At 64.2% G+C, this 57,288-nt stretch overlaps 5 protein-coding genes across 9 annotated transcripts; 3 read left to right on the top strand and 2 right to left on the bottom strand.

Moving 5' to 3' along the window:
• The first annotated feature begins 36 nt into the window (after window positions 1-36).
• ACAP3 (ArfGAP with coiled-coil, ankyrin repeat and PH domains 3) lies at window positions 37-14,198 on the top strand. 3 transcript variants are annotated; one of them, XM_024554117.4, is made up of 24 exons: window positions 39-300; window positions 3,797-3,854; window positions 4,463-4,582; window positions 4,780-4,833; window positions 5,896-5,954; window positions 6,574-6,757; window positions 7,227-7,271; window positions 7,350-7,445; window positions 7,524-7,598; window positions 8,106-8,117; window positions 8,675-8,787; window positions 8,877-8,928; window positions 9,082-9,182; window positions 9,255-9,366; window positions 9,612-9,820; window positions 9,906-9,975; window positions 10,085-10,179; window positions 10,261-10,463; window positions 10,623-10,727; window positions 11,725-11,823; window positions 11,911-12,131; window positions 12,325-12,434; window positions 12,513-12,623; window positions 12,768-14,198. In XM_024554117.4, the coding sequence occupies exons 1-24, from the start codon at window positions 254-256 to the stop codon at window positions 12,913-12,915; spliced, it is 2,499 nt and encodes an 832-aa protein (XP_024409885.1). In that variant the 5' UTR covers window positions 39-253; the 3' UTR covers window positions 12,916-14,198. The 3 variants fall into 3 exon arrangements, with proteins under 3 accessions (XP_071076573.1, XP_024409885.1, XP_071076572.1); XM_071220472.1 differs by lacking the exon at window positions 11,725-11,823 and having other exon boundaries at window positions 37-300; XM_071220471.1 differs by lacking the exon at window positions 8,106-8,117.
• A 469-nt stretch (window positions 14,199-14,667) lies between these two features.
• On the bottom strand, window positions 14,668-21,318 carry SCNN1D (sodium channel epithelial 1 subunit delta). Of its 2 annotated transcripts, XM_053917810.1 has the most exons (12): window positions 20,800-21,318; window positions 18,601-18,980; window positions 17,711-17,918; window positions 17,435-17,625; window positions 17,182-17,270; window positions 16,946-17,109; window positions 16,725-16,823; window positions 16,462-16,579; window positions 16,275-16,353; window positions 16,138-16,195; window positions 15,700-15,969; window positions 14,668-15,567 (listed from the first exon to the last, which is right to left on the bottom strand). In XM_053917810.1, the coding sequence occupies exons 1-12, from the start codon at window positions 20,815-20,817 to the stop codon at window positions 15,346-15,348; spliced, it is 1,896 nt and encodes a 631-aa protein (XP_053773785.1). In that variant the 5' UTR covers window positions 20,818-21,318; the 3' UTR covers window positions 14,668-15,345. The 2 variants fall into 2 exon arrangements, with proteins under 2 accessions (XP_053773785.1, XP_053773784.1); XM_053917809.1 differs by having other exon boundaries at window positions 15,700-16,195.
• Window positions 21,319-25,599: 4,281 nt separating this feature from the next.
• Window positions 25,600-37,526, top strand: UBE2J2 (ubiquitin conjugating enzyme E2 J2). Of its 2 annotated transcripts, none has more exons than XM_053917811.2 (7): window positions 25,600-25,775; window positions 29,302-29,432; window positions 32,036-32,076; window positions 35,471-35,573; window positions 35,657-35,795; window positions 36,187-36,267; window positions 36,867-37,526. In XM_053917811.2, exons 2-7 carry the CDS (start codon window positions 29,302-29,304, stop codon window positions 37,149-37,151), a joined length of 780 nt encoding a protein of 259 aa, XP_053773786.1. In that variant the 5' UTR covers window positions 25,600-25,775; the 3' UTR covers window positions 37,152-37,526. The 2 variants fall into 2 exon arrangements, with proteins under 2 accessions (XP_053773786.1, XP_045046666.1); XM_045190731.2 differs by lacking the exon at window positions 25,600-25,775 and adding an exon at window positions 26,772-26,917.
• A 3,703-nt stretch (window positions 37,527-41,229) lies between these two features.
• Window positions 41,230-45,701, top strand: C1QTNF12 (C1q and TNF related 12). The gene is made up of 8 exons (XM_024554879.4): window positions 41,230-41,859; window positions 43,711-43,827; window positions 43,905-44,016; window positions 44,113-44,264; window positions 44,696-44,804; window positions 45,015-45,099; window positions 45,282-45,360; window positions 45,481-45,701. Exons 1-8 carry the CDS (start codon window positions 41,692-41,694, stop codon window positions 45,577-45,579), a joined length of 921 nt encoding a protein of 306 aa, XP_024410647.1. The 5' UTR covers window positions 41,230-41,691; the 3' UTR covers window positions 45,580-45,701.
• Window positions 45,702-55,358: 9,657 nt separating this feature from the next.
• B3GALT6 (beta-1,3-galactosyltransferase 6) lies at window positions 55,359-57,256 on the bottom strand. Its single transcript, XM_024554877.2, has one exon. It carries the CDS (start codon window positions 57,167-57,169, stop codon window positions 56,174-56,176), a length of 996 nt encoding a protein of 331 aa, XP_024410645.2. The 5' UTR covers window positions 57,170-57,256; the 3' UTR covers window positions 55,359-56,173.
• Window positions 57,257-57,288: the final 32 nt, after the last annotated feature.

Raw genomic sequence — 57,288 nt, 5'->3', positions numbered from 1 at the left:
GCGGTGCCCGCGGGTGGTGGATTTTGGCGACGCTCCCCGGCGGTGACAGCGGGCGGCGCGCGCTGGCTGAGGACTTTGGTGACGCTCCCCGGCGGTGACAGGCGGGGCGGGGTGGCTGCACCGCGGCCTCATTCCAGGGCGGGCGGGCGCCGAGCGCGGTGCGGGCGGGCGGACGAGCGGGCCGGGCCGGCCGAGGATGCCGCTCGGGGCGCCGCGGTCCTCGTGCCAGTGAGCGCCGCGCGCCGCCGCAGCCATGACGGTGGAGTTCGAGGAGTGCATCAAGGACTCGCCTCGCTTCAGGTGCGCCCGCGGGGCGCGCCCTTTGTGGGCGCCGGGGTCGCCGCCCCCTCGGGGCACCCGGGGCGGCCGAAGATGGGCGCGGGGCGGTGGCGTCGGTGCCCCCTTTGTGCCCGACAGGGAAGCCGGTGACGGAAGCTGGAGGACCCCGCCTCCGACAAAGCCCGCAGCGCCCCGGGACGAGGGACGGAACAAAAGATGTCCCTTGTGCTGGTCACCTCACGCAGAGGGCGCGCGCGTGGGGGCGGGGCTGCCGCCAGCTGGCCACCTCTCCGTGGGAGTGTCCACCCCCGCTTTGTGTCTGCACCTTCGTGCTGGCCACCTGCACAGGGCTGAGACCCTTCCCGGCCCTGCAGTCCTGCTGTGGCCAGGGTTGTCCCGGCTCATGGGGCGTCCGTCCCTGGCTTCTGTCTTGGTCCGTGAGCCCAGACTGTGCAGAGGGGACAGTCAGATGGAGCCACATGTAGGGTCCGGGGTGGCTGCTCAGCAGGGTGACCTCGGCACCTGGAGAGGGGGTGCTGGGCTGAGCAGACCGGGTTGGAGGTTCTGGGGTGGGGGGAGGTTCCGGCCTGTGGCCTGCCTGGGGTTTGTGTTTCCAGGGCTTCGTGGGAGTGCAGGCGTGCTCACTTGTGTGCACCACACATTCACCATGTGCTCACATCTGCCGTGACCGAGCACCTCCTGTGTGCCAGGTGCACACGTGGGAGCTGTGTCCGTCTGCACCCTGGTGCCAGGTGCCAGACCCTAGACATGAACGTGTGGGCAAGCTGCACCCCTGTGCCAGCGAGCTAAATACATGTGTGTAGACTAGTGATGGAAGTGTGCATGCCATGTGTCACTTCTTGGTGTGTGCACGCACACACACACTGTTTATCGTGCTGGTGTGCATGTTGGCACTAAACACACATTAATTTGCTCATGTGTGTACCAGCCTGGGGCACACGTCTCACACGTGTGTCAGTGTGTGCACCATGCCATCACACACGTGCACGTGGGATGGTGCAGGCACACATCTACACTACATCTACATCTACACTACACTACACTACATCTGTGCTTGCTCGCATGTATGGCGTGCACTGGGTCTCAGGGGCACCAGTGGGGCACCGTGAGGTTCAGCACCAGCCCTCTTGCCCTGGGGCCCCTGGACAGCCTCTCACAATGGAGGCTGGGGGTGAGGGGTCTGGTTGGCCCAGAGGGTGGCCCCAGGCCCCGGGGTGAGCCGTGGGGTGGACCTTCTCTGTTTGCCTGTCCTCTGTTGCTGATTGACTGAGGGAGGGGGTGTGAGGCACTCATGGTCCTGGGCCCCCATCTCTGCCCACTATCCTCTGGGACCCAAGCTGGGGGGAGGTGTAGCTAGGGCCTCAGCTGGGGCTTGGTTCTGGCCTAGGCACGCTGGTCTTGCCCTGGCCCCTCCCTGGGAGCCTCCCGCTCCTCCCCACCTTGCCTGGTCAGATCCAGACGCGGCACCCCACTCACCTCCCTGCCTTCCTCCCAGGGCAGCCTGTTCTGCCTGTGGCACCGCAGTAGGTGCGGTGGCTTTGAGCGACTCCCTCTGGCAGGGAGGAGCTGCCCTTGGGAAAGTGCCCAGTGGGGCCTGGGGGAGGGGCTCAGTGGACCCATCAGGAGCCTGGGCCACAGAAGCCTCCCTCTGGATTTTACGGTTTTAGGGTTGGGCTGAGATTTAGTGGGGGTTTGAGGCAAACCTTGAGGTGTCCCTGTCTGCTCAGCTTCAGGTGCAGCTGAGGCTGTAACCTGGGCTTCCTGGAGGTTGGCCTGGGCTGGGCGGGTCAGGGTGTGGCAAGCCAGGAGGATGTGGTCAGTGCTGTGGGGCCCTTGGCCCCAGCCCTGGGGACGGGGACCCTGCCTGTGCACTCTTGGCCTGGGGAGACCCCAGATGCCTGTGGCTAAGGGGTCCAGACTCTTCCAGACAGGCCTAGAGCCTCCACCCACCCCTTGTTCTTGGTGCCCCCTCCCATGGGTGGGGCTTCAGGCACTGAGTCATGGCTTTGGTGGGGGGGGGAACTGGCCTATCCTCCTCCCCATCCTCCAAGCTGCTGAGGAAATCCTGGAGGGAGGGCAGGGGAGGAGGCCTCAGGGGCCAGGGAGGGAGAGCCGGCTCCTGGGCAGCTGCACCCCTGCTACACTCCAGGGGCCAGGAGCCCAGGCCCCAGGGCGGCCGTGCTCTGTGCAGCTGCCTAGGGCACTTGCGGGGCTGGGGCTGCAGTGCCCCCTCTTCCGGGTGGGTGGTCCTTCCCTGCTCTGGGACCCTCTGAGGGGGAAGGGGGAGGCCACAGCGGGGTCAGGGTCCTTGGGGTCCCAGCCTCTGCTGTCTGAAACACACTCCTCAGGCCGCACCGCCAGGCAGCTCAGAAGGGCAGTCCCAGGTGGGCTATGGGGCATTCGAGGGGGTCCCCTCCGGCCCAGGCAGACAGCCTCTCTGACCCGTTGCTGCTCCGGAATGCAGTGCCCTGAGCCCCTTGGGGAGGGTTGGGTGCCGCTCAGAGAGGAGCCCTTGTCCTGCCAGGTGGCTGGTGGGGACTCCGAGGTCCCTGGGCGATCCCCCCCCTCCTTCCAGCTTCTAATGGAGATCGTTCTGAGCTGCACTGAGGGACTAGGTCTTACCCCCCAGGCCTGGGAAACCCTGGGACATGCCCCTCCCCCTGCCCACCTCCCTTTATCTGACCCTGCCCAAGACCTGTCCCTGGGGCCTGAGCCCCATTCCAGTTGCCCCTTGTCCGTAGGAGGCCAGATGGGCCCAGCTCACCAGCTGAGTGGTGGCGGGGCACCAGGATCCTGACCCGGTTTTTCTGTTTCCTGTTCCTGGAGCATGAAGGGGAGGGGGGGTGTCACGTGCCCTATCCATCTGCCTCTGCCTTCCGGGGATTCTCCTGTCCGAGGCTTCTCTGGTGATGTCATGCTTTAACTCTCCCCTCCCCGAGGTGGCCCATTGTCAGGCAGCCCCGGGGGAGTGGGTTCCTCCAAGCCTGACCCAGCCCTGTCTCCTGGAAGACATGCGGGTCTGTGTTTTGAGGTTGGGGGAGTTGAGAGTCTTGGAAAAGACTCCCAACTGAGGAAATCAGAGAGAGCCGCCGTCCGGTGCCCTGGGTTCTGACTGAGAAAAGTTTTCTGCAGGGGCTACCAGGCTCGGGTGGGACTGTCCATCTGGGCCCTGGGGCTGGGCAGGAGGGTGGCTGGCCTGCCTTGTCCCCACCCCGAGTATGCACCTGCACTGGGGCTCCAGCCCCTTCCTCTGTCCCCAGACTTGTCTGACCTCTCTGCCAGGGGAGCTGGAGGGAAGGGGGGGCTGCAGCAGCTTCTCCCAGCTTCCATTTCTTGGCCTGCCTGTGGGCCTTGGAGCACAGGTCAGCAGGCAGCGGCAAGCAGCCATCAGCCCAGCAGCCCCTCGGGGGGTGCACGGGGAGGCGAAGACCCAGCCTGACGTGAGGTCAGGCTGGCTGGCTGCAGGCTGACCCCAGACGCCCTGTTCCCATTGCAGGGCAACTATCGATGAGGTGGAGACAGATGTGGTCGAGATCGAGGCCAAACTGGACAAGGTGAGGGGCCGGGGTGCATGGGGCCCAGCACCTGTTTGTGTGCGTGTGCATGTGTGGGCACACCTGGGTTGTACCTGCACAAGGCGTAGCCGTATCCCCACCACCCCAGCTGTGCCCACCATGCCTGTCCCAGCTGTTGCATGCACTGCACACGTGTCCCCCCCCCCCGCGTCCCCCATCAGGTGTGGTGGACCTTGGTGGGTCCCCTCCAGGGGGTCTTCATGGCAGGAGACAGCGGCTGGGGGGCAGTGCCGCTGAGGGACCAGGCTGGGGCTGAGGTGGGAGCCAGCAGGGAGGTGGGGCAGTGCACCTGAGCCCCTTCAGTGGCTGGTTTTGCTGGCTTTGGGCCAGGACCACAGGACCACCCCAGCCCTGTCCTGCTCTGACCTCCTGTTCTGGAACCAAGGCCCAGTGCGGCGGCACCGTCCAGCCAGTGCCCAGTGGGCTCAGGGTGGAGGGTGGGCAGTCCAGTCCCTCCCAGCCTGGGGCTGCTCGGGGGAGCTGTGTTCTGGGCCCTGCTGGGCCCTGAGCTGCACCCCCCCGCCCTGGCCTCTTGGCGGAGGGGCAGGCTGGCCACAGCCTGGATGTCGCCCCCACCCCGTCCACAGCTGGTGAAGCTGTGCAGTGGCCTGATCGAGGCTGGCAAGGCCTACGTCACAGCCAACAGGCTCTTTGTGAGCGGCGTCCGGGACCTGTCTCAGCAGTGCCAGGGCGACACTGTCATCTCGGTGAGGGGACGGCTACCCCTGGTCAGGGGTGGGCGCGGCCAGGCGGTCCCTTGAGGCCGCCCAGGCCCTGGGGGCAGGTGGGCTTCTGGGCTGGGCGGCAGGGGTGTTTCTGTGGCCTGTGGCTGGGGAGGTGCTGGCCACTTGGGGGGGCACGGCTGTCCCATCTGAGTGAGGGGTCTCCCCACGCTGCCCCCCAGGAATGTCTGCAGAGGTTTGGAGACAGCCTCCAGGAGATGGTCAACTACCACATGGTAAGCCCTGCCAGCGCGGGGGTGACGTGCTTGGGGGCCTGTCCAAGGCAGCTCCGCTGGCTGGCGGGCTGGCTTGGAGGGAGGCCACTTTTCGGCTCCTTCTGTGTGGGGGGCGGGGACATCACAAGGCTCTCTGCTGTGTCCAGGTGAGGGCCCGACGGTGGAGAAGATGGGGGAGGTAGCAACGTAGCCCAGGACTGAGGGCAGGGGTTCTCAGGGTGGGAGAGGCCTTGGAGGCTCATCCAGGGCCCCCCAGCCAGGCGGGGTCTCCAGCTGAAGTGTCTCCCAGGCTGACCCCAGGCCCCTGGACGACTCCAACCTCACTGCCTCCCGGGCTGGGTCTGGGTGACCTGCAGGCCTTGGTGCGCTCCGCACAGGCACACGGAGCAGTGCCTGAGGCCCCCATGGGTGGTTGGACATTGGCCTGGGAGCCAGAGCCCCAGACTAAACAAGGGGCCCCACCCCCCACAAGGGAAGTTCAGAAATAAACTAGCTCAAAACAGCTTGCCCTGCCCTGCCTGCCTGTCTTCTTCCAGATAGGGCCCCCCACATAGGCAGATCTGATTCTGGGTCCCACAGTTGCTGTAGGGAGCCCCCCAGCTCCCAGCAATCACCCCCACACCCCCCAGGTGCAGGTCCTCAGGAGCCCCGGCTCTGACTCAGCCCCCCTGCTGCAGGGCATCACCCTCGAGGTGGCCTCCCAGGGCCAGGGGCAGCGGGTGTCACCAGGCAGGCACTCTGTGTGTGCCTGCCCTGTTGGGTCAGTGTGCCATGGGGCCGTACCATGGGGCCCATCTGGCATAGTTTTGGCCTTTAGTCTGGCCTGGAGCCAGAGGGGACATGGGCAGGTGGACACAGCTGTCACTTCTGGGCACCAGCCCAGGCCTGGGGTCCACACCCGCTCCCGGGCCCTGTGAGGCCAGCTCTGTGGGGATGCCCGGCTGGAGCCCGGGCTGCACTTGGTGGAGTGTTCCCTGGGTCTCACCTGTGAGGGACAGGGGTGAGGCCCCTGGGGTCCCGTGGGGGCAGGCCACTGACGCCCTGCTGTCCTCCGGCCCCCAGATCCTGTTTGACCAGGCCCAGCGGTCCGTGCGGCAGCAGCTCCACAACTTCATCAAAGAGTGAGCGGCTGAGGGAGGGTCCGCCGTGTGTCTGGGCTAGAGTGCGGAGCAGACACAGCTGTGCTGGGTCTGGGGGGTCCTGGGCTTGCTCAGAAAGGGCCTCAGGGCTTGGATGGGGGACCCTGCAAGGGCAAAAGCTTGGAAGTGGGACAGGGCTGGAGAGCAGGAAGAGGGCTTGGGCAGGAGGTGAGGGCGAGGCCACAGAAGGAGTCAGGGTGGTGAAGGGGAGGGCTGGCAGGGGTCTGAGCCCCATGCCTGTGTGCGTAGCTGCGTGCCTACTGCGCCCCTGAGCGAAGTCACGTTGAGGTGAGGTATGTGAGTCTGGAGTCTAGGTTGAAGCTGGGGATCACCCCAGGCTGAACCAATTCTGAAAGTGAAGTGATGGAGGGCAGTGGGGGGCCCTAGATGAGGAAAGGAGGGCTAAGGGAGGAGGAGGGGACACCTAGTTCCAAGGCTGTGGGGCTTAGGGCTGCTGTGAGGTGCAAGCAGGGAGGGAGGGCGGGGGGCCCTGCCCAGGAGTGCGGAGGGTGGCCAGGAGCCCTGGGAGGGCATTTCATGAAGGTGGAGACCCTGCGCTCGGCCCTCCCGGGAGCCCTGATGTGACGCCTGTCACCCCCAGCGATGTGCGGAAGTTCAAGGAGACCAAGAAGCAGTTCGACAAAGTGCGGGAGGACTTGGAGCTGTCTCTGGTGCGGAATGCCCAGGCTCCGAGGCACCGGCCGCACGAGGTGGAGGAGGCCACAGGTGCCCTGACCCTCACCCGCAAGTGCTTCCGCCACCTGGCATTGGACTACGTCCTGCAGGTCCGTGGTGGGGCCCGGGCAAGGGGGGCGGGGCAAGGGGGCGGGCCTGGTGTGGAGGAGGGGCCTGGGTTCCTGCGGGCTGATGGAGCTGGCCTCCTGTCCCTGGGGTCTCTGGCCTGAGAAAAACTTCGATGTCATATCTTGGGAGGGACATGGGGTGGGGGCAGGCAACAGCCCGGGTGTGGGGATGGGCTGGGACAAGCCAGGAGCTGCAGGATGCCGGGTGGAAGCCAGGGAGACCTGAGGGTGGGCCTGCAGGGCCTTGGAGCAGGGGTGAGAATCCCTGGCTTTCCCCCTGGGAGGGACCCCACTCTGGGCCCTGGGAGGGTGGGCATGGCCCAGTACAGGGGCAGGAAGACGGGCTGGGGCCTCAGGGAACCACGAAGGGCCCACATGGACTCTACGGCAGATGTAGGCTGTGGGCCGCCTCCACCTCAACATGCTCCGCCTGCTCCCCCTCCCCTGGCAGATCAACGTCCTCCAGGCGAAGAAGAAGTTCGAGATCTTGGATTCCGTGAGTGCCTGGTGAGGGCGGGTGGGCACTGCCCTGGAATCCGGGCACGGGCGGCCTCACCTGTGCCCCCACCTGCAGATGCTGTCCTTCATGCACGCCCAGCACAGCTTCTTCCGTCAGGGCTACAGCCTGCTGCACCAGCTGGACCCCTACATGCAGAAGCTGGCGGCCGAGGTGGGCTAGTGGGCAGGGCGGGGGGGCAGGGTCCCGGTGGGTGGGCTCCCTTTCCCTCCCTGACGTCCCTCCCCGCAGCTGGACCAGCTGGTGATCGACTCGGCAGTGGAGAAGCGGGAGATGGAGCACAGGCATGCTGCCATCCAGCAGCGGGTGAGGCCCTGCCCTGACCTCCTTGCTGGGGGTGGGGGTGGGCTGGGCTGGGGGTGGGCGAGAACCCCAAGAGGCCACTACCTCCAACCCTCTCCATCCCACTGAGCTGCGAGGCCCATGGGCACACACATGCTCCGTCCCTTCCCCCAGGCTTGCCCCCTCTTCCGGGGTCCCCATCTAAGGGGCCTCGACATGAGGGGGTGAGGTGGGGTGGCCCTGCTGTTGCTCAGAGGTCGGGGCAAAGGGGGCAGAGGGTCAGCCCTCAGTATACACACGCTGGGCCTTCCTTCAAGGCCAGTGGCAACCTTGGGGGGCCTCAGGTACTGGCTCCCACTGCCAGACTGTTGCCCCCACACTGCCCAGGGAGGGGTGGGCCGCAGGCAGTGCTGCCAATTTGAGAATCCTAGAGCACCTGGACAGGGCGGGGGCGGGGGTTGCTGGAGGCCAAGCTGTCCCTCACTGGCATTCTCTCCCTCCCCCCACCCCCTGCCTGCGCTGCCACTGCAGACGCTGCTGCAGGTGAGTGGGTGTCCCCCAGGGGGAGGGAGTCAGGGGAGGGCCAGTGGGCAGGGCCTCTGCCCTCCTTCACCCAGAGGCCCTTCAGCACCAAGGACACCTCCCACCGGCCTCAGAGCTCCCAGACACCTGTGGGCATTTCGCTGTAAACCGTGTCTGGCACCAGCAAGGACACAGGCTGAGCCGGGACGCATGCCCTGTGGGAGCGGCAGCAGCTGTGCCTTCCTGGCCCCACTCAGCCAGGGAAGCAGGTGGCTGGGCCTCCTCTCCCGCTGCGAACACACAGGGCAGCCCTCAGTCTCCCCAGCCTGCTGAACAGGGCTCTGTCCGGCTGCAAGCGGGCCCAGCTGGCGACGTGAATGGGGGAACGGGCTGGGGGGGCGGGCAGCTTCCTTCCTGATCCCAGTGCCTGCTGTCTTTAAAAAGCTGGGGGGGTGGGGCGGAGCCAGGCTCTGGGGCCCCAGCGGTGATGTAAGGTGGCCGCCCCCAGGCGGATCTGGGCAGGGGCCTTGCCCAGGCCCTGGCTGAGCATTCACTGGGGCCCGGCTCCAACCCCCCAGGACTTCTCTTACGATGAGCCCAAAGCAGAGTTTGATGTGGACGCGCCCAGTGGTGTGGTGATGGAGGGCTACCTCTTCAAGAGGGCCAGCAATGCCTTCAAGACGTGGAACCGGTGAGGGTGGGCCTTCCCGGGGGGCAGGGCGGCGGGGTGGACCTGCAGCTGGCCCTGCCTGACCCCTCCTGGCCTGTCCACCCGCCCAGGCGCTGGTTCTCCATCCAGAACAGCCAGCTGGTCTACCAGAAGAAGCTGAAGGTGCGTGCGGGGCCCTGTGGCGGGCGTGGGCGGTGATGGGCGCCATGGCCCGCGTGGTCAGGGGCGGAGAGCCTCGTCTGCCAGGCGGAGTAGTGAGTGGGTGTTCAGGGCGGTGTACGGAGCATGAGGCACCGCACCACATGCTGCCTGCAGGACGTGCTTACTGTGGTGGTGGACGACCTCCGCCTGTGCTCCGTGAAGCCGTGTGAGGACATCGAGCGGAGGTTCTGCTTTGAGGTCGTGTCGCCCACCAAGTGAGGAGGCCCAGCCTTGCGGGGGCGGGTGGGGAGCCCCTGCTGGCCCGGCCTGATGTCCCCTCCCCCCAGGAGCTGCATGCTGCAGGCCGATTCTGAGAAGCTGCGGCAGGCCTGGGTCCAAGCTGTGCAGGCCAGCATTGCCTCCGCCTACCGGGAGAGCCCAGACAGCTGCTACAGCGAGGTGCGGCCCCGCCAGCGCCCTCCGAGTGTGCCCTAAGCCATCAGGCTAAGCGGGAGTGTGCGCGTGCATGTGTGTGCGTGGTGGGTGGGTGTGTGAGTGGGCCAGCACAGGAGCATGCCCAGGCTTTGCTTTGGGGACCTAGCCTGGGCTGGCACCTCTGGTTGGGGAGGAGGAGGAGGAGGCGTGCGGGGGAGACCAAGGCTGGAGCCCCTGACGGGCTGAGCAGCCCCTCGTACCGACCCCAGAGGCTGGATCGCACGGCGTCTCCGTCCACAAGCAGCATCGACTCTGCCACAGACTCCCGGGAGCGCGGCGCCAAGGGCGAGAGCGTGCTGCAGCGCATGCAGAGTGTGGCCGGCAATGGCCAGTGTGGCGACTGCGGCCAGCCGGACCCCCGCTGGGCCAGCATCAACCTGGGCGTGCTGCTCTGCATCGAGTGCTCAGGCATCCACCGGTGGGTCCCTGGGCGGGCGGGCCAGCCGGCCGGGGTAACAGGCTGAGCCCCGCCTCTGGCTCACCCTGGCCTCCCCACCCTCCAGGAGCCTGGGTGTCCACTGCTCCAAGGTGCGGTCCCTGACTCTGGACTCGTGGGAGCCCGAGCTGCTGAAGGTGGGTGTGGGGCCACCGCAGGCTGCCGCCGGGCAGGGGTGGGGGCCGGGCCCGCAGCCAGGGCTGTCTGTGAGCTGGGGCTGAGGCCCGTGCGCCCTGTCCCCGCCAGCTGATGTGCGAGCTCGGGAACAGCACCATCAGTCAGATCTACGAGGCCCAGTGTGAGGGGCTGGGCAGCAGGAAGCCCACGGCCAGCAGCCCCAGGTGAGGTGGGCACAGCACAGAGCGGGGAGGGCTGTGGCGAGTGCCAGCCCTGAGTGCGGCCTCATGCTCACCTGGGTCCAGGCAGGACAAGGAGGCCTGGATCAAGGACAAGTACGTGGAAAAGAAGTTCCTGCAGAAGCCGCCCTCCGCGCTGGCTCGGGAGGCCCCGCGGCGTTGGCGGGCGCTGAAGTGTCCGGGCCACCACAGCTCCCCGCGGGCGCCCACCACCCGCCGCAAGGTCCGGATGGAGCCTGTCCTGCCCTCGGTAGCCGCTCTGTCCTCAGGTGGGTGGGCTGTCGGAGCACCTGGACAAGGCTGGGGAGAGGGCTCCAGTGGGGGTGGGCCGCAAAGCCGGCACTCTGGGAGGTCAGGCCGAGTGGGCGGGAGGCAGGGCTCATAGGGGCGGGCAGCGTGACGGCCCTGGCTCTCCCGCCCCCATGCAGGCGCGATGGAGCGCAGGTTCCGCCGGGACTCCCTCTTCTGCCCTGACGAGCTGGACTCCCTCTTCTCCTATTTTGACGCAGGGGCTGCTGCTGCTGGTCCTCGCAGTAAGTGCTGCGAGCGCCCAAGCCCGCTGCCCACCCCTGAGCCCGCCTCTGGACCCAGCATGGCTCCCTGGGGGAGAGGGGCGTCATGGCCATTTGCTGGCAAACTGGCAGCATGGGCCGTCTTTGCGTGAGAGGCAGGCTCAGAGGTGGTGTCTCAGGAGGCCGATCTGGCGTGGGGAGAACAGCGTCAAGCTGGGCTAAGCCTGGGATGGTGCATTGAGGGGCTTTGGGTTGTACTGAACTGAAGGCCGAGGCCGTGACCCTCAAGGGGTGTGTGAGTGTACTTGTGCTGTGCGCACACGGGAGAGTGTGTCCGAGTGTGCATGCACGTGTGTGTTCCGGGTATGTGTGTATGCATGTGTGTGATGGTGACCTGGAAAACTGGTGGCACAGCTGTGCACCTTCCTCACCTCTCTTTGAGTTGGGAACAATTGCCCAGAGGGCTGCCTGTCAGCGGTTGGTCAGCACCCACTGGCCTGGGGCCCATCCGATGTCTTCCCGGGCAGTGTGGGCAGATGGCTTGGGCCTCAGCCAGGAGTTGGCAGGGCGACCGGGTGGCCGTGGACAGCAGAGGGCGCTGCTTCACCATCCCTGACTGTGGGCTCTTCCACAGAGGCTGCCCTTGGTGAACTGGGCCAACAGCTCCCCCAGTGCCTCCTGGGGCCCCATCTCCAGGGCCTGGCCAAGACCCCATTGCTGGGCAGTGACCTCCTAGCATGCACTGGCCACAGACAGAGCTGAACACCCACAGCCTGCACACGCCCACTGTCCTGCTGGGGCTTGACCTGCCTGAGGGTGGTTGTGGGGGGAGCAGGGAGTAGGGGGCGGCAGGTACTACCCATGACTTGTTTTCTCCCCATTCCTCCCATCCTGGGCAGGCCCCCGCTGCTCCCTAGTGCGGGCTGGTCCTGCCCCTGGGGGCACTCCCTGGAGGATGATTGGGGTTTGGAGAGGAGTCAGGGATGCTCAGGACCCCCTCTGCCCACGGACCCTACAGGTCTGAGCAGTGACAGTGGCTTAGGGGGCAGTTCCGATGGCAGCTCGGACGTCTTGGCCTTCGGCGTGGGCTCCGTGGTGGACAGCGTCACTGAGGAGGGTGGGTGCACGCCTCCCACCTCGGCTTCCGCCCCCCCCCTGCTCTGAGGCAGGTCAGTACCCCTGACCACCCCACCCCTCCCCACAGAGGGCGCAGAGTCGGAGGAGTCCAGTGGCGAGGCTGATGGAGAGGCAGAGGCCTGGGGCCTGGCGGACGTGCGCGAGCTGCACCCAGGGCTTCTGGCACACCGTGCAGCGCGCACTCGTGACCTCCCCGCGCTGGCCGCGGCGCTGGCCCACGGGGCTGAGGTCAACTGGGCAGACACAGAGGACGAGGGCAAGACGCCACTGGTGCAGGCCGTGATAGGGGTGAGTGGGGCTGGGCGGCCAGGTGCAGGTGCACGCTGATACCTTGGCATCTTTCAGCCTGCTCCTTTGGGAGCTTGTCCACGGGGAACCTGTTCTCCATTGTAGTAGACAGGGCTCAGTGTGGTAGGGGGGTGCCCAGGGCCCTCCGAGGGGCCATCCCTCGGCTCAGTCTGACCTGTCCCTGGTTCTCCAGGGCTCTTTGATCATCTGTGAATTCCTCCTACAAAACGGAGCGGACGTGAACCAAAGAGACAGCCGGGGCCGGGCACCCCTGCACCACGCCACGCTCCTGGGCCACACCGGGTGAGTCACAGGTGCTCCTCCTGCTCGCTTTTGGGGCCCTATCGCCTGGGCGAGCCCCAACTCTTCTCTGCCCTCCAGCCAGGTCTGCCTGTTCTTGAAGCGGGGCGCAGACCAGCACGCTTTGGACTGCGAGCAGCAGGACCCGCTGAGCATCGCGATCCAGGAGGCTAATGCTGACATCGTTACGCTGTGAGCCTGCAGACCGGAAGGGGGAGACGCAGGGAGCGGGGCACTACGTGTGTGGTGCCGCGGGGGCGGGGCCCTGTGTGGGTGGGGCACCGTGTGTGGGAGTGGCTACTGGCCGGGGGTGCCCTCACCCTGCGCTTTCCGCAGGCTCCGTCTGGCGCGCATGGCGGAGGAGATGAGAGAAGCCGAGGCGCCCCCTGGCCAGCCGGGCCCCCTGGCGGGCAGCAGCCCCACCGAGCTCCAGTACCGCAGGTGCATCCAGGAGTTCATCAGCCTCCACCTGGAGGAAAGCTAGGGCGGGCGGACCCGGCCGCCTTGCCCTTGTCCCGAGTCCTGGGGCCCCGCAGCCTGTTCTGCCCTCCTTGGAGCTGCCACTAACCGCAGGGCCAGAGGAGGGGCCCCAGCACTGAGTCTTCTGAAGCCCCGCGTTTCCCCGGAGGTGCTGCATCATCTGGTGCCCCTCACCCCACGTGGGACCCTACGTCTTCAGTGGACTCCTCCTTGGGGGCCTGGGGTGCTCCTGTCACAAACTACCCTCAAGGCTCTGTGTCACCTTGTGCCCCTGTCCTCAGGGCCTGTGTCACTTTGTGTCCCTCTGTCCCAGGGACCATGTCACCTTGTGCCCCTCTGTCCCAGGGGCTTGTACTATCGTGTGCCCCCACTTTTATTGCCCCAGATAGCGACCTGCTAGTTAGGTCCCTCCTGAACACCCACAGAGCCCCTCCACTAGGCCCTGAGGCTGGTGGCTGGCCACCAGCTCCCTGCGAGGCAGAAGGGGCAGCCCATCCAGGGAACAACCCGTGTACCTCACTTAGTGACCCCGGCATCCAGGCTGGGCTTCTCTGGTGCTGGGGGGCATATCTGGCGTGGAGCCTCAGCCCTGGCTGGACGCGGGCGTCCCGAGGCCACGTGGCTGGCCACGTGGGCCCACGCCAGGTGGCCCTGGACCAGGCCCCTGCCTCCCCCAGAGGTCCTTGGCTCCGAGCAGGTGCACGTAGGGCTCTGGCGCTCTGCACCTGCGTTCAGTGCGTCCTCATGGACCACGCGGGCTTTCTGCAGCGGCCTCGCTCTTGCCTGTCTCCTCTTTCCTCTGCGGACTCTGGAGGAGCACCTTGACCCTAGCTCTGTCTGCTGCCAGGGGAGGCCCCTGCAGCTCTGCCCCCACTCGCCACGTCACCACGTGGGCTGGGCCCTTGGATGAGATGGGCCCCTCAGCTCACCCCCCAGGGCCCATGATGCCTCCCTAGCCCCCTGTTCTTGGAGCCCTGGGGTGGCAGCTGGGCCTCTCCCCAACTTGGGCCCTTGATCAGGCCAAGGCCAGTCGGCTGGTCACTATGCAAAGGCTGCCCAAGGAGGCTCCATGGGTGGCAAGGTGGGCACTGACTGGGCCCCCCAAGTCCCTCACCTGCTGGCTGTGACCCCCTAATGAGCAGAATTAACCCCTTCCTCTCCCCCTGCTTGAGCTCTGTCCCCACTTCCCACCCACCCGACCGCCTGCCGGGGCCTCGCACCTGTACCTCAGGCTGGCGGGCCTGCCCACCCCAGGTCACTCAGTAATAAACTGCCACTTGCACTGCCGCCTGTCATCGGCTCCCCGCCTCACTCCGTGGTCTCAGCTGGGGAGCGGGTGTCTTGGGGTCCCCTGCCTTTCCTGAGGGGTGGCCGGGTCATCAAGCAGCAGAGCCCAAAGGGAGGCAATAAGGCAGAACCCAGGAGCCCAATGGGTGGCCTGGGGCTTCTTTGATGAAAACCGACTCCTGACGCCCCAGCCCCCATTCCCTGGCCCGTCTGCCCTTCTCTGGCCTGGAGCGAGGCTCCTGGTAGGAGTGAGGGTGGAGGCCAATGGGCAAGGATGGTCTGGGCCTGGTCTTGTCCCTTGGGTGAGCCCCAGCCCTGTGCTCCCACACTCAGTGTCCTCCTGTCCCCCAGACCCCCAAGTGTCCGTGGCTCCAAGGAGTGTGGCGGTATAGACTGAGGTTTTCGGCTCGCTCCCGAAGGGTGATGGGGAGGCAGGCAGGCACTCTAGCCACCAGGTGGGATTGCGGGTTTTATTGCAACGCAGCCCAAGAGCCGTCAAGTGCCTCACACTGGCCCTGCCCTTCCTCCCACCCGCCCTGAGCGGGGGGAGGCTGTCTCATGCTGGCACACACCTACACACAGGTGTGGGCAGACGGTACAGGCAGACACATGAAACCAAACTCAGACTCACTGCCATGTGGAGGCACGCCCCAAGGCACGCACACTTACATGGATACACACACGGGCACGCACACAGGCCACCACACACATGCATGGGCGTGCTCACTGCCAGCACACATGCACAGGCAGTCGCATCTGGAACAGGAACCCGGGGTGGGGGGGTCGCTCCTCTCCTCCCTGCCCTGGGCTCCTCAAGATCTGCGAGGCCACCAGTGAGCAGGGCAGCCGTACTGACAAGAGACCCTAACCTGCTGGGTGCCCTAGGCCTGCCTGCCAGCACTTGGGCTCTGGGGCCACCGCTTTCTGGGCTCTAGGCTTTGCTCGGCTGGCCAGGGAGGCCCTCCAGTGCCAGTGTGGTGCTGACCCTGGGCAGCCAGGAGAGCCCACCGCTGCCACAGCCCCTGGCTGAGACTAAGTTTAGGCTGACTTGGCATCAGGAGTCTTGGTGGACACATACTTGACCTAACTCTTCAGCTGAGACTCCTGCCAGAGCCCTGGGGAGCACCGCTGGCTGGGCCCTTGGGTGTTAGACGTCACACGTGCAGTCACTGGGCAACTGATTGGCCTCTGGCTTGGAGTGGACGGCCTCAGGCCGGGACCCCTGTGCGCGGCGGAACCGGCGGCAGCCCAGCAGCAGGGCGAGGGCTGTGGCGTCGAGTAGCAGCTCCAGCAGCTCCAGGACGGAGAGAACGGACGAGCCAAACCACAGGCTCCAGAGGCTGCCCATGGCTGACAGCAGCTGCGGCATCTGTCGGCATTGGGGGGGCTGTGAGCGGCGCCTGGGGCCTCATGCACTGGCACACCCCTGTGTGCAGGGCGGTGCCCCCTGTGTCTGGCCAGCTGCTGCCCCGCCCTGGCCATCAGGCCGTGGCCCTCTCACCGAGTACACAGGCGTCTCGTCCACCGTGCGGTAGTTGAGCTCTTGGTAGAAGATGTTCACCTTGGCCACGTTGCTCCTGGGGTTGGGCAGAGGCAGGAGGGGCTGGGCCTGGGGCCTGCATAGTGGGGCCCCTCTCTGGGGGCACCGAAGGGTGAGGCTGGCAGGGAGAGGGGCCAGGGCGTGACCTGTGGAGGAGGAGGAGGAGGAGTGCCCCCTCCGGGGGCCCGGGCTCCGGGGGCTCTGCTTGCCCAGCACGGCGAGGATCCAGTCCTGCACACAGAAGTCTCCCTGTGGCTGCTGTCCTCCAGCCTTCGAGGCACTGCTGGCTGGTGTACAGGCAGGGACCCCAGGGGCAGGGGCTGGTCCAGGGTGGGCTCTGTGGGACCCACACTCCTGTATGCTTGTCTGGCCCTCACCCCAGCCCTTCAGGGAACTCACTTTTGACTTGGAGGAAGGCCACCTGGAGGTCCCAGCAGAGAGCTTGTACGAAGACTCCCTAGCAGAGACAGGCCCCCGTCACACCCCTGCCGTGGTGCCCAGGGCAGTGGCCCCTGACCCCAGTACTCTCCACTCACCTGCAGGGCCTGGGGCAGCGTGAGCTGCAAGGAAGCCGGTGGGTCTCTAGTTCTCTGTAGAGGCGGTAGAAGCAATGGCCTGGGGGGGTCAAAGGTGAACCTGTTAGGAGCGACCCAGGGGTGACACGGAGGTTTGCGGGCTGACAGGAGGGTGGGCGTGGGCGGGTGGGCGGTGGGCTGGGCTCACCCCAGGCTGGGTGCTGTGCGGAACTGCAGTACTGAGCCCCGGGGGGCAGGGGGTAGAAGTAGTAGCCGCAGGAGCAGGTGTCCAGCATCAGCTGCTGGAAGCAGGAGATGAGGCAGGCCTGCAGGGACAGCAGGGGACTGGAGCTGGGGGTCCAGGGAACAGCCATCCCTCCCCTGGGGCCTGCCTACCTGCCCGCTGTCTGCCCTCCCTGGGCCTCCCCCATCCATTCCCCACCCCCGCCCCGCCCCCCGGACCAGCCGCACCTGCTTGGTGTAGGAGGTGTTGTACAGCAGCGGCACATCCACACCCTGCACTCCGTCCGTGCAGTGGCCATAGGGGCTCCCGAGCCGGTGTACCTCATCCTGCCAGGAGTGCCCGGCCTCAGTTCCACCAAACCACCCTCACCCACAGGCCCCAGGGCTGAGTGGGGACATCGGGATTGGGGGCTGCGGTCCCTCCCCCACCCACTCGGTGGCTGTCGCACCTCTCGGATGCTGATAGTAGTCTCAGTCCCTGGGCGGATGCTGAAGCCGCGGTGCTCCAGGAAAGGGGTGTGGTCGCACTTGTGAACCATAACCTTAATGCCGGCCTCCGTGGACAGCAGTGGGAGGTGGTCCTGCTGCTCTGCCCTGAGCACCAGGCTGATGCCTGCGGGAGGCTGGGGGTGAGGCCTGGTGGGCAGGAGCGCCCTGCCCGCCCCTAGACCTGGCCGGCACTGACCGTGAGTGATGCCCGGGCGCTGTGCAGCCCACTCGCTGTTGAAGGTGTAGCAGCTGCCGTAGACTGGGTGGTGGAACGTCTGGAAGTGCCTGGAACCAGGGGCCAGGCTCAGAGCAGCTCAAGCCCCCGAGCCCTCACCCAGTGCCTGTGGCCTTATCTCCCTAGGGAGCTGTTTGCTGCTGGCCCTGTCCGTCACACCCAGGCCCGGTGGGTGGGGCCGAGGGGAGCCAGCTGCAGCTCCGCCCTCACTCACCGGGCCTGGCAGTCTCGGCTGTCGTAGCGGCAGGAGAAGACAAAGTGGTTGCCGTGGCCGTGGGGGCCATCCTGGTGGTCTGTGGGCAGCGAAGCCAGGATGCTGACGTAGTGGAAGAGATACCAAGCACGCACGGCCTTCACGCCCGACGAGTAGGCGCGGTAGAAGCAGTCCCCGCCGGTGCTGTTGCACTGGGGTGGGGGTGTGAGCTCAGCACAGGCCCGCAGCGGCCACCTTTGCCCAAGCCCACCACAGCGCCCCGCGGAGTACGCTCACCAGCCTGAAGCCCACTTTGTTCTGGCTGCCTGGGCCGCTCAGCCTCTGCAGGCGGACTGTGCGGTCCAGCTGGAAGGTGGACTCTGGGCCCGGCGCCTGCGGACAGGGGGCGTCCCCACTCCTGCTGAAGTTGAACTTGTAGAGGGCGTAGATATTCTCGCGGGCAAACTCGTCCAGGGCCTGCAGGGATCTGCATGCCAGTCTGGGCCTGCGAGGGAGGGGCAAGCTGCGTCTGAGTGGGCCCCGGGGCGGGGAAGGGACAGGGGACCCCGCCATCCACCCCCTGGGCATCATGCCAAGCTTCACCTGTCCCTTCCTTTTCTCGCCCTTCCTTTTCTCGCTCTCTCTTTTATATTTTTATCTTTCTAAAGATTTTATTTATTTTTTTTTCAGAGAGCGGGGAAGAGGGAGAGAAAGAGAGGAAGAGAAAATTCAATGTGTGGTTGCCTCTCGTACCCCCTACTGGGGACCTGGCCCACAACCCAGGCCTGTGCCCTGACTGGGAATCGAACCAGCGAGTCTTTGGTTCACAGGCTGGTGCTCAAATCACTGAGCCACACCAGCCAGGGCTCTCTCTCTTTTTAAGATTCTGACCTGAGGGCATGTTTTTATTGATTTTAGGGAGACAGGAAGGGAGAAAGTAACATTGATTGGACCTGCAACCTAGGACCTGACCAGGAATCGAACCCACACCAACTGAACCACCCGGCCAGGGCTGTTCCTTCTCTGTTAACTCCCACCCCCCAGGGGGCGGAGATCTCAGAGGTCTGAGGGCCTGCAGGGGTGGGGAGAGGTGGAGTCCTCCACAGCCTGAGCACCCCGGGAGCAGAGCCACGGGCTGCAGAGGTGAGCAGTTGGGAGCCCTGGCCCCGCCCCTGGCCCGCCCTCACCGGTGCGGGTTCAGGTCGCACAGCGTGAGGGAGGGGAAGAGCTTCCGGTCCGAGTGCACAGACAGGGTCAGGATGACAGGGTAGCGCCAGTACTGCTCGAAGAGGAGCCCAAACTGCCAGTAGAGGGCGCCCAGGGCGCCCAGGAACAGCAGCCCCCAGGACGCCGTCTTCCAGCGGGTCTGGCTGGAGCAGACGAGGCGGGGGGCGCCGTGCATGGTAGCGTTGGCGCAGAAGAAGGTGAACAGCTCCCTGAAGGAGCCGTGCAGCTCCACCAGCCTCTCCCTGGGCCCCTCCTCAGTTGGCGGGGGCGGCGGCAGCTGAGCCTCAGGACACTTGCAGGGCCTGGGCCCCTCACCAGCTGCTTGGGCCACTGCTCCAGCCTGCATGGAGATTTGAACTTCAGCAGGGCCTAACCCGGCTGGACCCCCACCCAGGCCTCTCTGCCCGCCCCCGGCCCCTGGTCCCGCCAATTGGACTTCCATTCTGTCCCTGGGAAAGAGACAGTTGTCCCAGGACAGCTGTGCCCTTTGGTGCGTGACTTCGGCATGGCCGGCTGAACCGTGAAGGCTTGTCCACGCTAGGGCTGGGCCCTGCAGCCGTCCTGTCCCCCCTATGCCTGGCCAGACACCACCCAGCCTCCCCAGGCATGTCTTATCGGGGCAGAGCGCAGCCTGAGCAGCGGGGACAGGGACAGCAGGGGACAGCGGCGGGGCCCTGCCCGGCCCTGTTTGCAGGCTGCAGGCTGGGCAGCTCTCTACTGCCACCCCCAAGTGGGGCAGGGGCCACTGGGCAGGAGCAGGCCAGGCGCCCAGCTCAAGGTGGAGGCCTTGTCGTTTTGGTGGACCCAGAGCCCAAAACTGGGGACCTGGGAAGGACCAGCAGCCAGCATGGCCATGTTGGATCACGACTGACGGAGCCAGGCCGTCGGCCACGTCTGGGCCAAGGGTCAGGCCTGCATGTAGCTCAGTGTTGTGGGCTCACGGTGAGGCAAGGTCCACAGGGCTGAGTCCCTTGGGCTAGTGGACCTTGGGCTTCAGGAAAAGTGGGCGGGGGGCTAGTGCTGGGGACCTAAGGCTCCGGGAAGTGGAGCCATGGCCTGCCCAGCCCCCAGTCCTGCCCTGGAGGTTCCAGAGTTCCAAGACCCAGGTCCCCCAGTGCACAGGGATATGGGGCGGTGACCAGGCCAGGCCTGCTGGCCCCAGTCACGCGCCAAGTCACTGCACGGGCTTCTCTGGACTTTCCACACTGTCCCCATCTTGGCCTGAATCACTAGGGCTCCTCATAGCTCAGTGCAACCTGCTAGGCTCTGGCCCCACCCACCAACAGGCAGGGGAGCAGGGGGTGCAGCCGGGAAGGGTGCTGAGCCAGGGGAAGCCTCTGCTGGGTCTCTGCCAGCGCAACCCCGCCCCCTCCCCCCCTCCCCGCCCCCGCAAGGGAAGTTGTGCCCAAGCAGGCTGCTCCCATGTGTTCTGGGAACGTGAGTGTCTCAGCAAGCCATCCAGCTTTGAGGGACCCCAGGTACGGGGAGGGATGGGTGGACCTCCCCACCCTGTGGCCTCAGGCTTGTGGGCCCCCTGCTTGTCTCACAGTCAGCCGGGAGCACAGGCCACCAGGGGGGCTGATGATGGGGTCCGCACTGCACAGAGCTCTGCCCACACCTGTGTCTCCGTCCCGGGCTGGCTGGGAAGGCAGGTCCCTCGGCTGTGTGTCGCAGGTGAGCCAGAGGAGGCTCTGGAAGGCGCCTTCCAACTCCCGTGACCACAGTCTCCCCTCCCCCAGGGGAGCAGCCCAGACCAGCCCCTCCCACCCCAGAGGGGGCCGCAGGGCCGAGGGGCAGTCCTAGAGATGGGGTCTCCAGGGCCACTCTGAGCCTCCAGGGCTTCCCGAGATGGGGCCACAGACGCAGCAGGGCAAGCGTGGGCCCTCAGGGTCCTGACACACTTCAGATGGCAGCAGGAGTGGGGTGCACACCCATCAAATGTACACACACAGGCACACGCGTGTGAGCACGTACAATGAGCAGGGGCCACCTGAGGAAGGAGGGCTTCATGCCTCCCCAGCCCTCGCCCAGTGTGTGGGCACACTCGTGGGCATGCGCTTGCGGTGACATGAAGGACACGCCCCTCCACTTCAGACCAGGGAGACCCCAGGACGTGGCTACCCGATTGCCCCACGTGGGCGGGGGCCCACCTCAGGTACCTGTGCAGGTGCCTCCATTCTCCTGTGGTAGGTGGTCTGATGGTGGCAGCTCCAACAGGTGACAAAGAGGGATGTGGCCCAACGCTGGCTGGTCAGCCTCCTATTTATAACAGGTTGGCTTGGAGTGAGGTGTTGGGGAGGTGCCAGCGGCCGGGGGCAGCCACGCCTGCTCTGGACACGGAAGGGGAAGCCTTCGGGGACAGGGATGAGGTGCCTCCCCTGGGTGAGCCTTTCCTGCCCAGAGCCCTGGAAGCGAGGCCTGGGGCTGTGATCCCGACTGGGGACGAGGAGTTTCAGGCTCCGGAGGGAAGGGAAGGCGGCACTGGGCGGGGACCCCCTCAGACGCCATCCAGCACTGCCTGAGCAGATGCTCCGGTCCCCGCGGTGAGACGTCTGCTCTCCCCGCTCTGGGCAGACCCCGTGTGCCCAGCGCGCCGCCGCCCTGCCTGCTCACCACTGCCTGCCTGGATCACTCCGCCAGCTGTGAGCACAGGTGTTTGCGGCCAAGGGATGCTGCGGAGCGGCTCTGCTCTCAGAGTCCGGGCGTCCCCTGGGGCCCCCCGCAGGGCCCCTGGGACCGGTGCTAATTGTAGAAACCACCTGGGGCCTGGTTGTGGCGTGGCCCTCCGCGGCCCAGGGCTCTCAGCTCCGCCTCCCCGTCACACAGCAAGGCCACCCCGGCCCACCACCCACCAATATGACCCTCCTGATACCCAGACCACACCCTGAACACTAAGACGATGTATTACCCCCAAAGGTGACACGCCACGCGCCATGGCCACACACAGGCTGAGACCACACACCACATACTACCAACACACAGCAGGTCGTGGCCCAGATCACATGGTCTCCAAGGCTGACATCCTCAGCCTAAGGGACATTGTGCCAGGCCACAACATTGCTGGAGGTAGGACAACCCAACACCCGTGCCCCCAGGACGACCCACCACCTCTGGTTCCACTGGAAGACCCAACATGTCCCCAGGGTGACCCGGAGGCTTCACCCTCCCAGATGACTAGAACCTCAGCCGGGTCCCCGGTCAGAGGGGTCAGCTCTGGACCTACTGCTCCCTCCCCAGGCATCCCACCCCCAATCAGTGCTGAGGACCTGGGTTGGGATGAGGGAGGGTCCCCAAGCCGCGACTGGCTGTGCTGGTGATCTTGGCTCTGAGGACGTCCCAGAGAGGGAGTCATGCTGGGGGAAGAGCTCACCCAGACTTACCAGGGTGTGGGTGTGAATCATGACCCTGTCACTTGCTGGCTGTGACCTTTCCCAAATTACTCAACCGCTGGGAAGCCATTTCCTCGAGTGCACGGTGGGGCTGAGGTGCCTGTCCTGCTCGGGCTCACAGGTGGGAGCAGCTGATGTTACCCATGCGCCGACCCCCTCCCGGTGCTGCCTCAGAGCCTTCAGACCCAGCTAGGGCCTGTGTGATTTTCCTTTAGGGTGTGGGCCATGAGATTGAGGTGATGGGGGTCACATTGCCCTGGGGCAGACCTGTGAGCAGAAGAGGAAGGCCCCAGACCTTCTGGGTGATTAGACCCAGCGTCACAAGGTTGCAAAGTGAGAGGTCTGGGGAGAGGGGCTGCAGTCTCCAAGGGTCCTGGGCAACCAAGGGCAGCTTGCAGGGAGCAGGAGCCTTGGGCTTCCTGTGGGTGGGGGCTGGCTAGGGGCAGGCACATGCCTGGTGCCAGCAGTGACCCGTGCCCTGCAGGACTGAAGTCAGAGCTTGTCTAGGCAGAAGACACAAACCCTCCTTACCCGCTCCTAGGAGGACACTTTGCTTGGGGGCCCAAGGTCAGCAGCTGGGTCCACACCCACATCTGGGCCACTGTGGAGGGGCCAAGGCCTCAGAGAAGGGCTGGGCCTGGGGGTGCCGAGGCCAACACTTCCAGGATGAGTGTCTTGGGCACCACAGGCACCTGACATTTTGGGGGACCCCTCCAGGTTCAGCGTCTTCCCCTGCAGGGGCTGCTCAGAGCTGGCCTGGGCGGGGGGGGGGGGGGGGGGGAGGGACAGTTCTGATGCCACAGGAAGTGTGAGCCTGGGCTCTGCAGGCGCTCAGCTTCCTGGTGGGCACGGGGGCTAGCCCCTCTGGAGTCCCTGCCCCGGACTGGCGAGTGAGGGCCTCCTCGATGCCACTGCAGAGCCTCTCTCCTCCCCAAGCACTGAGCAGTGTTGGGTAGAGGTTCTGGCCACCACAGAGGGGGTTCCTGGAGGTGACCTGAGCCGGCCAGGGTGGGTTGAGTGTGTGATGTTGTCTCTGTGGGGCTCAGGGTCTGGCCAGTTGTCTCCTGCTAGACTTCCTGTCACCTCTAGGCTGTCTCTTTGGTACCCTGGCCAGACAGCCCCTACTGGTCAGATGTGACTGAGGTCTCCTGCTCCTGCCCTGGGTGGGGTCAGCAGCCATAGGATGGGGCATGTTTTCCTGATTCTAACCATTTTTGGTTTCCGGGCAGCTCTCGTGGCACAGAGGGTGCCACTCATTCAAAGTGCTCAGGAGTGGATGCCACTGTCCCCTACTTGCAGCTTGGCCATCTGCCATGCTTGTTGGCAGGAAGTCCCTCCCAAGGGCTGGCCCCAGTCTCCCCTGTTGCAGAGGGCAGCTTTGGAGTGAAAAAGGTCCCAGGCACCACGGGCCACCATCTTTGCTCCCCACTCCCATCCCAACTGCTGAGGCCACCAGCTGTATGGCCAGAGGGCTGGGTGGCCTGGGTCTTGCTGACCCGAGGCAGCATCTGTGTGTTTGGTGGAGTGAGGCTCTGGGGTCTCGGCAGGACCCACCAGCCACCCCTGTCTCAGCCACCTTCTACTTTGGGGTGCAACTTGGTTGCTTGGTGAGCAGCAGGCTGGTGGCTGATGCTGGGGGTTCTGGGTGGAGCTTCCTTCTGCAGCCTTCCCTTTGAGATGCTCCCACGTAAGCAGGCACCCCCTTTTTACACAGAGACAAAATGAGGCCCCAGCCCCACACTGTCACTGCCTGTGCTCTGCAGGTGTGGGTGGGCAGGTGCCGGACACACTGTGTCTGAACCCCCAGGTGCTGGGGGGTGGCCTCCCTTGCATCACTTTCCCCAAGCTAAAAACAGCTGGCCCTGCCCTGCTTGGGGGAGCACTGAGGAGCAGGAGCAGGAGGAGTGGAGGGGAGAGGCTTAGATGTTTTCTGGATGCGGCAGCAGGAGGCAAAGCCTGGGGACCACCTGCCTCCGGGAAGGAAGCAGTGATGTGTAGGCAGAGCAAGTGGCCTGGATTCCCACAGGCTGACTCACCTGGCGGTGGGCTGAGGGACTGTGAGCAGTCAGGTTCTGCCCAGGGCCCCGGGCAGCCCAGCAGCCATCACTCAGACCTAGTCCTGGGGTTCTGGAGACACCAGGCTCGGGCGAGTGTGGCTGCCCACCCACCCTCTGCCGGCCCACGGTCACGGCTGGGCCTGCAGGTGCTCAGTGTCCACTGTCAGGGGTCGTGCGGATAGTCAGCCTGTCCCAAGAGGCAGTCAGGGCTGTGGTTAGAGTGAGGAGCTGGGTTTTGGGGCACAGCCATGCAGCCCTGAATGGTGACCGCCCCTCCGGATCTGTCCAGGCTGACGGCCACTGCCTGCCTCACAGTCCATATGCAGCATCTCTCCTCGCACAACCTATGGGGGATGCCCCAGTCTGGGGCATGGCCCTGTCCTGGGCTGTCCCTTAAGGGGGTATGGTGGGCAGTGTGCTGGCCTACCCCGCCTTCCACTTCCCAGACACCCGCCGTCCCACCCCCACCTGTCTGCCATCTCCCTGTCCCTCCAAACATTCCTGCATGGCAGATGTGAGGTGGAGAGGCCTCCAGATGCTGCTGTCTGGGAACAGTACCCTCCCCTCCGCACCCCCACCCTGGTCTGGCCCTGGCCCTGACTGCCCCCTTGCCTGCTTCAGCCCCATTCCCATGGCGGGGTGGCCAAGCGCTGCCTCCCCCACCCCTAGGGCCAGGGAGGGGACCGTGGGAGCGGAAAGCGAGCCTCAATGTCACGTCCACTGCTGCATAATGTCCCTATTCATGGGCAGGGTGGAAAATTCAGCCAGGAAACACTGGAGGTATTTTTATGAGAATGGCTCTCCCTATGGGCAGGGGCTGGGCAGGCTTGCCCATGACAGACCCCACCTGGCACAGGTTCCAGCAGAGGCCGGACACGGGGCGCCCAGGACTTAACTCTCAGGGGCCCTGGGCCAGTAGGGTCACTGATGCACCGAGCCGAGGGCCTCTGTTGAGTGGGCAGATCTCTGAGGACCGGGGCCCCGGGGCCGGACTGGGCCGATCCTTTGGAAGGTGGCGGCTCCTAGTGATGAATGACGCAGGGCGCGGCTCACGCCTGCACCTCCAGGGTCATCCTTTATCTGGGCCTGATTTTCTCTGGATGGCACTACCCTCCTCTGGGCTGGAAACCCCTTGGCCCTGAGTGTTAGGGTGAAGAGAGTACGGGGTGGGGGACCGGGACCAGTTCGGGCAGTCTGCCCCCGGCACTTCCCGCCTGACGGGGATATGGCTGAGAGATGATGCCAGGGAGGGTGAGGGCAACCTGACTACACCTGCCGAGGGGCTCGCAGTACAAGCCTGCGGACCTGCCCGCCAGCGCGCACGCGCCGACTGTTCCCATCTCCGGCCCCGCCCCGCAGAGCTGCCTGCCAGTGCGCACGCGCTGAGTTCCCACCTCTCCGGGGCAGGAGGGAGCAGCGAGACACGAGCTAAGTCCTCCTGGCCGCCTAGAGCGGCCGCCCCCACCTAGCAGCGCACCGGAATCGGAAATGAGGGTAGCTCCGCCTCAGGGGCGGCCATCTTGGAAGCTGAAGAGGTTGAGGCGGCTGAGGCGGTGGCGGCGGCGGCGGCGGCGGCGGCCCTGCGGTCGTGCTGCTGTCCCGCGCGGGCCCCACTCTTTGCTCTCTGCTCCAGCCTCGACCACGGCGATCCTGAGCGCGGCGGCGGCCCACGCGCGGCTACAGGAAGAGGTAAGTGCGCGCCGCGGGACTGCGCCGGCGCCTCGGCCGCGCGTCCCACTCCTCGGAGCCGGCCCGAGTGGGGCCAGGGTACGCGGGGCCTCGGGGCCCCTGGACGGCCCGTTCCCGTCCGGCCCGCCGCTCGCGGGCTCCAGCCCGGAGCTTCCGTGCGCAGAACCCGAGGTCGGTTACGGCGGGGCGCTCCGGGATGGTCCTGCGGCCCGCTTGGGCTTAGCTGGCACGGTGGGTCTCCCACAGAGGCTCACTGGCGGGCCCTTCCAGGACGAGCTGGCGGTGGTCTTGGTTTGGAACTGTGTCCTGGGAGTCCGTTGGGGGTGGGGGTGGAAGCCTGCCATCGCTCCACTCTCGACAGCACCGCACACTGCTTCCTAAGTCCCCAGAGAGTGAGGGCGTCTGGGATTGTGCCCCTTGGGGTGACAGCTGAGGGGACTGTCGGGCGGCGAGGGCGGGAAGCCGGGGTCGGTGACTCCGTCCCGGCAGCGGGAATGGGACTCGGGTCCTAGAACAGCTCCTCGTCTGCCGGTTATTTGGGCGGGTGTAAACTCCTGGTCTCTGTCTCGATTAACGTCACGTCGGTGGCCCTAAATCAGTTGCGGTTCCCAGTCCTTACCCGGCAGCTATCGAGGGGCCAGGCCGTGGTGGCGCGGTGGGTGGAGCTTCGGGGGCCGAGGTGCCCCCGCCGGGCGCAGGGCTTTATTCACGCCCCGCGACGAAACTGGGGTGGTCCAGCGTCAGAGCGAGGGGGCTTGCGGGTGTCCCTGAACTGCAGGGCCCAGCGTGCAGATGCTGGAGCCCGAGCCCCGGCCCGCGGTCACTGGCCTGCACGTCCTGGCAGCACCGGCCTCGGTGGCCGGTCTGTTCTCAGGCAGGTGGGCCGCCCCGTCCCGCCCCTGAGGCAGCCAGGTGGGACGCAGAGACCTCTCTGAGTCCAGGGCGGGTGTGTCACGTGCCCGTCCGGTCGGCGGTCCAAGGTCCCTGCCACGCCGACGCCCGACACCGAGCGGCAAGTCCGGAGGGTGGCAGAGGTAGCTCGAGGGGAAGGGGCAGGGGGAATGGACGCTGGGTGCCCGTCCATCTCAACCTGCGACCGGCGGCCCGTGTGCTGGCAGCCGGTTGCTCTCCTTCAGCTCCAGGTGCCTTTTTCTCCACAGCAGCCTTCCCTCTCTTCGCCGTAGACACCTGTGGGCTTCGGCCGCCTGCAGGGACTGGGTGTGGAGGGAGCCTGGGACGCCTATGGCCTCTGCAGGGGCCTGTGTGAGGGGGACCAGGAGGAGCCGTGCCTGAAACCCCTGGGGGGTCCTGAAGAGGCCGAGCAGGCAGCCCTTTCCTTTGAGTGAGCTGAGTGCTTGAGTCCTAAGTGCGGCTTTTAAGGATTATGGCCGGGAAGCCAGAACGGGAGGGAACCTTGTGCTTGGCCAGGCCTGGTCAGTTTCCTGGTCGTTTCCTGTAGGTTTTGTTGGAATCATCCAGTCAAGGGTCACGCCTGTAGCAGAACGTTCTCTTCGGGGCAAATGTTTAAAAGGAACAGAAGACTGTGGTGGCTCTGCTTTTGGGTGGTTGCTGTGTTTGCTCCTGGGTGTGGGCCCAGGTGAGCCACCTGGCTGGGGGCTTGGGAGCAGTGTGGTGGGGGGACCTTCCCTCCCAGGCTGGTCTGTGGCTGCTCCCGGCACCCCGGGGTCTCTGCGGGGCCTGCCGGGCACCTGCACTGTGTGAGGCTGGGCTGACGGAGACCAGGGGAGGCCAGTGCGGAGGCTTCTGACCAGGAAGGCGGGGAGGCTGGGAAGCCTGAGAAGGGGGTTTGGACCTCAGACGACTGCCTTGGGGGCTGGGAGGTGGGGGAGGTGCTGGCCTTTTTCTGTTTGACTGTGAGGGGGTCTTGAAAGGTTGTGACCAGAACTCAGTGACAAAGTTAAGACTTAAAGTCCAAGATGGACTGAAACAGGGAGACACTAGCAGCCAGGAGGCCAGTTGGGAGGTTGCTGAGGTCGTGAAGGGAAAAGCAAAGAGACCCTGGGTTAGGGTGAATGTGGATGGAATGGGCAGGGGTGGAGCAGGATCTAGGGGTGAGGGATCCAGAGCAAGCAGCAGGGTGGGCGATGGTGCATGCAGGGAGACCCCTGTAAGCCCACCAAGCTGGATGTTCAGTGCGGATGGAGCTCCAGGGAGGGTTCAACCAGGCACTGGGCAGGAGTCCGCAGATGTCTCTGATGAGGTGGTGTGACGACAGGCTGAAGGGAGGGAAGGAGCAAGCCTGGCTGTCCCTAGGAAACCGAACACGCAAAGACTGAGGGGGGGCAGGCGTGATGGGGGTGGGTGACTGCAGTTTGTACAGGCAGGGGGTTAGGGTGCAGAGAGCCTGGCCACCCAAGTGCAGTGCTGCAGCCGGATGAGTTGGGAATGCTGAGTGGCAGGGTGTCGGGGGCATGGGGGTGAGTGGGGGGGTATGGCTCCTCCTCTGCTGCCCACACTCAGTCCGCCTTCCTGTCCCTGCACACCCTACTTGTCCTCCGGTCGTGTGCTGCGGTCGTGTGCTGGCCCAGTGGCTTCCACACTTTAGTGTTAGCAGCACAACTTTCTCACCTCCTCTAGTTATGAGACACTCCGGTCAGGTTGGAGCTGTTCTGGTGCCTGTGAGAGTGGGGTGCCCTGTCTCCCCACCACCATCCCCTCTGCTTCTGGAGCAGAGCAGAGGTGACCCAGGCCACGTGCTTTCTCTTGCATCACGGCTATTGCTTCACTCCTGGTCCCCAGCCTTCGGTGCTGTCCTGCACTGTCCTGTCCCTCCCATCTCATCCTGTCTGTCCCGTGCTGTCCCATCCATCCTGCTCTGAGCCAGCGGAGTGACCTTTCTACTACAAGGTCTGGTGCACCTTAACACTTGGGCCTAAGACCTTTCTGGAGCACTGCTCCGCGGCCTGGCCTCCCTCGCCGGCCTTATTAGCCGCCATGCGCTGTGGCTCCTGATGCAGTGGCCCAGTGCTCTTCCTGGGCACAGTGCTTTCTTGGGCCTTCTGCCTGGAAGGCTTTCCTTCCTGTTCTGCCCAGCACATGCGCCTGAGTCTTTCTAGGGTTCCCTGTCCCTGTCAGATCTCAGAGAGAGGCTCTCTGCTCCTCTGTTCCTTCCACGCACTGTGACAGTGGCACGTGTGCTGGGTATATGACGGTGGGCTTCTGCGGAGGCTGCTGCAGGCATGTCCTGAGTGCTGTGGTGTCCCGGAGCACAGCGCTGGAGCAGTGTGTGCGGTGGCCCAGGGTCCGGTCCAGGCTTCAGACACCTCCACCCGTGAGCACTTGAAAGTGGATCAGGTCTTTTTTAAAACACTCTTTGCATCTGAGTGAAGGTTGTGGCAGGGTGGACGAGAAAGGCGAAGCTGCAAGACCGTTGGTGTCTGAGTGGGTGGGTGAGTCTGGACAGCCCACAGGTCTTGGTCCAGGGGCCATGAGAGACATGCTCTAGGTGGAGACACGGTGTCTCTGTGTCTTTTACCTTGTGAATGTGCGTGTTTACTTTCAATAGATGAGCAACAACAGCACTAAGAGAGCGCCGACTACAGCCACTCAGCGACTGAAACAGGACTACCTTCGAATTAAGAAAGACCCGGTGCCTTACATCTGTGCTGAGCCCCTCCCTTCCAACATTCTTGAATGGTAAGACTCTGCGTCATCAGTCACCCCGCACTGCCTGTCACCCAGGTTCCCTGTGGTCTGGGCCAGTGGGCTTGGTGCCCTCGTCATGGTGCTCGGAAAGGGGCGCCTGACCTGTCTGAGGTATCGGTAGACATGGTGAGGCCTGCAGACACTCACAGTGGGTGGCGTCCGGGACACAACAACTTGACCTTGACCCCTGCACTCTGGGTTGGAGAGGGTCCTTCCTGGGAGAGGTCTGGGTCTGGGGTGCGTGATAGGGGGCTTTGACTCAGGCCTCACAGCTGTTGGAGGAGAAGCTGTATTTCTACCCCTTCCTTCTCTGCTCTTTGCTTGTGGGCTTTGTGAAGGAGCCTGCTCAGCCTTGGAGAGCCTGGGACAGAGGGGACAGAGGCTCTGACCCTGCGGCTTGTGGCACTGGCCCAGACTGGTGACATGAGGGGTCTATGCCTTCTGAACATTCGCTTCAGAATAAGTTCTTTGCTGTGTCAAAGTGTGGGGTCAGGAGGCTGCATGCCTCTGCAGAACCTGCCCTGGCCAGGTTTGCTGGTGATTTTGTCAGAAATAAGATCTAAGGCTAAAATGCTAAGAAGCATTTTCCCTTTGAAGAGTATTTTACATTTTGATTTTTAAAAGTACTGCCCTAGCTGGGGTGGCTCAGTGGATTGAGGGCTGGCCTGTGAACTGAAGGGTTGCCGGTTCGATTCCTGGTCGGGGCACATGTCTGGGTTGTGACGCGGGTCCCCAGTTGGGGGAGTACGAGAGGCAACCATGTATCTCTCGCACATTGATGTTTTTCTCCCTCTCTTTCTTCCTCTCTTCTCCTCTCTCTAAAAAAAATAAGTAAATCAAATCTTTAAAAAAAATTTTTTTAATACTTAAATTATTTTTTATTTTTATTTCATATTTTTAAAAATATTTTTTTAATATTTAGAGAGGGAAGGGAGGGAGGAAGAGAAGCAGAAAAATACCAGTGTGTGGTTGCCTCTTGTGCATCCCCCTCTGGGGACCTGGCCCGCAACCCAGGCATGTGCCCTGACTGGGAATTGAACCTATGACCCTTTAAAGGTTCACAGGCCTGCACTCAGTCCACTGAGCCACATCAGCCAGGGCTAAATTTTTTTTTTTTTTTTTTAATCTGAAGGAGAAAGATTTAACTGAGTTAAAAATTTTTTCAGATGGGAGAAGTGTCCAAGGGTTCTGGGTTCCCCTTCTTGGGCCCACAGATAAGGACAGAGCTGGGAGGTGGGGGTAGTTCTCAGGGTGATATGGGCCTCAGCATGTGACGTGATGGCAGTGTCACTGCAGAGCTCTCCCTGCCCCCACACGACAAAAACCAGGTGTGGCCCTGGGGCAGTCTCAGGGACCGACTCCTCCCTGTGGAGGGTTGGGATCCCGAGGTTCAATCACTTGCTGGGAGGACACACTGCTAAGGTTTATTGCAGTGCAAAATTTTAATGGTGCAGGGCTCATAAGGACCTCTGCCTGGCACCCAGCAGAATTCCAGCTGCCCCCGCAGGAAAACAGGCTTCCTCTGCAGACCCAGCCCCGGCCACGGGGAAGGCCGCAGTGCCAGGCCACAGAGCAGGGAGCGTGTTCCTGGGCGAGGCCTGTCCTCTGGGTGTTGTGCTGCCTGGGCCTCACTTGGTGGCCCAGCACTGCTGGAGCCTCAGCACTTGGGCGCTGTTCTTCTCCCGTGTCCTCAGAGTGGCAGGGGAATCGGAGCAGTGACAGATTCAGGCCACTGTCCTGGGTGTGTCCTGTGGTCAGCTCTGAGGGCGCCCTGGTCCGCTGACACAGGATCACAGCTTGTTGTTGCTGCTGCTGCTGCTGTTGTTTGAGTAAAATGTATCAAGCAGCAGATAGCAGGTGTCTGACTTGCGTGTTGACACGTATGTGTGTGTGTGTCTGTCTGTCCCGGTGGGAGGAGGTGTTGGGAGGCACAGCATGCACAGCTGTGTCTGATATGGTGTTTCTGCGGGACTGACGTCCACTTTCTCTCTGGTGGTTTCCTCTCATGTTTGAAAACTCGTAAGTCCAAAAGCTTCTTGATGTCTAGCCAAAGCCTTGGTTACCGGCGCGTGGAGCACGGGCACGGGCGCCACCTGGTGCTGTGCGTGGGCCGTGGGGCCAGTCCTGGCCATCCCGCTGCCCCTGCTCAAGGGCAGCTCCTCCAGGGTTGAGTCTGGTTCTTGCAGGACATCAGCCCTGGGCAGCACAGCCATCTTGTGTCACTAGCTGTCCCCTGCCTAGCGCACTGCATGATGGGAAATACAGACTTCCACTCGCTGCCCAAGAACGTTGTGAAGTTAAATTTTGAACAGTTCTTAGCGGGTGTTAATGGTTGGAGAGGGTCAGCGCTCGGGCTGTGTTGTGGAGATGGAGAACTGTGTGGGGCCTTTGAGGACAGCCTCTGTCGCCCAGTGACAGAAGTGTCGGCTGCACCAGAGCATGAAGGGCTTTGAATGACCCTCGACCTGAATGTTGGTGAATGTCTGGTTTTGGTGGTCTGCAAAGCCCTGGCCTTGGAGTGACTCAAGGAGTGCAGATCTGGGGGGATTTGCCGTCCCCCAAAGCTGGCTGACTGACTGCTCTCTCCCCCGCAGGCACTACGTGGTCCGAGGCCCTGAGAAGACTGCTTACGAAGGTAAGTCGTTGCTCTGGGTTAGAGCAAGGGGCAGTTTTGCATCCTGAGTAGATCTTGCCTGTTAAAGGCAAGATGTAAATGTAAATAATACTCTCTCCACGTTGGACTTACTTGGAACTCATCCTAGTGTTTCTCCAAGTCTTGGAAGTTTGTGCTTGGTTTTGTCCGTGTGTCTCGGAAACCATCCCTAAGTACTGGAGTCCCACTGAGTCTCCGATGCCTGTGGGGTCGGGGCGGGGTGAAGAGTGGAGCATGTGGGTCCTCCTGCTGTCTGTGCCGTCCCAGGGAAGACGGGTGTTGGCACCTCTGTCTGGGCGAGTCCCGCAGACTCAGTGGGGCCATGGCGGGTGTGCACAGGGCCTGCCCTGGGTCGACCGGGCACCTCTGCTCTCCCGACTCTGGACTCTGCTGACACTGGTCTGCTGGTGCCTCCTGGGGTCCTGGTGTTGTTTACAAAGTAGACCTTGGAGCTGTCAGTCAGCAGGTCCCTTGGTAGGGATGTGAGTCGTGGCCAGGCCAGCCCAGGGCACAGCTGCATGCAGCCAGGCTGGCAGTACCTTGAGCTTTCCACCTGGCTTCTGCCTTGAGGGGGCCGGAGCAATGTGCGGGGTTTGCATACGATCTCACTGGGAGAGCCTCAGAGTCGGCAGCTGAGGAGGAGGAGGGCCCGAGCTCTCGCAGGCACCCACTAGCTTCACAGGACTCCTCTGTTGCCAGGGTCCCAGCTCTGGGAGGGTCTGCTCCAGGGAATGGGCGAGCAGAAGTGGTGTGTAGGGTGGGCGTGTTACTAGCACTGGGAGCATCCCAGTGCCCAGCAGCCGAGTATGGCCTTGCTGACAGTCTTGCCCAGGCAGGGTTCCTAAAAATACAGCAAAGATGGCTTCAGAACGGTAAAGCGTTTAGTAAGTACAGGCACCTGTTTTAACAAACTTGACTGAACCAGCTGGGAGCCCCCCCCCCAGCTCAGCACTGCCCTCTGCTGCCCGCTCTCAGCAGGGTCTCCTAGGGACCTGTCGGTCAGGGGTGTCTGTGTGGGCTCTGTGTCTGGGCCTTTGTGGACCCTGAGAGTGTGACTGTCCTCCCCCTTTGCTCCTCTTCTGGCTCCTGGGCGTACTAACCTGTCCTTCCTGGTCTCTCACCCTCTTCTCCCATGTCCACTGCTGTCCCTGCTCGGGCCCACACTGTCCTGCTCTCTCTGGCACAGCCAGCCCCTACAGTTCACAGCTGCCCCCACTTACCCAGTGCTGCCGCAGACTTCCGACCCTGACAAAGTTTGCTGTGGGCACGCACAAGCTTGTACTGAAACTTTCACTCTCAGTTTACATGGGGGGGCAAAGGACCCGGTCTCCACCCTAAAAAGAGTAAAGTGGGAGGAGTCCCTTTCCCTGCTGCTGACTTGCGTCTGCAGGGGGAGGGGTGGGGATGGGCAGGACAGGGTGGAAGACGTGGGACTGTTGCCCTAGTTGCAGAAGCCGTCCACATTTGGAGGCACCCTGCCACCTGGACCCTGGAATGCAAGCTGTGCAGGCCCCTGGCACCCCATCTCCTCTTGCCTTTGGGGACACCTCCTGAGGCTCCCCTCCAAAGTAGGCCCTCCTAGAACTCCCTCTGTGCGGTGTGGGGTGTGCAGCTCGCAGTGGGCTGTCTTCTCCCTGAGTTTGCACTGTTCGCCCTTTGCTCCTGCACAGGCCTGAGGGCAGCGGGTGTTGGCCGGCTCTCGCCCGAGGTGGTGGCTCTCCGTGCACTGGGCAGGGGGGACACTGGGTCAGTGTGTGTGCCTTGAGTTTGGTTTTCTTTCTTTTTAAAAAAAAAGATTTTATGTATTTTTGGCCCTGGCTGGTGTGGCTCCGTGGATTGAGCCCCATGAACTGAAAAGTCACCAGTTCGATTCCCAGTCAGGGCACATGCGTGGGTTGTGGGCCAGGTCCCTGGTGGGGGGCGCATGAGAGGCAGCCACACATTGATGTTTCTCTCCATCTCTTTCTCTTTCTCTTCTCCTCTAAATAAATAAAATCTTTAAAAAAGGAGATTTTACTTATTTTTAGAGAGAAGGGAAGGGAAGGAGAGAAATGTATGTGCGTGAGAGATACGTGGATTAATTGTGTCTCGTGGCCCTCCCACCCCACCCTGGGACCCAGCCCACAACCCGGACATGTGCCCTGACCCAGAATCAAACCGGCCACCTTTTGGTTTGCAGGCTGCAGCTCAGTCCACCGAGCTGCACCAGTCAGGGCTCGGGCTTTTCTGAGTGACCCTGAGTGTGCCTGGGCTCTGAGCGCCATGTCTCTCTCTTGCTGGTGGGCTTGTCTGCCTGTTGAGCTGGCCCCACCGGTGACCCTGGGGGTGGAAGGGGCAGCAGGCGTGTGAGGCAGCCGGGGCACAGTGGCCGGGGCACTGCAGCCACACAGGTGCTGGCAGGCCCTACTCAAGACGGGCCTGGAGCAGAGAGCCCTGTGGGTGTGTGGGACTGGTGTGTGCCAGTCCTGGAGGCAGGGCTGTGCCTGGGGGTGAGGACAGGACCGTGCTCCTCAAGCCTCACTGAGTGTGCACACGCATGCACACATACACACCTGCCTCGCCAGTCTGGGGTGGCCCCAAGGCTCTGCGTTTCTGGCAAGCTCCCGGGGGCTGCCTAAAAGCCAGGGGTGTGAGGCCTGGGTAGAATTGGAGGTGGTGAAGCCAGCTGAGTTCTGGGTCAGTTGGCAGGTGGGGCCGACAGGCTGTGCTGATGGAGTGGGTGTGATGGGGGTGGGGGACCCTAGATTTTAGTCTGGATAATGGAGAGAATGGAGTTGCTGTCTGAGGGAAGCAGCAGGAATCCATCCGGCTTGGACCTTCCGGGGCAGTGTGGCCTGGACATGGGTCTAGGGTTTGGACAGGGGCCCAGAGGTCTGCCCTGTCACCTGGAGAGTCATCACAGTTCTCCTGTGTCCTGTGGGTCCAGGTGAGGCCCTAGAACTGAGGTCTGGGGGCAGGACTGGAGGAGCTGGACGTCCTGCACTGGGGGTGAAGACAGGAGGCCTCTGGGGGGCAGGGCAGGAGTGGTCAGGAGGCCTGAGATGTGGCCACACCCGAGTGGTGGAAGGTGACCTGGAGAGACAGCAACCTGGCGTGCTGCCCAGGGATTGTGCACAGGAGGGTGCAGGTGGCAGGAAGCAGACGGTGGGAGAGTCAGGGCTGTGTGCTGTTACTTTTAAGGTGGAGAAACGGCAGGCTGGCCTGCTGCTGGATGTAGTTCTGTGGCGGAGCAACAGTGCAGGACAGTGGACCTGGTGGGGGGGCAAGGGCTGTGCTGTGGGCTGGGGGGCCTGTGGGCCAGGCCAGGGTGGGGGTGGGTGCAGGCTCAAGACCCTGGAGTTGCTCTGTGACAGGCTCTCTCTCTGTTCTGATGCAGGTGGCTACTACCACGGAAAGCTAGTTTTTCCCAGAGAATTTCCCTTTAAACCGCCTAGTATTTATATGATAACCCCTAATGGAAGGTTCAAGTGCAATACGAGGTAAGATGTCTCTGCCCTGTTCCAGAAGCATGTCTAGGGTCACGGCAAGTGTGTGCTCTGCTGAGTGGGCCCCTCTTTTACAGGCTGTGTCTTTCCATCACGGATTTCCACCCAGACACGTGGAACCCAGCCTGGTCCGTCTCCACCATCCTGACTGGGCTCCTGAGCTTCATGGTGGAGAAGGGCCCCACCCTGGGCAGCATAGAGACGTCAGAGTTCACAGTGAGGGGCGGGGAGCGCGGCTGGTGTGTTGGGGGCCCCTGCCTGTGTCCCTGTTCCCCAAGCATCAGGGAGCGACCTCGGGCCCTGGGGTCCTTTGGGTCCACCTGGCTTCCTGGGCAGCCCTGCGGACTGAGGGCATTGCCTCCAGGCACAGTGCCTGCTCCACCCTCTTGTTGACTGGTGTTTATTTTTCTGCTGTGTGGGTGAGCATCCAGGTGGTCGTCATGAGCTGGTGCTGAGACAGCCACAGATAAGCCTTTGTGACTATAAGGTAGCCTGTGGTAGCAGTGAGCATGTTCAGGGTGCCCAGCAACAGGAAGACAGCAGCGGTGACGATTTCAGACAGTTGAGGGTAGCCCCAGGGTGACACTTCCCTTCTCTTTCTTCCTAGAAGAGACAGCTGGCTGCCCAGAGTTTAGCATTCAATCTGAAAGACAAAGTCTTCTGTGAGCTCTTTCCTGAGGTCGTGGAGGTGAGTGTGAGAGTGGCCGTGAGTTTGGCTTCCCCAGGTGGGAAACACCTTCAGATTGAGTTCCTCCCAGAGGAAACGTGTCCCGCGGACAGAGAACATGAAGGGGGGCCTGTGCCCGCACTGTGTCAGGTGCGGCAGACCTGCCCCCCAAGGCGCCCGAGGACTGGGGGTGGGGGATGGGAGGTTGGGTCTGGGAGAGGTCAGGGGGGCATGGGGACTGGGCCTGTCCGGACAAGGCGTGGAGCTGGCCACCTGGGTGCCAAGGTGCTGGGTGGGCCGCGAGTGGGGCAGGACCTGCTGTGAGGGATGGAATACCTGCTGGTCCTGGCGGCCATGAGCAGGGCGGCTGGGCTACACGCAGTTCAAGGTTGTAGTGATTGGACTCCTAGGGCTTGGCTCAGGCCTGGGCCTGTGATGCACAGGTTTGGTGGTTTGCCAGCTCACTTTTCCTGCACATGTGCAGAGCAGGGCGGTGCCAGGGGTGAGCCCAGCAGCCACCTGTGTTTTGGGGTCTTTGTGGGGGACCGCAGGGTTCTCTCTGGTCCCAGAGGGTCTGGTTTACTTACATCCCCCTTTGTTTCTTGCTACTGTTCTCTCAGGAGATTAAACAGAAACAGAAAGCACAAGACGAGCTCAGCAGCAGGCCCCCGGCGCTCCCCCTTCCAGACGTGGTTCCAGACGGGGACACGCACCACGGCCAGAACGGGCTTCAGCTCCTCAACGGGCACGCGCCGGGGGCGGGGCCGCACCTCGCGGGGCTCCAACAGGCCAACCGGCACCACGGACTCCTGGGCGGTGCCCTGGCGAACTTGTTTGTTATAGTTGGGTTTGCAGCCTTTGCCTACACGGTCAAATACGTGCTGAGAAGCATCGCCCAGGAGTGAGCTGCACACAGTGATCACAGAGGGGGTCGAAAACGAGGGACGCTGGGCCCAGGCTTGACACTGGCTGGCAGGGCGCACGGTCGAGCACAGGGCGGACCTGCCTGACTCCTGGGTTAGCTTTTTAAAAAACGTTGAGAGGAAAACGAGAACAGCCAGAGTGTGTGGTTTGGATCTGATATATTCATACGTGCGTTCCCGGCCCCTGTCCTCCCTGGGGTCTCAGGGTCTGTGGAGCTCGGGGGTCGAGGAGGAGGGGCCTCATGCTTTGGTTTTATACCGCATCTCCTGTATCGTCTTTTGGACCTGTTTTAGTAAATCTGTTTTTCATTTTATAGATTTGGTCACTTAAAAATACAAAACTCAATGCCTATCAAACACTCTGTGTGCGTTCTTAGTCCAGCAGGGCTCTGACCCACTGGGCAGTGGCTGGTCCCAAGCTGCGCTCATCTGTGTGGGCTTAGGGGCCAGTCGGCCGTGGGTGAGCCCTGGAGACGGGCTGTGGCCCCTTAGAGGGGGTCGGGCACCTCCCGGGAGAGCCTGTGCTCTGGTTCAACTGGAAGCTGAGGGTCTGCTCGCGGTGACCACAGGGTGTCGCCCTTCGCTTCCGGAAGTGGCTGGGAGTCGCCCAGTTCAGTGGGGCCTCAGCCCCTCCAGGTCCTGGTGCCCCTACGGTCTTTGCTCTGAATTCTTTGGGTCCAGGTGGCCCAGGAGCCCCCTCCTGTCCTGTGCAGGCGGAAGACGCCAGCATCCCCAGAGGGTCCCCCACACGCAGGCGAGCCTCGTGCACTTTGGAGCTTCTCTCCCACTTGGTCCAGACCATGGGGTGGCCTAAAAGGTAGGCCCTCATGTCCCTTTTCACAATGGATCCGTGTCGGACACTGGCCCTGCCTAGAAGGACGCAGGGCATAGAGCATCACAGAGGGCAAAGGCCGTCCTGAGAGGACACGGCCAACCAAGGTCCGGGCCAGAGCCTGTGGGCATCACCTCAGTTTTGGGACCAATGGCCCTGACCTTCTTGGATTCTGTGTCTGCGTTTACTGATTTCACTGGGGAGCCAGCAGAGGCCACGCCGTGACCCTGCTCGGGCCAGCAGGGACACTGAAGGGTGGCCAGGGTTTCTGCATCTTTGTTTTTCGATCAGTTTATTTAAAATTGCCCTGTAATTTACTTGTGTGTGTTCAACTCAGTCTTGTGAAAAAAACCTGTCGTCATATTTTTGTTCCTAAGTCCTGTGTTGTTTGTGGGTGGAAGTGTGCTGAGTGGCGTGTGGGTGGGCGGTGGGCTCGGCCTGGGCAGCTGTGCAGGCACTGGGTCCCGAAACCCACCGTGGACCAGGTGGCACTGCTGCGCTCCTGGGCCTGCCCTCCGGCCACAGCTGACTTGAGGGCGCGTCTGAGGGTTAGTGTGTGGTCCACACTCTCATCTGGCAGGTGGTGGGCAGAGGGCGCCCTGGGCAGAGCCTGCGACGGTGCCTCCAGGCCCAGCTGTGACTCTCGAGGTCAGCCCCCACTGGAGGGCGGTTGTGTCCTCAGGCCACCCCAACCAACCCTTGGCCGTGCATGTCCCCGCCGGTGGGCAGAGCCGAAGTCTTCATTGCGTGGACCGTGTGCTGGAGTCGGCCTCCATCGAGGGAGCACAGCCCAACGACGCCAGTGTTCAAGGACACGTGTGGCGCCGCCTCTGGTGCGGAGCAGAGGCCTGCGTCCCCCTCCTGAGGCCAAGGCTCTCACGCCGAGGGGTCTCGGTCTGAGGGGCTGGAGCGAGTCCTGTTTGTAGGCCACGAGGACAGTCTCCTGTGGGGGTCTGTGTCCAGCACGCCGTGGTCCTGTCCTCCCACAGGCCCCAGGGTGTCCACTGGGTGGGTGAGGACACCAGCACTGGCCTGAGCCTCCCCACCAGGGCAGCCCGTAGCTGTCCTTCCCCAAGTGGCTCCAGGGCTGTCCTGGGAGGGGGGCTTGGCCCTAGAAACTCTCAGGACATGGGAGGGACCCCAGAAAGCTGGGGGCAGTTTTCTGTCACGGGGACACTGGAACCTCTGGAACCCTCCCCAGGCCCAAGCTTGAGGGCACAGGGTCCCTGCTGCAGAGCACAGCCGGGCCAACATGCTGACCAGTGGCCGGAGCACTGCTTCCTGCTGGCGAAGGTGCTTGGAGTGCGAACTGGACCCCGGGTGCCCTGGGGTTGGGACAGTTGGAGGCCCAGCCTGTCCTGGCTCTGCCCCATGGCTCCCGGTCCAGCGGCAGAGCCATCTGCTGTAGGGCTACAGCCCTCACAGGCACATTGCCAGCCACACTTGCTGGCACCCACACGGGCCTCGAGGACGGCCACCAGGACGCAGGTGACGCAGACAGGTGCCTGGCCTCCAGGAGGGGCCTGGCAGCCTGGCAGTCCCCTGGGTCGCCTTTTCTGACCTGGTGCTGGGCACAGGTCGCACCAGGGAGCTGAGGCGTCACCAGTGAGCTGGGGGGCCACCAGAACTGGTACGACTGTCCTGGATGTGTGTGACCACCTCCGCCTGACCCAGGAGAGGAGGACAAGCATCCTTGGGTGGACATGCCTCACATCTTCTGAAAGCTTGTCTGGGCTGGGGGCTGTGCCTGCAGCTGACGGCAGGTGGGGTCTTCCACTGGGCTGCCTCCTCTGTTCCTGGCAGATGTCCAGAAATTACCAGTAAAGAGGGTCTGGAGGGCTGTTCTGTGCTGTCCCCCGGACCAGTGTCCCCCCCACTTTCCTCAAGGCAGCAGTGGGAGCAGTAGCTCCTTTGAGAGCCAACCATGGCCCTGCCCCGTTGTTGGCCTTGCTCCCCACCCAGACCGCAGCCCAGGGACCCTCCTGGTCCCGTGGCCTGTTTGGACCTGAGACACACAGCGAGGGCCGGGGCAGGCGAGTGAAGCTTCGTCTGCCCTCCCCATTGCCGCCTCTGGGCAGATGGGATTCTCCTAGAGCACGAGTCCTCCTGAGAGCTGCCACCTGAGGATCTGTGGTGCGGCTGAGATGGCGGGGATGCGGGCGCTGGGGAGCAGCTGCGGGTTCGACTGCATAGGGACCGTGACAAAGCAATGGCTTGCAGGCTCAGTCAAAACCCAACTGGTGCGTGGCCAGTGACAGTTGAGCAACACCTGGTGGCAGGCTCTAAAGCCACCCCCATAACTCCCGTCCCCTTCCACTGAAAAGTTGTCTTCCATGAGACCAGTCCTTGGTGCCAAAATGGTTGGGCACTGCTGGTCGGCACCACCCGGCCAGCAGCTGGCAGCCTGGGTCTGGGCTCTGGCTTCGGGCCCCACTTGGGCCCCCACGGTGCTGGGACAGCTAGCCCATAGGGCCTAGAGGCTTGAACTGGCCCCGGCTATTCTGCCGCAGCCTGGAGGTAGTTAAGGAAGAGCCCGGCACCTGCTGGAGATGCCCGCTGTTGCTTGGTCCAGCTGGAGGGAACCACTCGCCCTCCTGGGGCCGGATGGCTGTGGAGGGAACGGGCTCTGGCAGGGCACAGCCAGCCGAGGTGCTCAGGAACAGGAGCTCACACAGGTGCTGACCTCCGCAGGGCCTGGCCCATGGGATAGTTGCCATTCAGCCTGCTTGCTTGGGGCCCAGAGGCCCAGGGGGTAAGAGCAGCCCCTCAGGCAGTAAGGGTTGGCTGGGAAGAGGAGGGGCCTCTTGCCACACCATGGAGGGCCACCCATCAGTCCCCTGCTGGCATGCTCACCCAGGGTCACCCCAGCCGGCACAGGGCCAGGGGCCTGGTGGGCCAGCTGCCCTCCTTCCCTGGTCGTCATGCTTTTCTGTGGGGCAGGGCCTCAGCCAGACTTTGGGGCATAACCAGGAGCCCGGGGCAGGAAGACCGGCAGGGCCAGAAGGATCCCCAAGAGCTGAGCGGGGTGCGTCACAGGAAGGAGCTGATGGGGCTGTGAGCTCTCCACCCGAGGGCTCCTGGCCCATTGCCAGAAGGGGCGAGTGTGAGGTGCCAGGAGCTTAGCTGGGATGGGGGGCAGGGCGAATCCTTGTTAACGGTTCCCAGGGTGAGTCCGCCTCCCAGGAAGGGGTGGGGGATGTTTCCAAGGCACGTGGGAGGGCCCAGGAGGTGCAGACTCCAGCTTCTCAAGTGCCGAGGCGCGCGGTGGTCAGTGTGGGTGCAGGACCCTGTCCACACGCCCCTGGCCTGCCTGGGAGCCCGCTGACAGATCATCCGTGTGAGCCCTCCCCCTTGGAGCCCGCGAGCTTTGCGGCGGAGGGGAGGGCTTATTTGGCGGCGGCGCCGGCAACGAGGGCACTGCGCGTGTGAGCGAAAGCCGGCACTGGCCGGCCCGCGGGGACAGGAGCGCATCTTGCCGCGTCCCTCGTGCAGTCTGCCCATCGTGGTGCCCGTCGTGCCGCCGCGCTTGGCTCGTGCCCCACAGACATGCACCAGCAGCGACCAGGCATATGCCGGGGCTGCGCCTCCGCGCGGGGGCTCTGAGCGGCTGCACGCCCCCATGAGTGCGCAGCAGCACCCCTCCGCGCAGCATTGAGCCTCCGCTGAGGTCCGGAGCCGCCGGCCGGCGCCATGCGCTGGGCCTGGGCAGCGTCCTTGGCCCTCCTCTGGCTGCAGCTCATGCTCCTTGGGGGCGTCGGGGCCCGGCGGGAGCAAAAGAGGACGCGGCAGCCCGGCCAGCGCACTGAGACCCCCAACACCACCGTGGCCAACAGCGAGGTGCTGCCTGGCTCCCATAAGGTATGCGCGGACCAGCGCACGTGGGCGAGGGCTTGCCTGCTGCTGGCTTGGGGGCTTGGACTCGTGGGGCCGTCCCCCCACCTGCCCGCTCTGCCCGCTCTAACCGCTCTGCCTGCTGGGCTCTCCAGGCCCCCTTCTCGTCTTGGTGGGGTGGGGCTTTCAGCAGGATCCACAGGCAGAAGGGTTTGGGGCTGGGCCACGGCAGGGCCTCCCAGGGGTGTGGGGAGGGGGGAACGACTGCGGCCTTCAGGTGTCATCGCCAGTTCAGGGTGGGGGGTGGGCAGGCGTGGGCAGTCTGCTCCTTGGCTGCCCAGCAGCCCCCTGCTGGGAACCCTCCCCCACCGCTCCCAGAGTGGAAGCAGCCAAGGCTGGCATGGACCCTGTGCTTCCCCGAGGCCCTCGCCCCCAGCCCTGCTGTACAGCCAGCACTCCCCCCAGGGCTCCCGGTCCTTAGAGTCCCTCTAGCCCAGGTCCTCTGAGACCTGAGGACCCGCCCTGAGGATCTGCTGAGGGGTCTTGGAACTGACCCCCCCGGGCCACAGGATTGCAAGGGGAGCAGCAGTTGCCAGAACAGGCCCCCCGCCAGCCCTTGTGCCTTTGATCCTGGCCTCCTGCTGCCCAAGGGCGTCTCTGTGGCCGACAGCCCGGCTGCGCTCAGCCCACGCGGACGCACTGAGCCCGAGGCCCCGTTTTCCAGATGGGCCGGTAAGGAGAGAGTCCCGGGGCCCTGCCAGCCAGGAGAGCGTGGTTGCCGACCCAGCAAGTGCTTGGGACAGTCTGCGGACAGGGCTGGGCCTCGGGGGTGCCCTGGGCCGTGTGGCACATGCCCCCCGGTCCTCCCCACATGTCAGGGCCCCTGCTCTTCCTCCACCTGCCCCCACCTGCCTCTCCGGGGCCCCTGGGTACCTCAGGCACAGCCAGAGTCCATGGTGGCCAAGGGCAGAGGCAGAAATCAAGGGACTTTTGAGTGTTCTTGACCTCTCCTTCCCTGATAGGGCCCAGATCAGGGGTGGGAGGCACCCCTACCCTGCCTGCCGCTCCCAGTTCCCCAGGATGGAGGCCTGTCTGGTCCGCTGGGAGAGAGCCTAGCCTTCCCCAGCCACGAGCTGCCCTGGGGCCTGGCTGTCACTGCGTCTGGGGCTGAGGGCTGACTGCTGGGCTGCACTTGCTGGGCCTGGGATGGTGCCCCGGGGGCAGTGGGGGCTTCGAGGCCATCTGTCCATGGCAGTGGCCGTTTCTCAGCCAGGCCAGTGTTCATTCTGCTCCTGCCTGTGGTGTGTGCTTCTGTTGGACTTTCTCAGAGACACAGGCTCTCTGTCCAGCCCACGCCCAACTGAGCAGGGTCTCCGTCTTGGACACAGGCAGGGTATTCCTGTCTCTCCCAGCTGCCTAGGAGCTTAGGAGGGCGGTGGGAGGGCTGGGAACAGGGTCTCTGGCAGCTCTGGGACACTTCTCCAGCCCTTAACCCAACCCTTCAGCAGGAGGGGCTCTGGACTCTCAGAAAGACCCTTGGGAAACTCGCTTCTGTCCTGCACCTCCCACCCCACCCAGGGCCCAGCCCCTGTGGGGACAGGGCGTGGTGGGAAGGGACAGGTGCCTCCAGCACACAGCCAGAGTCATGGTGTCCAGACGTGAGGCCTGGCTTCCAAAAAGGCCCAAGCTGACGCCCTGCCTGAGGCCCTGGTCTGAGTCCCTAGGAGTGGCCTGTGTTGCTTCCTCTGCTTCCTGTGCCTGCTCCAAGTGCTGCCCAAGGCGGCCTGGGCCTTGGGGGTGGCCATGCTGCCCTGGGGCCACAGGGAGGACCCAGCAGGGCCTGGGTCAGCACACCAGCCCTGCGCCTTGGCCCTGCAGCCACCCGAGGCCTCGGGGCCTGAGCTCTCAGATGCGCACACGACTTGGCTGAACTTCATCCGGAGGCCAGACGATGGGACCTCGCGGAAGCGGTGCCGAGGGCGAGACAAGAAGTCGGTGAGCCTGGCGCCTAAGCCCAGGGTTGGGTGGCTGTGGCTCCCACCAGGACGCTCATGTCCTCCTGCCTCCCCCAGCGAGGCCTCTCCGGCCCTCCAGGGCCCCCCGGTCCCCCCGGTCCCCCCGGGCCTGCCGGGGCAGAAGTCACGCGAGAGGCTCTGCTGCGAGAGTTTCGGGAGACGTTGAGAGGTGAGGTGCCCTGTCCTCACCCCTCCGAGAGGCTCAGGAGGGTCTCCCAGGGCCTGGGGTGACCCCAACCTGCTGCCCCCGCCATTGTCCCCACAGAGGCCACTGAGCGTCGGTTCTCGGGGCTTTGGGGCTCATTGCTGCCTGAGGGGACAGGCGGGTGGCTGGTGGCTGAGGCCTTCCACTGCCGGCTGAAGGGTCCTGTGCTGGTGGACAAGAAGACGCTGGTGGAGCTGCAGGGCTTCCAGGCTGTGAGTGGGCCGTAGGGGGGTACCCGAGGGGCCTGTAAGCCCTGGATGCCTCGGGGGTACTGCTGGGGGCAGGATGCTGGGGTGACTTCCACAGGTGAGTGGGCCCACAGCTACCACGGGCACATGGCATGCAGCGGGGGCCCAGGGGAGCAGCCCCTGGGCCTTAGATCCCCATCCTGCACCAGGCCTTTGAGTGGGGTCTGAGGTGTCCAGCCTGCAGGGTGTCTGTCCTGTGGGGGCTCTTGGGGCCTCCTCCACCTCTGGGCCCTGAAGCCTGTGGCCAGCGGTCCAGGGAGGCGCACACACAGATCATGCCCTGCGTGGTGTCCCCTGGGGTGTGTTTGTGTAGGGGCTGTCAGTCGCAGGTGCCTCCTCCAGGCCAGGTGTCCAGGCCCTGCAGCCTGACACCCACCTACTTGCTGTCCCTGCAGCCTGCTGCCCAGGGTGCCTTCCTGCGGGGCTCTGGCCTGAGCCTGGCCTCCGGCCGGTTCACAGCCCCGGTGGCCGCTATCTTCCAGTTCTCTGCCAGCCTGCACGTGGGTGAGCGGGGCTGGGCCAGGGTCAGGGCGGGGGGCTGGCCCTCCCAGGTGGGCCCCGGCACTGCAGTCCCCAGTTCTGGGTCCCATCACACAGCTGCTTCCTGCTCCAAACCCAGCTCCCACTGGGGGCTCAGATGGGGCCCCTCGGCCCCAGCCCCTGCCTCTCTGCTCTGCCCTCCCTGAGGGCCACTGTGGCTGGCTCTCTCTGCAGACCGCAGGGGGCTGCAGGGCAGGGCCCGGGCCCGGGACACAGTGCGAGCACTCATCTGCATCGAGTCCCTGTGCCATCGCCACACGTGAGTGGGCCCTCCTGGGGGCCACCTCAGTGCTGGGGGGATGCGGGGGCTGGGGGTGGGGGCCTGAGTGGGGACTGTCCTGCCTGTGGAAAGGGGGGGCCACCCCAACCAGGCCGCACTGAGCACTGGGTGGGGTCCAGGCCCTTGGGCAGCTGCGCCCTCACCCTGGGCACTGTGTCCAGGTCCCTGGAGGCCATCTCGGGCCTGGACGGCAGCGGCAGGATCTTCACGGTGCTGGTTCAGGGGCTGCTTCAGCTTCAGGTGAGGCTGGGGGTCTGGGGGGCAGGGCCCCGGGCCCACAGGCTTTGGTGGGCGCTCCACGCACTCCCTGTGGGCGGGAGGGCCCTGTGGGCGGTGACGTCCACTTTGGGGTGTCTTCAGGCTGGACAGTACGCCTCCGTCTTTGTGGACAACGGCTCCGGGGCGGCCCTCACCATCCAGAGTGGCTCCAGCTTCTCCGGCCTGCTGCTGGGCACGTGAGGGGCCCAGTGGCTCCCAGAGGAGCTGCAACAAGAGGGCCCTCAGGGCCATGGGGAGCCCCCTGCTGCTCGCCCAGCCCCGCCGCCCTCTGTTGAACGAGTGGTCACAGCAATAAAGAGTCCCCAGCCTTCCCTGCCGCCTGGTCACTATGCAGTTGTGGGGGTGGGGAGTGGGCTTTGTTTCGGAGGCTGAGGTTCCTGCTGAGTGTCCAGCCCCCACACCCCTGTGTCTGCTGGGCTGCACGTTCACCCTGAGGACCAAGGCAGATGTCCATCCAGGCCCCTGCTCAGCCCTGCCCACCACGTGACATATTCAGCCTGGGGGACTCGAAGCTCCAGGTGGGCAGCATGGGGCCCAGCTGCCAAGTGCTGTCTGAGGAGCAGGGGGTGAGGTGGGGACCCCTCAGAGGGCCTCATCCTGTGGGGGCATGCATGGGGAGCAGACGTGTGTGTGGGCCACAGGCACCGCACGTGAAGGTGGAGGTGTTCGAGTGCCCAGGTGTGCACAGGCTGGATAGGGGTAGTCCCAGCCCAGACCAGCAGGGCACCTAGCTCCTGACCACCTTCCTCTCAGTGGCTGCCACACCAGGTGGATGCAAACTCCCCCACCAAAGATGGGGCCCGAACTGCACCAGGTGGGGCAGCCAAGACCCCACCTGCGGGCCCTGTGGACTCAGGGCCCCTGCCCCCACTCCATTTGGGCTGCAGTGAACCCAGATGGAAGAATGTAAATTGGCCCTGGGACGTCCAGGCCTCTGCAGAGCTGTCCAGACGCCTTCTCTGGTTGGCACCTCCGCCCTGGGCAGGCGGCTCTCCCCCCGCCACGAGAGCATGAGGCTGGCCCCTGACCCCTTTGTAGACACCCGGGGGTGGGGCTCAGCCCCACTGCATCAGGACCTGGAGACCCCAATTCCAAGGCTGAGCAGAGAAGGGTGCCCTTATCCTGCAGATGGGGGCAGGGGACAGGGAGGGCTGGGTCTGGGCGGCTGGTTGTAGGCTCAGGGCACAGGCGTGGGAGGTGGGGCAGGCAGAGCCTGGGGCCTGAGGACCATTACCCAGCCCCTCCCCCCAAGGGCCCCAGTGGCGGGCTGGGTAATGAGGCAGCAGAGCCTGGTGCCGGGCGGGCGCTGGTCTGTGCAGCACTGGTCTTGGCCACTGACCCGTCCCCACCTCTCTCCTTGGTCCCCCCAGGGCGGCGTCAGGGGCTGGGGGAGGCTGGGAGAGGTCTCTGCTTCACAGCGACCGTAGGCGCCAGCCTGGCCTGAGTTGGGGGTGTTCTGGCAGCTTGGGGGTGGGGGCACATGGGCCCTGCGCTCCCTGTGGAGGCAGGGGAGGAGGGGCACACAAGGGAGCCAGTGGAATGGGTCTCTGCCCCCACTTCCCACCCCAGAGGCCAGGGGGTCCTGAGCGCCAGCCTGGCTTGGCTGTGGGGAGCAGTAGGGGCAGGCGGCCTGTTGACAGAGGCAGCCACCCTGGGCTGTGGGTAGGGATGCTGAGGGACCGCAGCCAGCACCTAGTCAGACCCTCTCAGCCGCGCCTGGGGCCTCCCTGCCCCCAGGGGTTCTCCTGACTGTCCATCAACAGCAGCCAGTCCCCCGACCTGCTGCCGGGGCTGTGATGACAGAGATGGAGACCCAGATCTCCAGGGGGGCCCTGGGCCCTGAAGAGAGCAGCAGACAAGAGACAGACAAGAGACAGCAGACCAGAGACAGGCGAGGAAGGCTGGCGGCCCGAGGAGCTTGAGGTGGGCAGGTGGCCAGGGCGGGAAGCGGCCTCCTGGCGCCCGACTCCACCTGCCTCCTGTCTCGCCCTCCTCCTCCCCGTCCCTGCCTCCTGATCTCGGGTCATTACCACTTAGCCATGACTCCCCTGGAATGTGCTGCCTCCAGCCTCTCGGCTGGGGTGCAGGAGCAAGGGGTGAGGGGCCAGCCAGCGGTTCCTGCCATAGGGAGGTCCAGAAGCCCAAACTGGGGTCCCAAGGCTCAGGGTTCAGGGCCCAGGCTCAGACCAGCCTTGAAGGACACAGGCTGCCCCACCCCCCTGGTGCAGGCAAGGGGCCAGCACAGGGTCAGCCCCCAAAGGCTCTGCCCTGGGTCACCCATCTCAGCCACCCCTTTCCCCAGGCCTGACTCAAACCGCGCTGTTGACCACTCCCCTGGGGCATCAGGAGGGGTCTGGAGCCCCGCTACAGGGCCCGAACCCTGTGGTCACGCCCACCAAGCAGGGCCCTACGGGTGGGATGCAGACGGTGTGGGACCTGCTGCCTGCAGGCTGCTTGCTGGGGGTCCTGGGGTGGGGGAAGCCTGGAGATTGGAGTTCTTCCCCTGGCCTGGCCTTGGGTGTGGAGCCGGGCTTTGGGGTGGCCCGAGTGCCTGGCTGTGGCCAGAGCCAAGTGATCAGCACAGTGCTGGCTGGCCTCAGGTTGACCCCTGACCGGAGTCCCACCCGGAGCAGCGGGAGGTGCTGGGCTGACCTTGTTGACCCCTCCAAGGGCTCACTTCCCAGAACCTCTGTCTGACCTGCCGCCTGCCAGACCAGGGCCGAGGAGCTGCCGCCAGGGGAGCGGGGAGGCCCTTGGCCGGGTGCTTCCAAAACCCTGGTCTTGGGGCTTCTGCCGGGCTGCCCCTGATCGGCCCTTCCTGGCTCCAAGGTGGCCCTGGGGTGCTGGGGCGGGTGGGTCTGTGAATTGGGTCACAGTCTGCCCCCCCAGTACTCTCAGCTGCTGTCCGTCTCAGTGCAGACAGGAATGTGGGCAGCTGTCTCCGGACAACTGGAAAGTCCTCTCGGGCCAGGAGCAGCCATGGCCTGGACAACTGGGCCCCATCCTGGGCTGTGGCAGGAGTGGGGAGTGGCTGGGTGGGCGGGGGGGGGGGCGGCTCCCAGCTGTGAGCAAACGGCTGCCTGGCCCCCCATCCTAGGGGCCCCTCTGGGGCTGGGGATGGCAGCCATGGGGGTAAGCCATGCAGGGGGGTGCTGTCCCCCTGGCCTGGGCCCTGGGCTATCTGTTACCTTAAGGCACAGCCAGGTCAGCCTGGCTCTTGGTGGCTGGAGCCGAGTCGTTCTGACTCTGCTCCTCTGGTTGGGTCTGGGGCTGGGAGGGGCTGTGCTCCAGGGATCCCTGGGCTGTCTGTCCCCAGGCAGGCCCCTCCCTGCAGGCCTGGGAGGTGCTCACAGCCAGACCAGACACCGGAGCTCCTGTGGCCTGGGCTAAGGGCTGAGAGGGGTCCAGGGGGCATAAGGGGAGCCGGGGGCCGTGGTGGGTGGGGGCCTGGGGGGGAAGGGCCTGGGCTCCACTCTCTGGGTCTGTGGCTCTGGTCCCCATGCTGACCTTGTGCTGACCACACATGTCCTTGGTGGCTGTGATGCGTGTCTGTGTGATACATCAGTGTGATGTGTGTGGGGTGGGTTTGCTGTGTCCCCTGGCTACACCCAGGGACCTGTCTCTCTTGGCCAAGCTGGAATCGCCAAGCCCTGTGGGAGCAAACACAAGGCAGGTGTGCGGGACCTGGTGGCTGTAGCTCCTGGCTGGCCAGGCGAGGAGCTCGGGGTGGCTGCGGTTGGGCCCTTGGCATCAGGGAGGCTTGTTGAGGTTGGTCCACCCAAGGAGCCCATTGTGCTGGGGGACCAGGCTGGTGGCTGCAGAACTGCTCTGACCCTGAGGTGGGGACCCCGGGCTGGGGCAAGGGAAGAGGGACCTCCCCCAAGGAGGAGCTTCCAGCACCCTGTCCTGGGACAGGAGCACCTTGGGGACCACAAGCCACATGCATGGTGTCGAGGCCTCTGTCCTGCATGCAGACTGGGGACCAGGCTTGGCTGGGGGACGGGGCATGCTGTATCTCAGGGCCTTTGCTCACTGACCATTTGGCCAGTGTCCCCTCTGGGCTCCGAGCTCTGCATGACCCCAGGGCCCTGCCCAGGGTCAATGAGACACTGGATCTCCAGCCCTGAAACCTGAGTGGACCTAGGGGCTGAGGCCTCCAAAGCCTGGGGTCACAGGCAGCCTGGTCCCTGCAGCCCTGGGTCTCCGGCAGCCGAGTGGTGGCTGAGGAGCTCGTCCTGCCCACGCCTGCGCCTGCTGCCACCTTTGGCATGTCTGTCCGCCCGCGTGTCTGCCGGTGTGTACGGGTGGGCAGGCGAGGGGCGGGGCCCGGACAAAAAGGGCCTTTGTTCCACAGACACAGACTTCGGGGCGCAGCCCCTGCTCTCGGGCTGTGACTCAGGTTCCTCTGGAGCGATAGCATCAGTCTTGCAACAGCCAGTGTGCCACACACCCCCCCGGGGTGGCGGCAAGGGCAGGAGGGACCCTGCCTGTGCCCGCGGTCCCTCCAAGCTGCTCTGTCAGAACCTGGGAGCGTGAGGGGGTGGCAGTGAGAACGGCAGGGAACAGGAAGGGGCGTCAGAGGGCCAAGGAAAACCCCCGTTTCTGAAGTGGAGCTCTCCAGCAGCGTATCTTGGCCCAAGTTTTCCTGCTGAAAACTGAGAGGGGGCGGGGGATGGGGGTGTGACAGCTCACAGTCCCCCTCAGGGGGACCCAGGAGGCACTTTCCGCCTTCCTCGGAGGCTGCCCACTCCCTCCTCTGCGGTGCCCTCTGGGGCTCACTCCCGGCTCTGGCCATCTGTCCCTGTGGGCTGAGGTCCTCTTTCCTTGGGGGCAGGGGCAGCTGTGGCAGGGGGTGCGAGGGCTCCTTGGGGCTGGGCTGCTGAGAGCCTCAGACACCACTGGAGAAAGGGGTCAGGGCTTGAGTTTCCTTCTCCCCGTTAGTGGGAGGCGGGAGCTGGACGAGGGCCCTCCCGGGCTCCTGTCCACCGCAGGGCGTGGAGGTCCGGCCGTTGCCTGTGGTGTTGGCTCCAGAGGACAGAGCTAGCCGCTGTGCAGGCTCCCAGGGGCACACGCACACGCTGCCACCCCTGGCTTCTCCCCAGCCTGCTACTCAGCCAGTGCCATGGCCACCAGACCCTGCCTGGTGGGCCAACACCTATACCCACATGTGCAGGAAACGGACAGGGACCCCAGGCCAGAGCCAACGGGGGCACCACCTGCACATGTGGGTATAGGTGTTGGGAGGGGGGGACGAGTGGGCCCCTGGCTGTTCTGCTGAGTAGCTAGGCAAGCAGCTTGCCCCTTGCTTCCCCCCACTGCTGAGCCTCCCCAGGTTCCAGCTCTGGCTGCCCACCTTCCCAGGGTGGGGGCAGCTTTCATATCCAGGCTCAAGTGGAGAGCACTTTGTGGCGACCCTTGACCCTCACCAGAGCCCGGGGCCCCCACACCCACTTTGAGATGACTCAGAAGCAACCCCCCAGTGTGCAGTGTGTCCAGGAGGAGGGCAGGAGCCTCCTCACCCCCACCCTTAGCTTCTGCAGAGGCTGGGTCTCCAGGAGCCATGTGGGCAGACCCCCCTCCCTGAGCCTCCATTCTCCACAGGGCCCCAGTAGTTGGGACTGGGGGCTGGCAGACCCCTGGGCGCCTGCTGGTGCCAGGTCTGGGGGCTGCACCCCTGCCCAGATGTCTGACTTAGGCACCTGCGGCCAGCTTCCGGGTAGGTTCCCGCTGGCCCAGGGCTGAGGGTCCCTGGGTGCCCTGCACCAGCCTCCTGGGGGCTGAGGGTCTTTTCTTAGTCACTTGTTTTCCATGTCAGCCAAGGGAACAGCCAGTGAGAGGGGCTGTAAGGCACCTACAGAGAGTGGCCCCCGCCCCCGTGGCCATGGGCTTCCTCTGTACCCCCACCAGCCTTGGCAGAGCAGGGGCTCCAACCAAGCTCCTGCCATGGGCGTGGCATGCCTGCCGTGGCCACGTGGCATGGGTCAGGGGTCACTGTGGCAGAGGCAAGGCTGGCCAGGGCACAGACAGCAGAGGCCAACTTGCATGGGACTCCCGTGGGACTCCCGCATGAGGGGCCAGATGCTGGGGGAAGGGATCGATCTGCTCCAGCTCCCACAGCTGTGGGAGGGTCTTCCGTGTAGGGGCTGGGAGGAGAACCCCCGGGAAACCTGGGAGTGGAGGACCTCAGGGCCAGACCTCTCAGGCCTGGGGGATGGACGGACAGGCAGCAGAGGTGTCCAGATGTGCAGGGAGGCCTTTTGCCTGTCCCTGGACTCTCACAGGAGAGAGGCCAGTTGACCCAGAGCCGGCTGTCCGGGGGAAACACAGCCCTGCCCCCCCCACCCCCCCCCCACCCCCCCCGGCTCTGGAACCAGAGAGCAGGCACGAAGGAGCAAAGTAGACGGCACTCCAGGTTCACTGGGCTCCCCGCCCTGCCGGGCGCCTCTGAACATTCTCTGGGGCTCCTCCGGAGGCCCCACGGGGGCCGGCACCGGGCCTGCTTTAGGCCTGTCGGGGGACCTCTGCCAAGTGCTTGCTGGGACCCTGGATGGCAAAAGTCATGTCTCATAAGGGGGACAGTGCCCAGTGGCTGGGGCTGAGAAAGGAGTGCCAGCCACCCAACAGACCCTGCAGGCTCTGGGCTGAGATGTCAGCCAGGCCGAGGGTGCTGTCCCAGCCTGTCCAGGGCAAGGGCCAGGGCCAGGGCCACAGAGGGAGGGAATGTGGGGGCCTGGCAGCTAGAGGGATGAAGCCTCCTCTGCAGGCTGTGGCCACGGCAGGGCCCCCTTCCTCCCAGCCCAGAGGGCCAGAGAGGACTGTGCCAAGCCCTAGGAAGTGGAGAAGGTTGGGCCCTGAGTGGGGCTGAGAGGCCTGTGAGCCCTGGTGTGTCCCCACACAGTGCCTGGAGTCGGGAGGGACGAGGGTGCCAGCATTGGGAGCTGCTGGTCTCCTGGGGCAAAGGGCCACAGATGGTGGGGCCGAGAGGCTCGAAAACCTGCTCTCCACTGTCCTGAGACCAGACCCTCGGGCTCAGCAGGGCCTTGCTCCCGGGAGTCTGGGTGGAGCCCTGCCTGGCCTCTCCCAGCCCCTGGAGGGGACAGTCCTGGCAGCTGGCTCACAGCTGGCTCGCTCGGCTCTGCCTGCCCTCGCCTGCTGTCTCCTTCTAGGAGGGACACCAGGCGCACTGCAGTGCCCCTCGACCCCACCAATGGTCTCATCTTACCTCGAGTGAGTCTGCAAATAAGGCCACGTGCACAGGTACTGGGGGGCAGGTCTCAACCGTATTTTTTGAGGGAGAACAATTCAAGCTACAGCAGGTCCCTAAGGACCGTGACCACAGCCAAGCAGAGGTCCCACCCAGGTGGGTGGATGAAGAGCTGGCTGAGGGTCTGAGAGGACCCTGCCTCAACCAGCACTTCGCATCCTGAGGCTGCAAATGGGGATACTGGGCAGCCACCTGTCCCACCCAGATGGACCCAGGTAGACAGGAGAGGGGCTCCTGGTTCCTGAGCCAGTCTCACTTCTAGGGCCTTGCAGTCAGTGGGTGGCCTGATGAGCTTCCTGGAGGAGGTGGCATTCCAGTGAACCAGGGATGGCGCAGGCCTGGAACAGGGGACACGTTTTAGGGGTGGGTGGGAGCCTGGGGCTGGGAACAGGCAGTAGGTGACCTTCCCTCCCTTCACAAATCCTCCCAGTTACTGGTGTTTGAAGGTCCCCATTTTCCAACTCTGGGACCTTGGCCAAGGCGCTTGGTCCCTCCTCCTCCAATCCCAGGGAGATGAAGGGGCTGTGATCCAGGGTGAGCATCCACTGGCAACTTTTCCTGGTCCTTTCCACCTCCCCTCGAGTGACACCTGCTGCTGTATGCCCCATGCCCAATGCCCCTGTCTCCCTCCTGAGCCCCAGGCTGGCGCTGGGCTCAGCCCCAGTCTTCAGGGCAACCAGGTCCAGACGGCATGGGCCCCACTGGGAGTTGAAGGTGGGAGGCACAGACTGAGGGCTGCCTGGGGCTGGGGACGGGGGTACACTTCAACCAGCCCACCGCCAAGAGGAGCTGTGGGGCAGGGGAAGGTGCTGGGGAGCAGGGAGGTTGGGCCAGCACCCTGGTTGGAAGAATCTGCCCGTCAGGAGCTGAGAGGCAGAGGCCCGAGGAGGGCAGGCTCCATCCTGGGACAGAGGCTCTGTGACATCCACGTGCGGCCAGTCCCCAGGCTCTGGTGTGTCCGTGGGCCACCCTAGGAAGAGGTTGCTGGTCTTCGGCTCCAACTGAACCCCGACATCACATCAGCTGCAGCATGGATGTGCAGTCAGCCCAGGCTTTGTTATTTTGAAACCTCAGGGTGCAGGTCAAACAGGAGATTTCCGGTTTTTGTAGGTCAGATCTGGTTGCATGTGGTTCAGCTAAATGCTAAAGCTCAGGTCCCCTGAGGACACACGCCTGGACTGGGGAGGCGTGGTTCTGCTCTCCAGAGAAACCTGGAAGCTATGGCAGGACCCCAGAGTCCAGCCCTAGACCAGAGGCCTGTATAGGCCAGCAGCCACGCAGGCCTCCGCCTCACTCCGGTCTCCCCAGCACCTGCTCCACATGGGAGACGGGTGGCCGCACACAGGAACCACCCTCAGGGCCCCGAGGTTCAGATGGCACCACCCAGGCAACAGTGGCTGCAGGGACAGGGTCTTGGTGCTGCCGGCATCCCACTGGGAGGCAGAGGCCGGTTCTGCTCACCCTGGGGTCCCCGAACCTGGACCCTCTTATGGATCCTTGTCCTGTGAACAAGGTGTGTGCAGGGACTGTCAGTTCCAGCTCAAGGCAGCCAATCAGAAAGCTCACTTACCTTGTCATCAGAATCGGGTGGAATCTTGGGATCACCAAGGCTCAGCCTCTGCCTTCTGAAGGCAGCACAACTGTGTTGTCACTAAGCACACGACCCCCCTGCCCCTCTGGCCCACGACCCTGAGTTCCAAATTCTACCTTTAAACAGAAATACCCTGAACCCGCTGCTGAGGACTGATTTCAGGTTGAGGCCCGGACCCCCGTGTGCTGGTGTTAGGACAGGACAGGTGGAGATGAGGTCAGGAGGTGCCCCCCACAGATGGATCAATGTCCTTAGAAGAGAGAGCACAAGAAGGGGGACACCAGGAAGAGACCTCGCCAGAACCCGAGCCTGCTGACACCCTGATCCTGGACCTCAGCCTCCGGAACTGCCGGAAGTAACTGCCTGCCGTTGAAGCTGCTGTCTGCGGGGTCTGTGATGGTGGCTGAGCTGACAGGCAGCTGCCCTTAACTCTGTGGCCTGAGGATGAACACGACTGGCAGTGGAGAGGCAAGTTGGAGGTTTGCACCCGCCCCCATTCATAGGCCCGACATGGACCCCAGAGACCGCGGCGGCAGGCCAGGTCGCCCAAAGTGTGCGGCGTGCACCAGTGCCGGGCTGGAGAGGGCTTGCGGACATCCTGCCGCCACTGCGTCTCCCCCCTGAGGTGACCACAGCCCCCACCTTTCAGTCAACGGGGAAAAACAGGAGCCTGGCCTTCTGAGGGTGGCGGGTGTGCGAACAGATCGCCCGGCATGCCTCCTTGTGTTCTTCTCCAAGAGGACACGCTGGCCGCCCAGCCTGTTTTCTTAAGACAAAATTTGGGAAGCCTCGTCAACATTCCAAGGGTTCCGATTCCCGGAACTGGGGCGCAACTAGACGCACAAGTGAGAAACACTTGCCCCTGAGCAGCCCCGAGGAGGCCTTAAAAGGAAAGTCTTTTCAGAGCAAGACAATGGGATTGACTTCTGTGTAAACTGAAAAGAGAAACGGACAGTTTAAAAATTCTTCCGTGCTTCACACAGGCGGCAACGGCCTACAGTTCACACTGTAAACAGATTAATCCACGAGTTCCAAGTTCTGATAGAAAAGTTTTCTCAAATAATTTAAAAAACACGGAGACCCACACACTCCCGACTGAAACTCTTATCTACACAAATTTACAATGTTTACACATAAATCACAGGCAGGTGCCGAATGGCATTTACCACAAATTCACTCTAGAGACACAGAGACCAAAACTACTCAACATCAAAGGAAGGTCGATCTGGACTGACACGTGACCAACACCAACGGGAGACACAAAGGAGGTGGCCTGACCCAGTGACTCAGCGGCAGTTCCCATAAACGCGGCTCGAATGCAAGAATGCAACACAGATGCACTGCGCTGCTCAGGGACCGCAGGGAGCTCCCAGGCAGCAGGTCAGCATGGTGGCTGCAGGATGGGCCGCAGGCCCCACCCAGAACAAGTCAGATCTGTGCTTGGGGTCAGCTCCCGCCTTCAGCTCTTTGTTCCGGCCTTGGGTTGGGACAGCAGGAAGACAGGTGGGGGCGGGTGTGAGGGAGTGGTGGGGGAGGGCCAGAAACTTCTGTAGACTGGAGAGGTTCTCCCCAACCCACACCTGAAGCTGGGCATCTTCCCAGTCCAGGCAAATGCTGGCTGAAATCTGGGGGGGCAGGACACTTCCACCGGGACACGTGCACTCATTGCCCTAGCAAGCCCCAGGGTATCCCAGACCCAGAGCAAGACTGGTCGTATGACCACTGACCAGGGAGGGACCTAGGAGTTATCAGATGCTGCGTGGCATTTACCGGAAAGCCCCACTGGTCACCAGAGAGACTAGGTTCCCCTCAAGCGCTGGGCTCATCCAGCCAGACATGTCACCTTTCCCGGTGTAAAACAATGGGGGCTCCAAAAGAGACCCACTGCTGCCGCCCCTCCATCATGGCAGCGGCAGCGCTCAGGGGATGCCCTCCTTCCTCTGGCAGCATTGCGAGGGCGGGGCAGACCAGTCATAGACGTAGGAGAGGCGCTGCTGCACCTCCTGCTTGCACAGATGGCCCTCCCGCGTCAGCGTCTGGTGCTTCTCCAGCATGTCCTCCAGGCTCTGCTTATGAGTCACCAGGTACTGGTTGCTGCACCCACGGGACTTGTATTCGGTGTCAAAGCGCGGGTCGTGCTCACGTTGTACGTCTACGGGCGCCAGCCAGGCGCCCATGGACACGTCCTCACTCTGCCACATGCGCAGGTACTCTCGACTGAGGCGCAGGTAGTGCACCAGGTCGGCAGAGAGCACGTAGCCACCGCCGAGCGCGTAGGGCAGGTAGTAGTCGCAGAGCTGCCAGGACGCCTCACGCCATCGACCCCCCGGCTTGACGCGGCCCCGGCCCGAGAAGAAGCCCCAGTAGAGACGGCGGCGGCGCGCTGGGTCGCGGGCGCGCAGGTCGGCCAGCAGCGCGTCCAGCCGCACGAACGAGTCGTCGTCCGCCTTGAGCACGAACTCAAAGCCTACGTGCTCATCGAGCCAGCACAGCATGGCCAACACCTTGGCGGTGAGGTTCTCGTAGGCGTCACGCAGCGCGGGCAGCAGCAGCAAGTCCCCATGCCGTGCCTGCTCGTGCTCCAGGGCGCGCCGCTCCTCGGCGCCCAGGCCGGCCGTGCCCACCGCGAAGCGCGCCCACACGTCACTTGGGCCGCCGCGCCGCGCGGCCGCCAGCCACGTGCCGCGGACCACGCTGCGCCGCTCGGCCGCCCGTGGCGCGCTGGCCACCAACACAGCCAGGAAGGCAGTGGTGCGCCCGGGCCCGGCGGGCAGGGGTCCGGGGTAGCGGCCCGACGACGGGCGAGGACCCTCGGCCGTGCAGCGCGCCAGATAGAGGAGCGCGGCGCCGCACAGCACCAGGCCGACCAGGCCCAGCGTCGTCCGGTGCCGCCACGCGCGCCGCGGCAGCTTCATGGCGCGCCGGCGAGCCTGCGAGCGCGCGGAGACCCCAAGGTCCAAGGCCCGCCAGAGTGCGGGCCGGGCCGGGCCGGCCGCCCGTCACGTGCCCTCGTGCGCCGTTTTCATTGGTCACC

This window comes from Desmodus rotundus, unplaced genomic scaffold, assembly GCF_022682495.2.
Source record: "Desmodus rotundus isolate HL8 unplaced genomic scaffold, HLdesRot8A.1 manual_scaffold_304, whole genome shotgun sequence".
NCBI lineage: Eukaryota > Metazoa > Chordata > Mammalia > Chiroptera > Phyllostomidae > Desmodus > Desmodus rotundus.
Note: the sequence above shows the minus strand (reverse complement) of the source record. Positions and strands in the feature narration are given on the sequence as shown.

Coding starts and splice junctions, on each gene's coding strand:
- B3GALT6 (XM_024554877.2), bottom strand. CDS start 57,169: ATGAAGCTGCCGCGGCGCGCGTGGCGGCACCGGACGACGCTGGGCCTG.
- SCNN1D (XM_053917809.1), bottom strand. Junction 17,271..17,434: donor AGCCGAGACTGCCAGGCCCG/GTGAGTGAGGGC, acceptor CCCTGGTTCCAG/GCACTTCCAGACGTTCCACC. Junction 16,824..16,945: donor CTACTATCAGCATCCGAGAG/GTGCGACAGCCA, acceptor CACTCCTGGCAG/GATGAGGTACACCGGCTCGG.
- UBE2J2 (XM_045190731.2), top strand. CDS start 26,837: ATGGACGCTGGGTGCCCGTCCATCTCAACCTGCGACCGGCGGCCCGTG. Junction 32,077..35,470: donor TGAGAAGACTGCTTACGAAG/GTAAGTCGTTGC, acceptor GTTCTGATGCAG/GTGGCTACTACCACGGAAAG. Junction 36,268..36,866: donor TCTTTCCTGAGGTCGTGGAG/GTGAGTGTGAGA, acceptor CTGTTCTCTCAG/GAGATTAAACAGAAACAGAA.
- C1QTNF12 (XM_024554879.4), top strand. CDS start 41,692: ATGCGCTGGGCCTGGGCAGCGTCCTTGGCCCTCCTCTGGCTGCAGCTC. Junction 41,860..43,710: donor TGCTGCCTGGCTCCCATAAG/GTATGCGCGGAC, acceptor TTGGCCCTGCAG/CCACCCGAGGCCTCGGGGCC. Junction 44,265..44,695: donor AGCTGCAGGGCTTCCAGGCT/GTGAGTGGGCCG, acceptor CTGTCCCTGCAG/CCTGCTGCCCAGGGTGCCTT.
- ACAP3 (XM_024554117.4), top strand. CDS start 254: ATGACGGTGGAGTTCGAGGAGTGCATCAAGGACTCGCCTCGCTTCAG. Junction 8,929..9,081: donor TCTACCAGAAGAAGCTGAAG/GTGCGTGCGGGG, acceptor TGCTGCCTGCAG/GACGTGCTTACTGTGGTGGT. Junction 10,180..10,260: donor CCCACGGCCAGCAGCCCCAG/GTGAGGTGGGCA, acceptor ACCTGGGTCCAG/GCAGGACAAGGAGGCCTGGA.